This window comes from Miscanthus floridulus, unplaced genomic scaffold (assembly GCF_019320115.1).
Source record: "Miscanthus floridulus cultivar M001 unplaced genomic scaffold, ASM1932011v1 os_2496_2_3, whole genome shotgun sequence".
NCBI classification, from domain to species: Eukaryota; Viridiplantae; Streptophyta; class Magnoliopsida; order Poales; family Poaceae; genus Miscanthus; species Miscanthus floridulus.
Genome location: NW_027098342.1, coordinates 1 through 60,000, shown reverse-complemented (window position 1 = coordinate 60,000; position 60,000 = coordinate 1). Strand labels below are relative to the sequence as shown.

Genomic DNA, 60,000 nt, shown 5'->3' with positions numbered 1-60,000 from the left:
TACTAATGTTTATGATACATCAATTAATATTAGAGATTTCTCTTAATATTATTACATTTTATATTGTCGAATATTTACAGTATATCCATTTGGAATATATTGAGACTATTTCCTGCATAAATTTAGTTAAGCATAAAATTAGTTTTGACATTGACCTGATGGAATTTCCAAGGTGCGGCATGGGACTTGCAAAAATTCTCCTGAATTTTAGCTTCTTTTCAAGTGATGGTTATTACGTATATTTTATGTTAGATTTGCAGCTTTAGTTCATTCCCATTTCTACATGCATAATTTTGCAATTTTCGTATCCGAGAATAAAAACTCCATTAGACAAACCACAAATCGAATAAAATCTGACTTATGTCAGCACAAGTACAATTAACAATCTAATTGTTTTTATAGTGAGAGAAGGACAAAAAAAATTGATATGTTATGGATAAATCATGTAGCTGCAAGCCCCAGCTACTAGCCTACTACCCTACGAGGCTGACAGCAGGCTGCATGATCGCTGAAAAACCAACAATCCAAGACCTCCAGGCACTGCGGGCAGCACCAGTACTCCGCAGGGGTGCATACGTCGTTTGAACTTTGAACAGAGGGCGTGATTGGTTGCTTTAGTGAAGGGGAGTCGGGATATAGAGCCGGTCTAGGATGGTGAGATGCATGCTTAAATTGTGCACTCAGTCGTGTTTGGTTGTTTTTGTTGTTGGTCCAGTACGAGATGAGATCATGTTTGGTTGTATGCATGGATGTGAGTTTTGAGTGTATGACATATGGGTCCCTGGCCATGCGTCGCACCACACCACCCCGGCTCGCATGGGAAGCCTGATTTCTGCGTACGCTGCGAGCTTGCACCAGGCGGCTCAAATGCACGGTCCGGTGCATCGATTTCGTTCAGCACAGACAACCAAACATAGAGATAGTACATGACATGGTGTCAGATGATGTTTTGGACGGCTCCATCGGGGCTACCAATCATGCCCTATAAAAATTCAGGCGGGAATTGTCAAAAGCTAACTACGTCGTCTGAACAGACTACAAAATTCAGACGACCGGTAGATAGGAATTGCCTAACTGGAAATGTCTCGGTAGCCGCCGGTAGGTACGAGACCACGAGAGAGAATTTTTTTTCTCTCGAATACGCACGAGTGTGCGTATCATTGTATTAGCAGATAGATGCCGTTCCCGGCTGGCAGAGAGAGAAGTATTCTCCTGTGTCCGTCCCCAGCCCGCACCGCGCCGGGATCGACCCTGTCCTGTCCAACGGGCATACTGACTGCGCAGAAACCGCGACGACATGTCGTGACCTCACTGCTTGCGTTGCCTGCCGCGCGCGAGCGGCGGAGCAGCAGAAAACTAAACAACCCGCAATACATATATAAGGCTCTTCTGTTGAGCTTCTGATTCGCATCAGTAAACCATCATCTGCTTTGTCAAGCTTAGTGGCCAGAGGTTGCAAAAAGAGCAATCAATCACGAGTTACTAGTAAGCAGAGGCAGCAGGCTGTACGTGATCCATTGCATTGCATTGCGAGTTGGAGAAGCGTGCGGTGATGGCGGACCGGCGGAGCAATGGCGGCTCGCCCCCTCGCTGGAGCTTCGCGTCTCAAAGCAGCCATTTTGCGGCGATGATGAGAGGAGGAAGCTACGCGCCCCCGAGCCTCTGGCGCCCGTCGGCGGTCGGTGGTGCCGCCCTGTCAGTGTCCACACCGCCGCTGGCAGCGGTTGTGGCCTCAGCGCCCGCCGAGAAGAAGAAGAAGAACTTCGCCGCGGACTTCCTGCTGGGCGGGGTGTCGTCGTCGGTGTCCAAGACCGTGGCGGCGCCGATCGAGCGCGTCAAGATGCTGCTGCAGAACCAGGACGAGCTGATCCGCACGGGCAGGCTGTCGGAGCCGTACAGGGGCATCGGCGACTGCTTCGGCCGCACCGTCCGGGACGAGGGCGTCCTGTCGCTGTGGCGCGGGAACACCACCAACGTGATCCGCTACTTCCCCACGCAGGCCCTCAACTTCGCGTTCAAGGACTACTTCAAGGCGCTCTTCAACTTCAGCAGGGACAGGGACGGCTACTGGAGGTGGTTCGCCGGGAACATCGCCTCGGGAAGCGCCGCGGGGGCCACGTCGTTGCTCTTCGTCTACTCCCTCGACTACGCCAGGACGCGCCTCACCAACGACTACAAGGCGGCGGCCGCCAAGGGCGGCGGCGAGAGGCAGTTCACGGGCCTCGTCGACGTCTACCGGAAGACGCTCCGGTCCGACGGCGTCGCGGGGCTCTACCGAGGGTTCAACGTCTCGGTGGTCGGGATCGTCGTCTACCGGGGCCTCTACTTCGGCATGTACGACTCCTTCAAGCCCGTCCTGCTCACGGGGAAGCTGCAGGACAACTTCTTCGCGAGCTTGGCGCTCGGATGGATGATCACCAATGGCGCCAACCTCGCCTCTTACCCGCTCGACACTGTCCGGAGAAGGATGATGATGACCTCGGGGGAGGCCGTCAAGTACAAGAGCTCCATGGACGCCTTCGCCCAGATCGTCAGGAACGAGGGCCCCAAGTCGCTCTTCAAAGGCGCCGGCGCCAACGTCCTACGCGCCATCGCCGGCGCTGGCGCGCTTGCTGGCTACGACCAGCTGCAGCTCATCTTCTTTGGCAAGAAGTACGGCTCAGGTGGCGCCTAAACAATAAACAGGGAGGGATTCATTTCAGTAAAACTCAATGATTAGATGGATGATGACGAAAAGGACATTTGATTCCTAATATATCGTTTTTTTTACAGATTCAAATATTTGTACAGCTCTAAATTCACAATAAGAAGCATTCAGAATGCTTCCATTTGTTCGCTCTGATTGATTTTTTAAAATTCTGTTTGTAAGATTGCAGTGATGTAATAAGTACTCTCAGAAAATAAAGAGGGAACTCAAGTTGCCTGCAAGTGTTCACTGTTATCAACTTTACAGAGGCATCAGCGAACTCTGCTGACAAAATTCAGAGGAACCAACTCTTATCAGCACAAAGCCAGCCTGCCAAACAGAGTAGCTGTTCTATGCTACATCTTCCTGAACCCGAAGCCAGACAGATCAGGTTCTCAGTCTCAGGGCAGCGAACTATAAGCTTGGCTTCTGAAATCTGCATATGCCACAAGATGCCATGCCGTCTCCTGTGCATATGCAGTCAGTATGACTGCGGTCCACCAAAGATTGGCCTCATGAACCTGTCATCGAACTTCCTCCAGTAGATGTGAACCGTGTGGACAGGCCTCTCCAGCATCATAGATAAGCTCCTCTTGGCCTGCTCCAAGACAATACCGCTGCCTGACGTGCCTTCATCAGCCGATAGAAACGGCAGGGTGAAGTCATCCTTTGGGGAGTTGCTGCCTGTGCTATGGCCTCTGGACAGCGCCCTCGAGTGACGCGGGAGCATGGCACTAATGAGGGGTCTGGTCAGGAAGCCAAACACCTGAAATCATGGCCAAGTTTCAGCTTTCTCAAGTCTTCAACTATGAACTGATGGCATGAACTCTGCATTCACATGTTGCCAGGTCCCTTAATTAAGATACCAACCAGAGTGGTGAAGAATACGACAACGATTGTGCTGGTGATGATGATGGCATGAACTGGATCCGATGTTACACCTGAGAATGTGAACTATAATAATACATACAAGGTTGATAAGTCAACAATTACCTTCAAATCAGATATAGTTTCTTCCAGAAAATATTTATATAGTCAACCAAAAGACAATAGCTAGCAAAAACGTCATATGCTTGATCATTTCCGTGAATTGGGTCCCAAGGCATGGTGGATCATTGTTGTTGGTTTTTCTCGTGATGCCTTGGATAAGGATAATCTCACCCAAGCGCAAGAGGATTGCTTACAACTTGATCATCGTGCTCTTTATTATCTAATGTGTGCTTTACATGATGAAGTTTTTAAACGTGTGTGGGATTTGGAGAATGCTCATGATATGTGGATGGCACTCCAAGCCTTCTATGGTGATCTCTCCACAAGTGATGATGGAAAATTCAAGAAGGAGGATGATCCCAAGAAGAAGGCACATGAGTGTGTTGAGCATAACCACAATTCGGTGATTGTGGAAGATTGCTCCACCTTATGGTCAAGTGATGATGATGATCGATCAACTACAAGTTCACTTGACAAGGTTGATAATGATGCCACAAGTGTTGCACATGAAGATCCTACCCCATGCACACTTGATGGTGATGATGATTCATGCTCGAGCCATGATGATAATGCTACTACAAGCTCTCCATCTACATCACCACATTGCTTCATGTCACAAGGTGACACTAAGGTATCAAATGATAATGTGGTTGATCATGTTGATTCATATGATGAGCTTGTTAGTAGACTTGCTAGCATGACCATGTCTTTAGAAAATGAGAAAGCTAAAGCATTGAAATTAGAAAATAAAAACTCATTTCTAAAGAACTCTTGTGAAGAACATAAGAAATTGCTTAATGCTTATAAATCTTCACTTGATGAGCTTAAATTGAATCATGAGACACTTCTTGCATCTCATGATGAATTATTAGAAAAACAAGCTTCTCTCATTAAAGTGTTTACAAAGAAACTTAAAAATAATGAGAACTCATCATATGGGTCAAAAGATCAATTGCAAAATGTTGCTAAACCTTGTGATGTAGAAAAGAAGCATGTATCCACCTCTTGTGATGATTTAGATATGCCATGCTCTTCACATATAGATGCTTGTTCTATTTCTATGTCTTGTATGACTAACACTTTGAAGGAGAACAATGAGCTAAAAAATGAAGTGAAGAAATTGAGCAATAAGTTAGAGAGGTGCTACAACTCAAAAGTCACCTTTGAGCACATATTGAAGACTCAAAGAATCTATGGTGTCAAGTGTGGCCTTGGCTTCGAAAAGAAGATGACAAAGGGCGAAAGAAAGAGAGAAAGAAAGATAAAGAAGCTACATCAAAGAAAGCTCTCTCACACCATGTGCTACCGGTGTCATGAAGCGGGACACCTTGCAAATGGTTGCCCCAACATTGAGAAGCTCAAGATGATGAAAGAAGAAGAGAGGCTAAAGCATGTCAAGTGCTTCAAGTGCCGCACTTGGGATCATCTTACCTCAATGTGCCCAACCAAGCAATTGGTGAAGCAACAAGTGAAGCCTCAACCAAAGCCACAAGTTGAGCAAGAGAAGACACCCCAAGTTCAAATCAAGATCAACCATGAAGATGGTGGTGATTTGATGATAAAGAAGAAGAAAACAAGAAGGGGTGGAAAGTCAAGGCATCCAATGCAAACTCAAGATGCCAAGATGATGAGCAAGAATAAAGATGAGAAGAAAGATTTTGCTCACATCAAGTGCTTCAAGTATGGAAGTACGGGACACTTTGCCTCTAAGTGTCCTAACAAGCTTGAGAACAAGGCTCAAGCAATCCATAAGAGGCAAGGCAATGAGAAGCACCTCATGAGCAAGGAAGAGAAGGCTCAATCAAAGAGAAAGTGCTACTCATGCCGGGAAAGGGGACACATGGCACATTCATGTCCCCTAGGTAAAATTTCTAAGCCTATTTCATTTGATGATCATGATATGCTTAGAAAGGATGGAAATGGTACCTCTATGATTGCCATTGTAAAACATCCCGCTACTCATACTAAGGCTATGCCTAAGTATGTTGCTCCTAACTTGAGAGGACCTAAAGTTGTTTGGGTACCATCAAAAAGTGGATGAATGTGTAGGTACCATTGGCATTGGAGGCTTGATTCAATTGTCTTCATAGTGATCATCATATGTTGAATCAAGATATGAAGCTTAGTGCACATCCAATCCCAATGCCATGACAAATTAAATGAAGTCCAAACATGCTACAACATACAAGTGTAAATTTTAAGTTGTTGGTGATTCATTGGATATATTTGATGACTTGCAAATTATTGAGTTGAAACTTGCTAGTTGGATGATCATGAGCTAACCAAGGTATATCTCTTGTTGATCATTTCATTTGGGTGCATATGAGTTGATTGAATTAGATAAATATGCAATGTTGCTTGCTATGAGGTGTTTGAATAGATTAGCAATCAAGTTTGGATTGATTTGTGTTGGATAAATTCATTAGATGACATTTAGTAAGTGATTTGAATGGATATATGTCTTATGGAAGTATTCAAACAAGTTAGTATCAAGTTTGATTCATATTTGATGAAGTATAGCTCAATTGCTTGAAATCTGTCCAATATTCAAAATCTGAGCTAGCTGTGATCATAGCCATGTTTGAGTAATCAAATCTTATTGGATTGGCATGAAAATTTGTGTACATGCTCTAGACTTATGGTATGAGATTCTGTAGAAATTTCATGGAAATTGGATAAGAAATGCTTCGGTTTTGGAGTGGTTCTTGTCAGCTATAGTGCAACAGTTTTCAGCATGTAGCAGTGGTGGATGAATTAAAATTTGGCAGTTCATATGAGATCAAATGAAGCTAAAATTTTTATGGATGCTAGATAACTTAGTGAAGCTCATCTCCACCAAATTTCGTGGTATTTGGATTTGTACTTTGGGATATATGCTTATTTCTTTGAAGGGTACAAAATCTGCCAGAAAAGTGACAAGTATTGGATTGATCTAGAGTCACTTTGATTGAAAGGTCCTCAAGTTGGAAACATGTTTACAAGTGATTGAGTACTCAAGATAAAGATCAAGATCAAACTCAAGTTGGAATTGAAGTTTAAGTTCTAGATATTATTGGAAATCATTTGGTAGAAAGAAAAGGACTTAAACAAGAAGAAAGAAAAGGACTTAAAGAAGGAATCAAGGTTACTCATCAAGTTAAGTCCATCACTTGGATCAATCAATCAAGTTATTTCAAGTGAGTATCAAGAATGGTTCTTAGAGAAAGGTCACTTCTCCCTAGTGTAGGGGCTTGCCGCCTATGTGTAGGTAAACCAAGTGTGGTACTTGGAAGGCTAACATGGAAGTGGTGATCCGAGGAACATTTGAGATGCTTAGGTGAAGCAATCAAAAGGATTGATCAAGAAAAGCAAGCAACACCCAAAAGAGAGCTAGTCATGATATTTCAAGTGGTATTCTCATATTGATGCTCTCATGCAAGCTAAGATCAAAAGATGAAGCAAGTCAACCACAACAAGAAAGTGCACTTGATCATAAGTGGTATTCATTTTATATGGGTGAAGAATGAGATTCAAATTGGTATCTATCGGTCTTCACCAAGCTTATAATTGGACTTCGTATTGCTATTGGAGTAATGAATTGGAATCTATGTGACTATCCTCTACTCCAACATAGCAAAGGTATCATTGTAATGTGCATGATCATTTCATCCCTTACTAGTATGCGGTTAGTGCATATAGTACATGCTTCATAGGATCATGCATTACAAATGAAATGTTTTAAATTCATAGCCTACCACTATTGCTTGAATGATTACTTGATCTAGTGGTTAGTACATGAATTTGTTCATGAGCTAGTGAACCCAAGTACTTGACTTAATTTGGATTGCTAATAAGTGACAAGTACAACATTGACAAGATAACCCTTAAAAGAGGTGTGAAGAAGCTTGTCATTGGTTCAAACCGGACTTGAAAGCTTAAGCAAATCAATTTAGTTCAAGTCACATAAGAAGCTCATGATAATGATAAGAATACAAGCACAAGACAACAATGCAAATGGATATCTAGTTTGTATGTTTTAACTCACAAGTGATATCCTATAAGTGGTACTCATGAAGATAGTAAATGTTCAAGAAATGGTCTTTATTGATAAATCAAATAAGTGGTTCCATACTAGAAGATTCTTTCAAATGGTATTCACTTCCTACAAGTGGTATCTATACATAGTATCAATCATGCAAGATGATGGTTCCACAAGTGATCCTCAACTTTAAGTGATCATCAAATAAAGAATGCATCCCTCACCTACAAGAGCTTAAGTGAAATAAAATGGATGACCCATACATAGAATGATAAGATACAAGTAGTACAAGTTGCAAATTCTAAATGGTATCTACATGTGGTGTCATTCCAATATTCAAGTAATGTCCATCAAAAATGTAAAATTCTAGTCTCAACCATCTACCCCAAAGTGCATACCTTTGCATCAATGAGAAGCACACCTTTTATGGAAATTGATGACAAAGGGGGAGAGATTGTACAAAGATATGTAAGCTTAATTGAATGGGGGAGAGATTGTACAATGGGAGAGATAAGATACAAAAGAAATAGAGGTTGGACATGGACAAAGAGGGAGCAACATTGAAGAAAAGAGATGGATCAAAATTCTTGGACAAGAGAAGCACACAAGTAGGGGGAGCAAGCTCATGAACTTTGATTGATTGCATTTGATATGTGCATAATCATGTGCTTGCTTGCATTGCATAAGTTTTTAAAATTCAATATGCATGCTTGTGTGGTGTATGCTAGTTGTAGAACTTGGATGATGATTTGATAACTAACATGCATAGGATGATAGCTAGACACTTGGTACATTCTTTAAGTAATGCTAGTACCTTGATTTTAATGTTGATCTCATGAGGTATCTAGTGCTTTTATTTCCAAGTGATATCTAGCTAACCATGGTGCTAAGGATGAACTTAAAGGTGCAACTATGATTGGTACACGCTTCAAAGGTTTATTCTATACACCTTAGCATCATTTTGTAGTATTTACTCTCCCACAATTTCAATCTATACATATGTGCAAGCTTCAAATTAAATACACTAGCACATATGTAGGGGGAGCTAATACTACCATTTCGGGTTTGTGGTACTTGTCCAAAATCATTTTCACATGGTAAAATTGCTTGGGCAAGCAACATGAATCCAAAAGAGCTTAATTTCCATATCTTTGTAGAGTTGTCATCAATTACCAAAAAGGGGGAGATTGAAAGGTCCTTGTTGGTTTTGGTAATTGAGTGACAACCTAGGTGGACTAATTGTGTTTATGTGAGATACACAGGTGATTAGTCCACAGGTACATGTGTGTGAGCAACATATGCCATGAAGGTGAAAATGGCTTGGAGATGTTGCAAAGCTCACACATGTGATGATGAAGGAGCTTATTGCACATGAGACATGACATTGAGTCATGTGATCAAGGTGGAGAAGATCAAGACAAGACTTGGCTTGATGGACCGGTTGCAAGCGTGAAGGGCAAGTCGGAGGCTTTGGAGTGATGGACCGCGTGGCGGTGAAGCTTGAGCAAGACTTGGCGCCGATGGACGATGACAACGGTGAAGAGCAAGTAAAGTCAAGATCGATGAACCAATATGATCATGTGATGATATGAAGTGGATCATATCATTGTTGATCGTGTTGGTGCATGTGTTGCATCAACATTGGAGGAGATGGAATGGAATGCGCAAGGCAAAGGTATAACCTAGGGCATTTCATTTCACCGGTCATAGGTATGTAGAGAAGTTTATGACCGGGTTTAGGATAGATGGCCGTACTATCAAGAGGAGCAAACTTGTTTGCATATCAGTCATCTAGTGCCACTCGAGTGATCTAACTTTGCATTGTCGCTAGGATCGAGTGGCGTGGCAAGTTGAGTGGCTAACATCCTTTGGGAAATGATTGTGAAAATGCTAACATACATACACATGGTGGTGTACACTTGGTGGTGTTGGCACATTTACAAAGGAGGTGGAGTTTGCAGGGGTGAGAGGGGCGCTTTCGGGAAAATGGAGTGTCTATTTTCTATTGCGCCGGATGCAAATTCTTGTGGTTAGCACACTTGAGCAAGGGTGAAGAAAATGGAGGGGATGCCAGCGTTGGTCAAGTGACCGGACGCTGGATCCAAATGCACCGGACGCTGACTGCCTGCGTCCAGTCACGCTGACATGGAGTATAGCAGTAGCTGGAGAGTGACCAGACGCTGGTGCTGCGTCCGATCGCGTTCGACCGGACGCGTCCGGTCATGCTCGGGAGCTTACTGGAAATGACCGGACGCTGAGGGTCCTGCGTCCGGTCAGTTGTAGCTGCTGCGTCCGGTCAGGTCAAGTGACCGTTGGAATCGGGACACGTGGTCGTCTGCGGGCGACCGAACGCTGAGGTCCAGCGTCCGGTCAACACGACCGGAGCGTCCGGTCGGCCCGACCGTTGCCCAGTGAAGGGGTAACGGCTAGTTTAGCCCTTGGGGCTATAAATAGAAGTGGCCCTCGGCCATGGCTGGTGCTGAGCACCTCAAGGGACTTAGTGTCCATGCTTGTGAGTGCTTGGGAGCCCTCCATCACACATATACTTGATAGTGATCATTCGATTGTGTGAGTGAGCGATTCTAGTGCGATTGCATCGTGAGGTTGCATCGAGTGGCACTAAGTGATCGAGTTGCAAGCCGGTGGTGCTTGTTACTCTTGGAGGTTGCCACCTCCTAGACGGCTTGGTGGTGGTCTCCGTCGAAGCGCGCAAGAAGCTTGTGTGGCGCTCCGGAGAAGTGCTTGTGAGGGGCACTTGTGCTCGCCCCGCGGGAGTCGCGAAGAGCAACATTAGTAAAGCGTGTCATTGAGCTACCCTCACTCAAGGGGTAGGTTCTTGCGGCGTCCGACGTGCGGGCTTGGCGGGTGATGCCAATTAGCCGCCGAACCACCAAGTGAGCGGTCGACACAACGGGGACTAGCGTGTTGGCAAACACGTGAACCTCGGGAGAAAAATCATCGTGTCAACCTTGTTCTTCCCGTTGGTTTGCATCTCCGTTACACAAGCTTGCGTTTACTTTCATATACATTACGCTTGTGTTGTTGCTTTTGTAATTAGATAGCTTTTGTAGCTTGCTAATTACCTTCTTGCTTGTGTAGCATAGAAGTAGCTCCCTTGTGTGGCTAATTTGATTTTAGTAACCTTGTTAGTCACATTGCTTAGTTTGTGTAGCTAAGTATTTGCGCTCTCTAATTAGGCATTGGTTGCCTTGTTATTGAGCATTGCTAGTGAGCATCGTTAGCTTTGTGCTTTTGCTTACTAGCATGTGTAGGAGCTCTCTTGTTGCTTAACGTACTAGTAGCATAGGTTTGTGTGACCTTGCTCCTAGAATTGTTTAGGAGAGCTCTAGCTAGCCCGGCACCTTAGTTGCATAATTAGTATCTTTGCAAGGTGCTAGTGAACATATATAGTGGGGGTATAGTCTTGGCTAGACCGTTAGTTTTAATTCCGCATTTGTATCGGTTAGCCGACGCGATTAATTTTAGAAAAGACTATTCACCCCCCTCTAGTCCGCCATCTCGACCCTTCACAAGTATGAAGCATGACCTATGTTATCATAGCAACTAATGGTATTCTTACTCTTAATACCAACTTACTCTATATATAATAAAACAAGTAGTACTTAGCTTATTCTATTTATCAACGTACTCTAGGGTTATAAAAATTATAGTAAGCACATAATAATCTCATGAGTCTACTGTAAAAATTTTATGGCTAAAGCTATCACCGGTTTGCCACAAAAATTCCTACAAATATTAGGCTTTTCAATTTGAATTTATGAACCTATCATTGTAATATCTAACTATAATCTAACTACACTAACAGATAGATGGCATTTTTGTGAGCCTAACAAATTTTGTTTCACTATTTTTGGACATCTATAGAATTTACTACAAATTATCAAAGTTTAGCTCAAAACTAAATTGAATAAACATTTACTACTTTACTGAAAATTGAAAAACCGATTTCTATCGTTGCGGCCCACAATGCGAACGGCTCGGCCCACTCACTCGGCCACATACGCGGGGTTGCTTTGGTTCACGGTAAGCACGGCGATGACGTCCCCGGCGACTTGCTGCTCCACCGACGAAATTGCTACACGAGCAAGGCAACCAAATCAATCACGACGCAAGGCACCGCTCAATTGAAACAATGGAGGACAGTGCGGCGTCTTGACCGAGCACCCGCCTCGATGGCCATGGCGGGTCGCCGTGGGGAAAACACCCCACATTACCTCACTAGAGGACGAAAGCTCCTCGGGTGGACTCCGATCGTAGGCTAACCACCCGAGATAGTTGTGTGCACGGTTAATTGGAAAGAGGTGGACTATGCAAGGCCAATTGCTTGGACGACGCCGTTCGGACTTATGGCGGCCGGCGATGGGTGAAAACTTAAATTAGGGACGGACACCATATGACAACAGCGGTGGCAAGTCTGGCACGACTGTTGGACTCCAAACCGACCTCCAGACGTGCGCAATTACCATCTAGGGCAAGCTGTGTGGTTAGGCCTTGGCGTGGCTTGGCCAGCCGACGACATGACATAAATGTGGTGTGGCGCAGTCAGGGAAAGCAACAGCATGGCATTGCATCACGCGTAGACGTGAAGGCGAAGGTAGGCAGGGCAAGCCCACGCACATGCAGTCGAAGGTCAACGAGAGCAGTAGCCGCGCGACAGCGACGGTCGACGCGCAGCGCGACCGGGGTGCAGCTCGACGTGATGGCGAGCAGCGGGGCTCAGGCGGGCGCGACGGAGGGGCAGAGCAGCCAGGATTGCCGGTCCCAGCGTGCGCATGTGCGAGCGAGTAGCGTGCCAAATGCGGCAATGGCGGTGCAGCCTGCGCGGTGGTGCACGTGGGCGCGCTTGAGTGAGCGGCGACACCAGTCGAGTCACCGCGCCCAGACACCGAAGCTGACCGGGAACGTGACTTGCACGCATTTTAAAGCTGCTAAAAAAGCCAACTCGATGATCCAGTAGCTACACCACCTATTTTACGCTCTAGCTGGTATATCAGGCTACTAAAAGAAACCCTAAAACCATGCCACTACTTAACCAGATCATCCTATAAAAATTATCAAACTCAGCTTCGTCGACCCATTTTCAGACTTAAGAAAAGTGACTAAGTTTTGATCGGTTTTGCGTCAACTTCAATTTCTAGGCTACCAATTAAGCTAGCTAGTGACTCCCGTTCTCGCCCGCGAGTATTTCACCGTCACCTACGAAGTTTGTACTACAAACTTTACTAAAGTTTCGCATATGCGTTCTATAGCATTTCAACGTAGCAACTAACTATCAGAACCAGAGAGAAGGTGGGGGTAATGCTTCAATATATAGCTCTCTTGTTCCTATGTGGCCTCATCCTCAGAGTGGTTTTGCCACTACACCTTGTGGAACTTTACCACACTGTTCTTGGTCACTCTTTCCTTTTCATCCAGGATTTTTACAGGGTGCTCAACATAAGTCAAATCAGGCTGGAGTGGAAGTCCTTCAACTTCTACAGCTTCATCAAGTACCCGCAGACATTTTTTCAACTGTAAGACGTGAAACACATCATGTACTGCAGACAAAATATCAGGGAGCTGGAGACGATACACCACTGGGCCACACTGTGCCAAAACCTTATAGGGACCCACATATCAGGGAGCTAGCTTGCTATGGACACCAAACCGATGCACCCCTCTCATAGGAGACACCTTGAGATACACATAATCCCCAACTTCAAACTGCAAAGGCCTTCTTCGCTTGTCCGTATAAGCCTTCTGTCGGCTTTGAGCTACCTTCAAGAGACTCCGAATAATGGTGACTTGCTCTCGAGCCTCTTTGATGAATTCTGGCCCAAAGTATCCACGGTCTCCCCACTTCAACCCAGTTAAGCGGTGTCCTACACTTCTTGCCATATAGAGCTTCAAATGGTGCCATGCGAATGCTCTCTTGGTAGCTATTATTGTAAGAAAATTCAGCTAACTTTAGGCATTCATCCCACTTATCAGGAAAAGAAAATGGCACAAGCTCGCAACATATCCTTGAGCACATGGTTCACCCTTTTAGTCTGACCATAAGTTTGTGAATGATATGCTGAGCTCCTGAGGAGACGAGTACCAAGACAGTGTTGCAATTGCTCCCAGAAATGAGAGACAAAAACTGACGCTCTATCAGAAATGATAGTAAGGGGGACTCCGTGTAGGGTCACAATCCGATCAAAACATATGTCCGCATACTTGGCTGTATATTTAGTGTCCACCGGAATAAAATGAGCAGACTTAGTTAGACGGTCCACAATGACCCAAATAGAATCATAGCCCTTGGATGTATGGGGCAAACCCACCACAAAGTCCATGGAGATATCTTCCCACTTCCAAATAGGAATGGGCAAGGGCTGCAAATTTCCTAGAGTACGCATATGATCTGCTTTAACTTGCCCATAGGTGTTGCATTCTGCGATGTACTGGGTGATGTCCTACTTCATGTTAGACCACCAATACAAGTGGCGCAGATCATGGTACATCTTGTTGCTGCCAGGATGAATAGACAACTTTGAATGATGGGCTTCACTCAAAATCTTCCTTCTCAGCTCCTCATTGGATGGAACCACCAGTCTATCCTTGTATCTCACTACTCCATGCTCATCAACACTAAAGTGAGGGCCACGCCCTTCGGCAATCAATTTCCTGATGTGCGAAATTTCTTCAGGATCTTGCCTTTGCTCCAGAATAATCTGCTCCAGTAAGTCTGAGGTCAATGCAATGTGAGCCAACACCTCTGCATGGTTGAGAGACAATGGTGTTTCCTCAACCTGATGTGACTTTCGGCTCAAAGCATCAGCTACAACATTGGTATTTCCTCGGTGATAATGGACATCCAAGTTATAATCCTTTATCAATTCTAACCATCTCCTTTGCCTCATATTCAGCTCAGACTGAGTGAAAGTATACTTGAGGCTCTTATGGTCTGTAAAAATATGCACTTTGTTGCCCAACAGATAGTGACTCTAAATCTTTAGAGTGTGGACCACAACAGCCAACTCTAAGTCACGAGTGGGGTAATTTACTTCGTGCTTTTTTAGTTGGCGCGAAGCATAAGCTATCACACGCCAATCTTGCATAAGCACACATCCCAACCTTGTCTTTGAGGCATCACAATATACATCAAAGGGTCTATTAATATCTGGTTGGGCCAACACAGGAGCAGTTGTCAGAAATGTCTTCAAAGCTTGGAAGGCTTCTTCATAGGCTAGGCTCCAGTCAAACTTGGCTTCTTTTTGGAGCAGCTTGGTCATCGACTGAGCTATGTTGGAGAAATCTGGAATGAAATGCCGATAGTACCCAACTAGACCAAGGAACTAATGAATCTGGTACACAGACTTGGGAGACTTCCAATTCAACACATTTTGCACCTTGCTGGGATCTACTGAAATGCCATCAGGTGTCAACACATGCCCCAAAAACTACACTCAATCTAACCAGAATTCACATTTGCTGAATTTAGCATACAACTTGTGTTCCCTCAATTGAGCCAGTACTATCCGAAGGTGTTGGGCATGCTCTTCATCATTTTTGGAATATATCAGGATATCATCAATGAATACCATGACAAACTTGTCCAGCTCCGACATAAAGACTGAATTCATCAGGTACATAAAGAAGACAAGAGCGTTGGTGAGACCAAAAGACATTACTAGGTACTCATACAACCCATACCTAGTGGAGAAAGTTGTCTTTGGTATGTCTTGTGGTCTAATCTTGATCTCATGATAGCCTGAACGAAGGTCGATCTTGGAGAACACCTTGGCACCAGCTAGCTGATCGAACAAAGTATCTATGCGGGGCAAAGAATACTTGTCTTAATTGTTACCGCATTAAGAGGGTGGTAATCCACACACATCCGCAGAGTACCATCATTCTTCTTCACAAAAATGGCTGGACAACTCCATGGTGAAGAGCTAGGACGGATGAAGCCTTTTTTCATCAATTCTTCCAATTGCTTCTTCATTTTAGCCAACTCCTTTGGAGCCATGCGGTACGGGCGTTGAGAGATAGGAGTAGTACAAGGCTCTAGCTCAATGGAGAATTCCACCTCTCTGTCCGGTGGCAACCTAGGTAGATCTTTAGGAAAAACATCTAGGAACTCACATACTATCGAAATAGAGGTAAGATCAGGAGAGGCTTCAGCATGAGCAGCAATAGGTAAGACTGGATCTGAGGGTACCAGAAGAGACATCCTATCCTTAGAAGAAGGAAGCCGTAACTCGACGATTCTCTACTTCAAATCCAAGACTACCCCATACACCCGCAACCAGTTCATTCCAAGAATAGCATCAATGCCTTTCCCAGGTAGTACCATGAACTATAGGTGTTAAGTGTGGGTAGCTAATACCAAGCTTACTGTGTTCGTTCGGGTATTGATGCACATCTGCGAACCCAGAGTATGGATTCTATAGGCATACGGTATAGCCATAAGAGATATGTTGTGTCGGTCTACAAATCCCATGCTCATGAATGAATGTGATGCACCAAAATCAAATAACACATAAGGTGGATGGGAATCAATGGTGAACATACTAGCTATCATCGGTTCCTGCTGCAATATCTGCTCAGCATCTGTGAAATTCACCTGTCCAGATCGGCTGGCTGGCACTTTCTTCTTGATCACTGTCCTCCTGACTAGCTTGGAGTTAGCCAATGGTTGAGCAGACTAGGCTGGATGGTTCTGGGGACACTCTCGAGCATAGTGGCCATCTTTGCCACATTTGAAACAAGCGCCAAGCTTGTTTCCCGATCCCTGGTGAGGTGGGACCTACTGTCCCTAAGGCTACTAGGGCTGCACCTACTGAGTGGGTGCACGGTACTATGTGGAAGAAGTCTAAGAAGTATGTTGGGGCTGCCGAAATGAATGCCCGCCTGATGATTGATAGGGCACCCGTCGAACAACCTGTACCTTCTGAGTATGAGGGTGGCTAGAAGACCCCGTAGCCAACCGCTTTCTCTTCCACTCTACCTAGGAATCCTGATGCAATCCCTCCATGGCGATGGCAGCATTCATCATTGCCCCGAAGGTTTGATAGTTCCCAGTATACAATTTCTCCTGAAGACTGTAAGGGAGGCCGCGATAGAAGCGGTCCCTCTTCTTATCGTCGGTGTCCACATGAATTCCAGCATACTGGGACAAGTTATTGAACTTATTGACATAGTCCATCACTGTCATACCCCCTTGCCGAAGATCTAGGAACTCAGTCAGCTTCCTGTTGAGTACACCAGTAGGAATATAGAACTCCCTAAATGATGCGGTGAACTACCAGGTCACCCGGTGATCTGGCTGCTACATGGCATGGAAGGTATCCCACCATACACTCGTGGACCCCAACAACTGCTGCGCTGCGAAGCGCACTTTCTGCTCATCAGCCATGTTGAGCAACAGAAACTTCTGCTCCAAAATGCGAGGCCAGTGCTCCGCATCCAGTGGCTCAGCTGTCGGTGTGAAAGTGGGCGGGTGGGTCTTAAGGAAATCCTAGTAAGAGGATGGTCCCTCAGGACCATGGACACTACCCCATTCCCACCATTGCCCCTGTGGCCTCCGCGGGCGATGCCAGCGACAGCTTGTGCCATTAGCTCCATGGCACGGGTTGACTCACGGCGAGCAGCCATCAGTTCCACCATCATCTCCGTGTGAGTCATTGGAGGTGGCGGTTGTGGCGGCAGAAAAGGAGGAGAAGCCAGAAGTGGAGCCGCATGGCTCTCCCCATTGCCATGCTCATTGGCTCAGCCACTCTCACTTTGGCCCTCGCCCAGACCATGGCTCACACCGGCACTGGTGCTCCTGCATCTAGACCTCAGATTCATCTATAAGAGAAAGGAATCAACCACTTAGGACAACCTTCTAGATCAGAACAAGGGATTAGAGAAACTATGAGACATTTATTAAAGCATTTTTTAGTTGTCCTATCAATTTACTAATCCAATTATACATGTAGGGGGACCTTAGTTTAAGCAAGATGCTACTATCATGATGCATGTATCGGCCTGTATGCTCACTCAAGCCGGACTATAGCGGCATTCGCAATTTTTCGGCACATCGCACACTCACTTTCCGTATGCTAAGCAATTTCTTACACAACGTAAGTTAGTGTACCTGTAGAAAACTGATTAGATTAAACCAGTGCCGCTATCCTAAATAAACCATATTGCTAGGGCTTATATTTATTTACATAACTTTAGCGCATCCTACTTTTCGCAAAACTTTTGTTGGTCAAATTTTTAAGTTTTGGAAAAGAGTGATGAACTCATAACCCATTATTGGCTCTAGTACCAACTGTGGCAGAACCGCCCGAAATACCACACTTACGGAGGCACTCGTCTTCCACCAGACACTAAGCACCCCGAAAGCAAGCTACAACGAGCGGTATCCGTCGGGCACACCCCAAGGGAGAACCTAAAAGATCCATATTTTCCCCGAGGATCCAATAATGAGAACGAGTTGCAATACTTAATCCATTTCATACATCCAGAGTTCATAAAAATTACATTATTACATTTCCAAAGTCAGAGTGCGAAATGTTAAACAACGGAATTAAAAGTAAACATCTAGCGATAAAGAACGAGGATCCATCTGTGCCCACCAGAAGAATCCTCCACACAAAGGTGCTCTTTAAACATTACCTGCAACAGGGGTAAATAAACCCTGAGTACACAATGTACTCACAAGACTTATCCGACTAGTGGGAATAATTTCCCGACTCCAAGGGTTATGATAAGCTTTACGGCTTGCTGGTTTCCTTTTTGCAGAAAGCAATACTAATAGTGAGTCCTTATTTATGTTATTATTAATAGCCATATTAATTTATTATCTAGCCATTCTATGTAAGCACATGTTCTACTTTCAAGCAAGAGTTGAGCAATTAGTTCCATTTCATCACCTTCCATCTTTTAGTTCTTACTATGGTGCTAGACCCAAAACAAGCCATACCAGATTGCCCGACGATTCACGAATCAATGCCCCCAGCTGGGTACCCCGAAAACACATGCTCCGCTTGTACCCCAGGCACAAGCAGGACTAACCCATCACCCTCCTATCCTGGGTGTCCAGGTCTCCATCCAAACTTGGACTCCAAGCCCCCACTCCTGAGTCCCAGACTCAGTGCAGTGCAAGGACCTCCACCATCCCCGCCTCCAATCAGTCGATTCGAAAAGAGCCGGATTCCACGATAAGAGAGCAACGAGTCTTCCCTACGCCCATACCCAAGTATGTGCCCAGGATAATAAATCTGTGACTTGCCTCGAGACTTATGCAACGGTCGGTCCTTAACTGACATAGACAGGGAAAAAGTGTAACCAAGCTATGCCCTATTGGTCGCAGGACACAACCTCTTACACCCATTAGTACCCAACCATATCCCTGCCCGGTCACCATTTTTCTTTCCACCATTTTATCATGAGTAATCATCATGATCTCCTATTGTGAGTAACAACATGTTACTCACGCTACCGATACCCTGAGCATAGCAGCTACTCGACCTATGCTAGTAGGACTCATAGGTAGATATATCTATGCATGTAGTTTCTATAAAATGCCTGTAACACAAATGCACACCATATATATATATATATTCATTGATCATAAAATATGGGTTATGCACCAGGGCTTGCCTTGGGCAGGCGGTGGGTCAGCAAAGTCAGCACCAAAAGGCTCTGGGGCTCCTTCCTGCACGAGGATCTCCTCCTCGTACTCCTCAATGACTTCTTTGTAATCCTGTTTGTCCTTGGGCACAAACTCTACCAACTCATGATCTAAATGTATGAAATGATGATGCAACACTTAGTAATACGACAACACCAGCTCTTAAAGTAAAATACATCTATCAAGCTACTAAGTGAGTCCTACCGACTAAGGTGCTAAGTTACCTACTGTTACCATTAACAAGTATGAAGCATGACTTATGTTATCATAGCAACTAAGGGTGTTCTTACTCTTAATACTGACTTACTCTATATATAATAAAACAAGTAGTACTTAGCTTATTCTATTTATCAAGCTACTCTAGGGTTATAAAAATTACAGTAAGCACATAATAATCTCATGAGTCTACTGTAAAAATTTTATGGCTAAAGCTATCACAGGTTTGCCACAAAAATTCCTACAAATATTAAGCTACCTAATATTAAGCTTTCCAATTTTTGTGAACCTAACAAATTTTGTTTCACTATTTTTGGACATCTACAGAATTTACTACAAACTATCAAAGTTCAGCTCAAAACTAAATTGAATAAGCATTTACTACTGTTCTGAAAATTGAAAAACCGATTTCTATCGCTGCGGCCCACAATGCGAACGGCTCGGCCCACTCACTCGGTGCAGCGCAGCACCAGCGCGGCCCACACGGCGGCCCACTCCCGCAACAGCGGCCCAACGCGGGGAGACCCACGCGCGCGCCGGTGATTATGCAAAAGAGACCCTGTCATTCAACTAAATGAACCCGTAGTCCCTTCTACTATTTAACTCTCTCTCGGACGCTCGCACTTAACCCCCCGGTTCAGTTCGAATTCACATTTCCAAGTCCCTAGCCGTACTTAACAGAGGCCGCAGCACCTCCGGCCACACGCCGGCGAGCACGGACCTCCCCGGCAGCAATACTCACCACCGAGACACTCCTCATCGCAAGCGCAGTCGATAGAGGTACCAAACACCACGACTGGTGTCGCATAGAGACGTGGTCGTGCACCATGGTGGGGTTTGGCCGTGGTGACGCCGACGCCGATGAAATGTCAAGCCTAGCGCTACAATTACTACCTAGCCTCCATTACTAGAGTACTGATAACACCCTAGAGGTTCTAGATACACCCGTTCTAATCCCAAACAAACCGGCCACGTACACAGCGGCAACACTGCGTCCATCGGTGATGGCCACGCGCTCCGGCGAACCTCGGCCCCAACCAACTCAACCAGCTACCCTAGGAGCAAGAGGGCCTCACCAGCGACATGTAGGATGGCTTGGACAAAGTCATGGGGCACGGCAAGACTGCTGGCCACGTACACGGGGTCGCTCTGGTTCACGACAAGTGCGGCGACGATGTCCCCGGCGACCTGCTGCTCCACCGATGAAATTTCTACACGAGCGAGGCAACCAAGTCAATCACGATGCAAGGCACCGCTCAATTGAAACAATGGAGCACGACACGCCGTCTTGACCGAGCACCCGCCTCGACGGCCATGGCAGGCCGCCGCGGGGAAAACGCCCCGCATTACCTCACTGGAGGACAAAAGCTCGTCGGGTGGACTCCGATCATAGGCTAACCACCCGAGCTAGTTGTGTGCATGGTTAATAGGAAGGAGGTGGACTATGCAAGGCCAATTGCTTGGACGACGCCGTTCGGACTTATGGCGACCGGCGATGGGCGAAAACTTAAATTGGGAACGGACACCATACGACAGCAGCAGTGGCAAGTCTGGCACGACTGCTGGATTCCAAACCAACCTCTAGATGCGCGCAATTACCATCTGGGGCTAGCTCTGTGGTTAGGCCTTGGCGCGGCTCGGCCGGCCGACGACATGATGGAAACGTGGCGTGGCACAGTCAAGGAAAGCAACAACGTGGCGTCGCATCGCGCGTAGACGTGAAGGCGAAGGTAGGCGGGGCAAGCCCACACGCGTGCAGCCGAAGGTCAACAGGAGCAGTAGCCGTGTGACAGCGACGGTCGGCGCGCGGCGTGACCGAGGTGCAGCTCGACGTGACGGTGAGCAGCGGGGCTCAGGTGGACGCGATAGAGGAGGCAGAGCAGCCAGGCTTGCCGGGCCCAGCGTGCGCGTGTGCGAGTGAGTAGCGTGCCAAACGCGGCAACGGCGGTATGGCCTATGCGGCGACACCGGCCGAGTCACGGTGACCGCGCCCAGACACCGAAGCTGATCGGGAACGTGCCTTGCACGCATTTTAAAGCTGCTCAAAAAGCCAACTCGATGATCCTGTAGCTACACCACCTATTTTACGCTCTAGCTGGTATATCAGGCTACTAAAAGAAACCCTGAAACCATGCCACTACTTAACCCGACCCTCCTATAAAAATTGTCGAACTTAGCTTCGTCGACCCATTTTCAGACTTAAGAAAAGTGACTAAGTTTCGATCGGTTTTGCGTCAACTTCGATTTCCAGGCTACCAATTAAGCTAGCTAGTGACTCCCGTTCTCGCCCGCGAGTATTTCACCATCACCTACGAAGTTTGTACTACAAACTTTACTAAAGTTTCGCATATGCGTTCTATAGCATTTCCATTCAATAAAAATTCATTTAGAACCCTAAGTAATACAACGCTTCATGAAATATAACATTCGTTTCGTGTTTCCGACGAACGTTTCAAGTTATGTATATTGCTTTACACTCTATAATTCATACATGTACACATAAGTATGATGCTCATGCAGTGTTTTAACAAAAAGCTGTACAGTGCAACACCGAGGGTGTTACAGAAAACTTGGCCCATCACCGACAAAAAACAATATTCTTTGAAGTACTCCCTCTATCCAATATATATAAAGCCGTCCTCAATAGTATGAGATAGCAACTAGCTTATACATGTCGTGTCATTGCCACTTTATGATGTAGACTTCATATATAAATGTTTTTTTTATTCTACATGTTCTCTCCCCCCTTTCATTCTTTATGAGCAGGCCCACAACCTGTCTCGTTTTTTTGAGCGAGATAGGTGTTGAGATAAGAGATAGTCTCTTCTCTTTTCCATTTTCTCTCTCTTCCATATGAGAAAAATAATGACATGGATTCCTATAAGCTAGCTAAAGTGGCATTGTTGGGGACGCCCTAAGGTGAACCACCTCAGGTTCAAAGACCAAGAAACATATTTAATTCTCTCTCTAAACACTAGTACTACGGTATCGATGTGCATGCGTCTCTAGAGAGAGCACGTCTTATATTATGGGACTTTGAATAGAAAGTGGTTACGTCTTATGTATTAGGACGGAGGGAGTATACAACAAATAAGAGATGCGTATCAAATTACATGCGTCTCTAAAAGTGTACCCATCTCAGTTGTATTTTCTAGAATAGACGGGATTGTGCCTCACCTTTCTTCGTAAGAGTATCCGGGAGACTCCCCGTGTGTTAAAAAAAAGACGGGATTCAAAGAGCCGCATCTCTGAAATTGTACTCATGTCTTATGTGTTCCCTAGAATAGACGGGCTTTAAAGAAGGGCGTCTCTGAAATATTAGAGCCGGTGTTAATTCATCGTACACTGGTATCGTTCCTATGTGGCTCTGGACAGACAAAAGAGATGCCCGGTGGATAGACATGTCTCCAACACAATATCTGATGTACATGTCTTCTTTGTGCTTTCTGTCGTAGAGATGCCCGGTGGATGGCCTGCTCAAATTTCATGGCTATTGGGTTTGCTCGTTAGAAGCTGTGTCGAGATCACAGTGTAAAGTTGAGAAATGTTTGGACTACATAGTTTCAATTGGTTATTATTAAGAAATCCTTTACAAAGTTTTAATTGGCTATTAAATAGGTAAACCAAGTTAGTATTTTATTTTATCAACGGATCAAAGTACATTTCGAGCGGCCTCCATCCGGATCCAGTGCGCCGCCGCCGCCGCGCAGATGGCGCGCGCTCGCCTGCTCGCTCACGGCCTCGAGGGCGGAGCGGTCATCGCCGGATGATCTCCTGCTCGACGAGCAGGACATCGATGTTCCGTGGCACGGGGACCTGGCGCCAGGCCAGGAGCTTGAGCAGGGTGGACTTGCCCATGCCGTTGGGGCCGACGAGGCCGTACCTGCGGCCGTGCGAGATCCGGAGGGAGGCGCTCTTGAGCAGCTCCTTGCCGCGCGCGGAGACGGAGAAGTTCTCAGGCACGATGTCCCTGACGTTGTCGTCGACGGCGCCGTCGGCGACGGGGGCGGCGGAGAACCGGGGACGCGCGCGCCGATGACTACGGAGAAGGCGTCGCGGTCGTCGAGGAGCGCTTGTCCTTCTTCCTGGCGTCCTTCTGCGAACCAGTCTGAACTCTGAACACTGGATGAAAGTGGCAGCTTTGAATTATCCTGAACTGTTCATTTTTTTGCTGATTCACTGCATCTTGTTAAACTTTTTTTTTTTTTTTTGCTGATATGAAACTATTCTCTTGTAGATGATGGCTTCTGGAGTACCTGCGTGCCGTGAACTGATGGCTTCTGGAGTACCCGTGCAACCTGCCTAATGATATGGGTCCGAACTGTCTGCCTAACTAATGAGATATGATGGATGATGCCACCTTATTGTTTTGTTATCAAATATAAATGCTACCTATTATCTTTATTAAGGACTGCTATGATTAATATATGTTCTCAGAAAACATTTATGTATTGCTAATTTGCTATGATTAATATATGGTTATCTAGAAACATATGTATGAATATTTGGTTCTCTGGAAAGCTAGGCGTTCCAAAGTCTTGTGTTTGATGCAAACATACTGTCGACTATGCATATGAGGCTATATTGTTGCTGGCCACAGTTGTTCTACTTCTTTTTTTATGCTGCATTTAAGTTATCCTTTGTATAGAAACTACTATGAAAACCATGGGTTGGGAAGGATAGTTTCTACTTAGATATTAATTGTTGTTTTTCTCTTTTGGAAACTATGTCAAGAAACCATGCTTTTGGGACTGCCTGATGTATTTTACCGGTCTTAGACGATGGGAGGTGGCACAACAATTGACAAGATAATTCTGTCAAAAAAAAAAAAAACAATTGAGAAGATAAAGGTCGCCGATTCCAGAACTGGACCACCTTGGCGATTACTTTTCTAGCAGAAGAGCTGGCTGAGCATATAGTTGACCCGAAAAACTACATTGTTAGTAAAATTTGGACAATTTGATAGAAAGCATTGTAAAACCCTGATGATCTGGAACAAAGACATGTAGCACCAAAATTCCTTCCAGTGCAAAAGGAAACCATGAAAACACGCTGACTAGTGGTGATTGAGGTTTATTGTTGCTATACATAATACACTCGAGGCCCGTTACTCCTAGACAATGGCACCACACCGCTTGTGTAAGTCTGGGAGCAATTTGCATGCATAGCACCGAGAGCGAATTCATTCCAAAACAAATTTATGCGAACTACTCCCTCGGTTCCGTAAAAGTTACAATTATAGAGTTTAAATTTGTCCAAAAAAAATTGCATACATAGATACTATCATTGCAGGCTATCACATCAAAGTGGGACCTACACCTAGATGCTGTTGAAACTTTATGCCATGCTTGTGCTGGTACTTATAATGATTTCAAATCCAAACCGTCAGTGCATCAGAAACCTTTATGTAAAGACAGTGGAGTCATTTTACACTTATCTTAATTTGCTCCTCAAATCCTACAATTGTAATATTTTTTTTGGGTGGGGGGGGGGGGGGGGGGGGGGGGTACGGAGAAGTATAGCCGTATAGGGCTTCAGATGTTCAGAATCGGTCCTTTATGAGCCGAGGGCTGGAGATAGTTACGCGGCAACTACCAATGACATGAGCAGCGTGAGACGTTGCTGTGCGGAGCCAGTTGAGCAAGCGATGAACAGTGGACGAGTCTCTCGGCAGGTGCAGCCGAAGTCATCCGGCGGGCGCCCTGCCCGTGAAGACATTCAATTTCAGAACAAACGAAGCTTTCTTCAATTGGTCACGTACTACTCCATGTGCAAATCATTTTGATAGAGTTCACGTGGCTTTCCTGCTGAAGTTTTCTGCCAAGATTTTACTCTTTTTTGGGCAAAAAAATAGCAAGTGAGCTCTCTGCTATCAGATTGATTTGCAGAGCTCACGCTAGCTACTCTGCGAAGTGGAAGTGTGGCTTACACGTTCACCCGATGCGTCACACTATGTCCATTCCACGGAATTTTTGGGCCATTTTTTTTTGTTTTCCTAAAAATGAAATCTCGTCGTTCGTCAGGGACTAGTGCACAGATTTGAGTAGGAGTTAAGTTTATACCAGCAGCAGAGGCAGGCATCATGATCATACGAAGCATTAGGAGTTAGGACTAAAAGGCATAGCGTCGTGCGCGAATTTCGTGCGTTGCGTTTGCGTCAAGAATGGAGCGCGCGAGGTGGCGCTAACAAATGTACAGCCCCTGCTCGCGTCCCTGATGACGCCTGAACTAAAACTGCTGCGCGAGTGCACGGCCGTCACGTCCGGGCTCCGGCGGCCCCTGCCATTCTTGTGCTTGTGCCGCTCCCTCTCCGGGTCCGGTTGGTCTCCGAGCCAATTCCGTCTCTCCTTTTGGTGGACGCATCTTGGCATCGGCGCGCCTCTGAGCGAATTCCGTCTCTCTTTGCTGCAGACGACACAATAAGCAAGTCCAGATATGTCGTCGTCGCACGGGCCGTGCACGGCAGCCGTCGGCGCTGTCGTCACTTGTTGCTCCGCCGCCAAGGACGAGGAGGAGCAGCGGCAGCGGCTGCAGGGGACAGCTGAGACGGAGCGAGGGCGCGCGGAGGAGGAGTGCAGCTCCGCCGCCGCCGCGGAGCAGGAGCAGCCAGTCGAGGCGGTGGGCCGGAAGCTCAGCGAGGCGTCGCTGTGCGCCACCACCAACACCCACGAGGAGGAGACAGAGGAAGAGGAGGCGGCGGCGCCGCCCAAGGACATCGACCTCGGCCCCCGACTCAGTATCAAGGAGCAGCTCGACAAGGACAAGGTGCGTGAAAGTGAAACAAGTCAATTTTCCTTGCCGACGCAATTCGCTGTACCGCTCCGCTTGATTTACGTACTTCTTTATTTCTTCTTCCTCTGTTTTAGGTCAGTTACGCCTCAACTAATTGCTTCTTAATTATTTTGCTACTACTAATCCGTCGCTCACTTGGCTGTTACCTGTTGTTGGCCCTGGTGTTACTGATGACGTATAAAAAAGGATGATGAGAGCCTGAGTAGATGGAAGGAGCAGCTCCTGGGCAGCGTCGATTTGAGCACCGTTGGAGGTACTTTTCAATCCATACTCTCCGTTCAAACCTCTCCATACTTTTTCCCGTGCTATGGTGAACAACCACTTTGCCTACGTGCTTAGACCGTCTTCGACGAGAGGTTTACATGGACAATCAAACATAAAATGAGTAACAGAGACTTAAAATCAGCCTCCAACAGACTACCTATATGAGAGACCTATTTTGGGTTGTCTGATATACAACCCAAATATAAACATCCTCTCTTCTAAAAACCCATGTGCAGAAAGGATTTGAAGAAGATGTCGAATGAATACTGAACCCTTTAACTATACCGTTATCCAAAAGTCAAATGGGTCTTATATTTTAGGTGGTGTTGTTGGAGATAGTTTTAGCTTTCCTGTTTGCCTGTACCTCGTTACATTGTGTTCAGTATCTCCGCTCGTGCAAATATTTACACCTTGAACCGCAAACAACAGAAAGGGAAAGGTGAAAAAAGAAGACAGCATCTGATCTGATAACAAGCAAGCAACACTTTCTCTGTTTACTTTGGAAATAAGATTAAAAGATGGCATTTTCCTAAAATGCTGCAAATTGTTTGATGGTTGCCACTCTTTTCCAAATTATAGTAAAGGTACGTAAGCTCATCACATTCAAGTACTCCCTCCATTCTAAATTATAAGATGTTTTGGCTTTTCTAGTTAATAGTTTTTATTATACACACATATATACACACACTATATTTAAAAAAAGCTCGACCCGTGGGGTGTAAAACAGCCCTGGGCATTGTGCTTAAGAAGAAGACTTTCTCACGTAGGTCAAGAAAACTCTCGAACCTCTATCCCACTCAGACACAGTGGCACCGCAGCTGCTGTGAGACTGGGCTAAGTAATCATATAATTTGAGAAGGAGGAAGTAAATCTTACCCGTGTAAATATCGTCGAACAACTGAACTAGAACTAGCAAATTTTAAGATCCATGAAGTCACCGCATAAAACAACTATTGATGGAGAACCAACACTACACCATAAGAAAATAGTGTCATCAAATCTTAGAATAAATGTAAAAATATATTTACCGAAGGGTGGCAACAAGGGTGAGCAAGTTCCACCGAGTAATATAACCTGCAGAGGTACGCTTAGTTCTCCCCGTTATGTTGAGAATACATACACGTTGTCCAGTTCAGAATTATTGTCAAGTACAAGTAAATTGTTCACTAGGGTTGCGTAGCGAAGCTACAAGCCGAAAGAAATTAAAAATAAAAAAAAAGAAATTGCACACATATAGGACCACGGTGATTTCAAAGAGAGTAGTACCAAGATGGCACTGAATTGCCCTTAAGGCCTTTCCCAACGTGGCACCTTGGCTTGTAGTTTCAGCCTCTACCTCCACACCAATCATCCATGTCATCCCCGAGTAGTGGCTCTGCGACGTGCCAGAGCATTCCATAGAAGCTGCGAATGCTCCGACTGATAAAATGCACAAGCCACTACTTTTAGACGAAAAGCTAAGACATTTGTGAGAGAGAAAAGGCATGGAAAAAAGTCGTTTCATTTAGGACTTAACATCATTATCGCTTTAAAGCAACAGAAGTATCAAATGGGAAAAGAAAAATAAAAGGGGTAACAAATATAAAAAAAATAAGTTGGGTGTTAATTAAATAGAAAAGCAAAAACATGGCAGCTAACTTTTGATCGAGGCCACTAACTTTAGCTGCCCTAATAACCAGCCAGACGTTTCTCCTATGAGAAAAGTGAAAAAGTGCGTCATGTCGGGATACTGCAGAAAAGACCGTATGGCGTGCTTTCACGGCCTTTTGACCCAAATCATTTGCAACGGAAGGTTGCTCCAGGCCGCACTTTGCTGCGACATCTTTCATTCATTCCAGCTGCCTAGGTATCTAATTCTGTACTTTATTCATATGATAGTGCTCCATTTGGTGGTCAATGACAATGCCCTCGAAGGCTGTGAACGACAATGATGCAGCGTCTCCAAACCGTGCCACAAGAAACAGCACAAAGCATAATGATGCATATTTTCTTTTCTTTCTACTAATAACAGAGCAATGCATGTGCCAAGATGAAATCGGGAACTTCTTGCTTGTCTAAACTCTGTTCACTATGAATGAATTCTTTCGATCTGGTTGGGTCTGTGCGTTGGACAGAATTGGTGCATAGTACTCGATCTTTTGAGTCTATTGTCGTGTTCGGTTCCAAGTCAAGCTCACAACACAACAAGAGTGACGAATTAATCAAACTGCAGAGACGCTGGAGCCGGACGTGAAGATCACGAGGCTGTCCATCCTGTCGCCCGGGCGGCCGGACATGGTGCTGCCGCTGCCTGCGGAGCCCAAGAGCAGCAAGGAGCCGTGGTTCACGCTCAAGGAAGGCAGCGCCTACAGGCTCAAGTTCACCTTCTCCGTCGCCGACAACATCGTCTCCGGCCTCCGCTACACCAACACCGTCTGGAAGGCCGGCATCAGAGGTAGCTACTAGCTAGGTCCTTCTCCTGGAGACTGGAGGTGATCTTGGGATAGTTTTGATGAATTGCACTGTCTGTCACAGTGGACAGCACCAAGGAGATGCTGGGCACCTTCAGCCCCCAGGCCGAGCCTTACACCTACCTGACGCCCGAGGAGATAACTCCGTCTGGGATCTTTGCCCGCGGATCATACTCTGCAAGAACAAAGGTAGCCCTCCTGGATGGCTGGAACATTCATACACCACTCTGCAGTGTTCACTTACGCCTCTGCATATGTATTCTGCAAGTCAATGAGCAAGAGATGTTCCTTTTTTTATTTTTTTGCTTCAACAGTTTGTCGACGACGACCGGAAGTGCTACCTGGAGATGAACTACACCTTTGACATCCGCCGTGATTGGACGTCAACCTGATGAGCAGCGTGCTTTTCAATCACTCACTAATTACTCTGCTTCTGCTTCACGTGGGCGTACTGCGTACATGCTTTGGCTATGACTCATCAAGTCCCAAACTGTTGGGCTTGCCTAATAAAATGGTAACCGGATTGTTTCTAGAGTTAAGAATTAGTTACTTGGATAAACTATATAGGCGAACTGATTCTGTGCAACAAGTAAATCAGGATAAGCTAACTTTTCTTTAGCTCCCAGCATTTTACTTCATTTATTTCAAAGATAACTTGTGAGTGATCCACTAAAATAGCGTTTGATAAAGCTCCCTAGAATCAGCCTGGGAGCTGAAGCTGACAGCACAAGTGAGGCATCAGGAACTGATGTGTGCAGTTCATGGGCAGAGCCAGGGCAGGTGCTGCAGCGCCACCCCCAAGAAGAGAACATAGTTGTGGTGTATTATTCTCTAAGACATGATAACTGATTCTACGAATAATCTTAGTAAGATGATCCATGAGCAGGTCTCGAGCAATCAAGCAATGAAAGAGCAATTTGCAGGGAGCATGAAACTAAATTTAGTTTTTTACTATCATCTAGACTCTACATCAAAATCATATGATCTTCAACAAAACTGACTTCGTTTAATTCATTCATTCATACTATGGTTGCTCACTGGATATTTGATCGGTCAAAACTGATCTGTTTGAAGTTCATAAAACAAAAGATAAACTTATAACACACAAGCCTAAACCACTCTGCAGTAAAGACTGCAAAAAACAGTGCTACCCTAGCACAAGTTCTCACTGAAACTCAAGCGTCTACATCATCGGCTTCTTTCTCTGCAACTAGCATAAGCATCTCCAGTCGCCTGTCGAACAGAGCTGCACTCTCATCCCTCTCGTCGAGCTCAGCACCCTCTGCTTCGAGCCACTTCTCACGCAAATCATCAAGAATGTTGCCTTGGTCGGTGTTGCCTCCAGTCCCAGGTGCACTAGGACGAGTTGTCCGCAGTGAGTCATCTCCGGATGGTGGCGGAAGAGTCAAGAGCAAGGCCCGGAACTCTCGGGTGTCTGCGAACATCTCAAAGTTGCAAGCAATGATATCCAAGATATACTCCCTTATTTTCATTACACCATATCTGCGTTTAGGAGTAAAATCTGAAATTCAGTAACAAACTAGATAAGCTATTCACAGCAAGCATCAAGAATATTGAGCAGTCGTACATGTCAGACAGCATCAACCAGTGGCACAGTTCTGCAGGAGAAACATGTTCCAGATATGGCAACAGCATATCAGCTACGACCCGCTTAAGGGGAAACAGCAGGTACCTTGATGCAACATCAAATAGTTCTTCAGCCTGCCACAGTTGTACTTGAGTTTAGTTTCATGAAGAAAGTAAATCAGTATTGTCATTTATTACAAGAGGAGGTAATAAACTCAAGTTTTGTACCCCTACCTGATCAGGATCCAAATGCTCTAGCTTATCAGTATACCTAAAAGTTTCGCAAGAAAAAAAGTAGGCCAGAAAACAGCATTAGCAATAATAAAACAACAGTGGCAAAATATGTAAATTACAATTGGATCTTACATGTACTCGAGCATCTTTACAAATGCTTCTGCACTTAAGTCATGCTCCTCAAGAACAGGAACGTTCTGAGCAGCTTGAAATCCACAGTTACCTTCAAGGAAATCAACAGTTCGAGAAAGCCTGGCTCTGAAGTACTCCGACCTCGAGGCCAAAATCACCTGATGACAATGGAAAACCTTATCACCTACTTTAATATAAAGATCGGCAAGATCATCATCCTCCGAGTTCCTTATCATCTCATTGGATTCCTCACTACAATAGCCTTCTCTTGAGTTCGCTAGACAAGTCTGCAGAATACGCTGCAAGGCTGATGGAAGGCGATCTTCCTCAGGCAAGGATTGCACTTGTAAGATGAACCGTTTCTGTGAATTGTCCAAATCCAGTTCTCTTGCTGACTTGTACTCCGCATGCTTCTGATGCACAACTTCTTTATCCAAAATCTTTTGCAACTCCTCACACTTGCAAACTTTGCATGCCCGCGCCAAATTTTCCATGTCATCGACAGCTACCTCCAGTCTATCAGAATAGAAGAAATGGATGAGGCTGTATAAGGCGCCATAATACAACTTTTGGTTAGAAAATCTCACTTCCTTCCTGTCTTTCCAGTCTGTCTTGAACTTCTTTTCAAAGAAAGGAGATCGGGCACAAAGGATGACCCGATGAGCTTCAACAGGCTTTCTGTCCACGTAGAATGTAATATCTGGAGGGAAAAGGCAAGCACTTGATGGATCATCCTTTGGCCCAAATCCTGCATATTCAGGTATATATATGTTAAATCAACTTCAATATGCAATAGTAAAGCAAAGTCCGCATTTAAACTTCTACACATTGCTGGATGAAATAACCAAAGCAGTCATCACCTTTTTACAGACATTTTGCATATTGCTAGATGAACTGATTACACATGATGCATTGGTTTGAGAAATTCAGATCTTATCCACTCTTAGTAACCTTATAGACTGACATTGGCATACACAAGTAATGAACGGTTAAGAATTCGAATATTGAAGTAACTATTCTTAAGATTCTGGTAAACATAGTGCCTGAATTGGAAATCATATTTGAGAACCCCAATATCCCAAATTCTGAATTGCAGCCTCAATTCCAATCTTTCTACTTGGCATCAAAATAGCTCAACAATGAGCAATCCAAGAAATGCAAGAAAATAAAGTTACATACTTGCATTCAGACTTATGCACATTGTGCTGGATAAAATAAGTTATGCAAACATAATTCTTGTCCTACTAAACATTGCATACAGCAAGATGAACCTATTGCACATTACAGTAAGCATATTAATTACAAAATGAAGATCATTTTTTACTCCCAACGATCTTGGCATATCCATGAGATAAATGAGTAGCAATACAAACATTATTAAAAACGAGTCATCCTTTCCTATGATTAGTGGAGTAATGGCCCAATTACTAATATAATCTTTGGACTTACCATCAACACAGCTCAAGAACGAGAATTCAAAGAAACGTGGGCAAGCAGCACTCACCGGCGGCCGCGGCGAGGGCAGCGGTTTCAGCGCCGGCGCTCCCCTGGAGCATCTCGAGAAAAGCGGTGCGGTTGGCGGGGCAGGCAAGGAACGTCGACCGCAGCGCGGCGGGGAGCGGCGCGAGCGGTGGCGGCCTGGCCTCGAACGACTTGAGCAGCCAGCGTAGGCGCAGGTTGAGGGCCGCGTAGTGGCAACGGTCGCCGTCGAAGGTGCGCTCGGCACAGACGGCGCCGGCCTCGAGCAGCATCCGCGCGGCCTCGGCGTGTCCCGCCAGGCAGGCATAATAGAGCGCGACGGAGTCCCAGCGGTCGCGCGCGTTGACGTTGGCGCCGGCCTCGAGGAGGAGGGCGAGGCGGTCGCAGTCCCCGGCCCGCGCCGCCTCGAAGAGATCACCGCCGGGGACCTTCTTGAGGGGCACCGACGGCTGAAGGTCCTCCGGGTCGAGTTCGACGTCGATGTCGAGGCCCCGGAGTTCGACGTCGGGTTCCGAGTCCATGTCTGTCCGGATTGGCAGCGCGGCGGCCGGCGGCGGCGGGGGATAGTCCACAGAAGACAATTGGTGCGCAGAAAATATCTGATGCGGACGCGAACGCGAGGCCCGGCGCTGGAGAGGAGATTTCATTCCGTGGAAATTTAGAAAAGAGTTAATTTAATCATGCCATTACAAATAGGGTTAATTGATTGATGACGTTATAACGTTTGCGCATCAGAGATATGACACTATCTCTACTGTCTCTACTATAATTGAAAACTTGAGACTCATCACGGAGGCTTCAACGCTCCCGTCCGTATAAAAGGAAACAAACGCCGTCCGTATCGACGAAAAAAAGAAAACAAAAATTCCCTTCCGCGCGAGCACGCCCGACGCTCGCCCGTCCGTCATCGACGAAAAAAAGGAAGCCCGACGCCCGCCCGTCCGTCACGGCAACCAGCAACGGCGATTCTGCGACGTGCCCGTGCTAGCAGTCCACGACGGAGGACGACCGGGATCCTGATCACGGCAACCAGCAACGGCGATTCCGCGACGTACGATCAGCGGCGGAGACACGTCCCTCCATCGTGATCTACATCGAGTGCCGTCCGCGACGTCGACTCCGAAAGCTCCACGGAGATCATGCGCGTGGCCAGTGCCCCCACCTCCACGGACAAAGCCTGAGACCTCACGCACTTGAAGGTTTGCCTTGCCTTCCTTTTTTTTTATTTCTATGAAGGCTAGGGTTTATTTGAATGCCTGCATGCCTGGGCTTAGGTTTGCCTTGCCTTTCTTCAAATCTAGAGCCAGTGACAATGAATTGATTAATGCTTTGCGTAAACTTTGGCACTACATATTTTCAAAGCTTAAAACTTGATGCACCTGTGAAGCCAAGCCATTGTGAAAACATGATTCTGTTTCATGGGTGTACACTGGGAAGCTAAAGCTATAGCTCCAATATGTTTATCTGCACTATCATGTCATCTCATGACTATTGTGTTTGTTTGGTGTGACTGAGCCTCCCAAATCTAATGAATCATAACATCGAATGATTGCTATACCTATACGTGACATTTTATCCTTAACATTGTAGCTTCTGGTCGACAACACCTAATCATGCTTGTCGCCAGAGGTTGTACCTAATCTTGCTTGTCTCCAGGTTCTAGATGCTCGGTGGTGATTGGTTTCGCTGCTAAAACGACCTGGAGATCACCTGTACTCCACGCCTGGGTACACCATCGTAGCTACCACGCATAAGAGTTCAAGGTAATTCTGTGTCCATGTTAATGTTAATTTAAGCAGAGATAATAATAATTGTGTATATAGGGAAGAGGCGATGTCTATGCCGGGAGATCCACGCGACGGTCAGAGCAAAATGTCTACGCCGAGAGATACGTGCGGAGCGCAAAGCCAAATGATTACGCCGACATATACACGCGAACCACTAAGTGATATCACCAACGTCAGCCAAATGATCACGCCGACATATACACGCGAACCACTAGGTGATATCACCAATGTCATTGGTATGCTTAAAATATTTTCGTATGCAAACCTTTTCATATTTTCACTATTTACTGGAAGGACGTTTTCATATTTTTAGATGAGGAATCGCGGAGGAGGGAGCAAAGGAATATGCAGCAACGGAAACGTCGAGCTGATATGTCCATGGAACCGTACTGGGAAGAGATAACTTCATCACCATGGAAATTTGTTTATAGAGAGTCCTATTTGTCTTCATCACCATGGGAAGAGATAACTTCATCACCATAGTTTATCAAGGGGGGTGTCAAGATCAACAACAAGAATTTTGGCAAAGCCAAGAGATGACTTGGATGCTACAGGAAAGAGCACCAAGAATATAGTTTACAGAGACGTCCTAAATTGGTGATTGACAGTGTGTATACTTAGACAATTTTATAAGTCCTTGTAAGAATAAATATTGCTGCTCGTATGCTTGATTCTTTTATTTTTTAGCATCAGAGTCCTATTTGTCTCTTATATACAACATTTGTGAAGAAACGGGACAGGCCAGTTCCTGTAGCAGGTGTGACAATAGGCAAGAAACTTGCAATCTTAACTTGCTCATAGATGGCTGTGGTATGCACTGCTAAGCTTATTTGGATGGGGTCGCTTAATGAAGTAGACCTCGGAGGTTTAGATGATAATTTAAAGACAGCATATAACTTGTTCCAGATGGTAGACTTCAATTTTTTTTGCCACCGAATAAGACAGATTCAACCATCCAATAATCTTTCTCATCCTCTTCCATCAAATCAATTATTTGAATATATATATATATATATATATATATATATATATATATATATATATATATATATATATATATATATATATATATATTGTGCCCTGTTTGCTTCCAGTTTCAGTTAACACGATATGTTCAGTTTCAGTTGACACGACATTATGCCCTGTTGTCTAACAGATTCAGTTAACACAATAGTGAGTGCAAACATGCTGCAGCATTTTATAGCGAAAGCCGCCAGTTGGAGTGATTTGGCAGATCCTATGATAGATACATATCATAACTCCATAGTGCTTCACAATAAATCCAACGACCATGTCTCTTATATATGTGTACGAGCTGCACCTACTGACTACACGTTACTATGTAGTAGTGCTTGAATTGCTTGGTAGTCGATCAGCAATTGATGAGGAAATTGCTTGCTTCAAAACTTTCAGGTTCTTCTGGAGCGTCTGTGAGAAAACCCAAGGAAAGGCCGGTTCTTGTAGCTGGTCTGACAACGGACGGAAAGGCAAGAGTGGAGGCTGATGACCCATGAGGAGGGAATTTTTGCAATCAGGCATATCTATACATGGTGCCAGGGACATTCAGACTTCTTATAGTTTTAATCCTAGCCTTCTTGCAGTTATATAGATGCATGGTGCACAGTTTCAGTTATATTCAGAGTTTCAGAAATCCTAGCCTTCTTAGTAGAGATTCAGAGATTCAGTTATATTTAGAAATCACAGCATTGAGATATTAAGTTACATTCAGAGATGCATAGTGCACAGTTTCAATATGTGCCAGTGCATAGTTTTAGTTTTAATAATCATTATACGCGCAAGAGAGAGTGAGAGACGGGAGCCATTAGCCCAGCCATTTGTTATTAAGTTAAGCACTGATAATATACCGGCAAAATTTTGTCCGCTTGAAACATATCTCTCTCTCTCTCAATATATGCACCAACAGTTACCAATTTGGCCAACTTGAAACATGTAACTCTTGAAATAATAATTGTGCACATTGACATACAACTCAGAGGAGAAAGACGTGCTCCCCAGAAACAAAACCTTGCCCAAACGTGTAGAGTTATACCGTAGCCATGTGCATCGTGCTCAAGTTTAACGCAATGCCGTCGGCCATCTCGGAGTGGAGCTCCTCGACCCCCGCCCAGAAGCAAGACTCCAGCCCTGAGCTCTGGTCTCGCCCTGCCATCGGCCTCGTCGACCCTGCACCGGCGACGCAGGCCTCAACCTCACTTAGCACGGCCACGCCAGCGACGACGCTGTCCAGTGCACCGCAACCTCGCCCAGCCATTCCAGCCGCCGCAGCCGCCGTCATCAACGCGAGCTCCTGTTTCGGGTACGGACCACGCGCCCAGCTCCAGCGCAGGCACCAAACTCACGGCCACCATCCCTAATGGGCTCTCTTCTATTGGGCCTCTCGGCCTTTGTTGAAGCGCTCACGATCATCGCATCTTAAAAGACCTCCGCCCAGAGTCCTCGCCTGCCCTAGCCGCGGCCACAACAACGGTGCGTCCTCGCCCGCCATACGCGCCACCATTACCTCCCGACCCATCGCCCACACGAGCCCTGCCCACCGCCAGCAGCGAACAGCGCGCCGCCGGCCTAGAGTCCTCGCACGTATGACATCGAGGAAGCCGCGAACAGCACGACGATGACCTTGACTTCTCGGCTGGCGGCGACCATCAACTCTACAAAAAAGTCCTTGACAACCGCAGCCGCGCCCTACTCGCCACGGTCCACGCATGTGCCAATAGCAGGTATGGTCCCCCACTCTCTCGCCTTCCTGCTGTGCAAACGGAGGTCCTGAACCTTGATTAATGGTATTGTATGATGATCGTCATATTCTTTTGGAGTCACAGGCGCGAGAAAATGGAGCAGATCGTGACTTAGTTGACAAAACCAGTGGAGGAGCCTGAGGTAGTTGTTAGTCCAAACTTGTTCAACACGTGAGGTAGCACCCGAAGAACCAACATCTATGCCAATCGACTCAGGTGAATTCCATATGTAATCTTTGAACCTGTAGGTTCAATCAATGCTATGATTATTACTTAATTTTGCATCATAAAATAAAACTATGTTTGATTACTATTTTTTAGTCAACGTGTACTATATTTCATTGTATTTAAACTATGTGTGATTACTACTTTTAGTCTGCATACAGTATAATATTTCATTTTTACTCATCTTTCAGAATCATAAATTTGGTTTCCAATATTAAATTAATTTATGCTTTGCCTCATCTGGATACAGAAGATACTAAAAAAAGATATAGAGACTGAGGCAACAACCGAACCTGTTGGGAATTATCAGATATCTGCAGAGGAGGAATTGCAATCAGACTCTAACCAAAAAGTGGATACACAAGGTGAAATAGATGGATACACAGAATATTTCATCAGCGTAGACTATATTAGTCAGCTTAGACTATCTTTCATTATTAATCATATTCCAAAATCATAAATTTGGTTTCCAAAATTAAAATAATTTATGATTTGCTCTGCGGGATACAGAAGAAACTAAAAAAGATATATAGACTGAGGCAAGAACCGAACCTGTTGGCAATTATCAGATAGTTAAAGAGGAGGAATTGCGATCAGCCTCTAACCAAGAAATGGATACACCAGGTGAAATAGAATGGATACAGACTATTTCAATGCTCTTTACACCACAGTTATCCACAGTTACAATAATCATGTTTAATTATTCTTTGCTCATCTGGATACAGAAGACATTTAAAAGTTTATAGAGAGTGATGCAAGAATCGAGGCCTCTACCCAACAAATGCAAAACAAAGACGATGCTGATATAATTACTCTCGCTCGTAATTGTGAAGATGATGTTTTGGAGACTAAACCATAGTGGACACTGATGAGTCCATAGAGCCCACGGATTGGCTACATAGAAATGATAATTATGTTCCAGGAAGTAGAGGGCCATGTACGATCCCACCTGATCCATTGCCTACTTCCGGTGAGTAAGATTAGCACAACAACCTCATGCAATTTTTTAATAAAATATATATAAGGCATTTATTTATAGCTATGTTACTGTACTTATTTTCAAAATATTTGCAGAAGTACACCTACCAGAGCGGGGCTATACTGATGAAGATGTCGAAACCAAAGACGGATACAAGAAGCGGGAAGCGTGCACACGACGATGACGTACGTAACAATCTTTCAAGCAACTCAAATATCCTCTCATATTTTTCTACCCATATGGCCCATTGCATACTAATGTAAAAGAATGACGTATAAAACTGATATTATATATTGCATATGCAGATCATTATAAAGGATGGAAATGAAGTACAGTACAAAGATAATGATGTACAAACGCCACGGCTACAAGCCAATAAAAATCCAATACATGTTCTCAGTGAGATGATGGTGTTGCCTCAGTATAATAAGCCAAAGAAAGCAAACAATGTACAAGTCATGCCTCAAGGTGATCCACCATCAATTTAAACCTATATGTCTTTAAATTTGGGAATTAATTAATTATTAATAAAAAATAATACCTCTCTAGATTATGCGTGTACGCAACAAGATGTTGAGGTAATTGAATATATGAAAGGAAAAAGTAAAAGCATCTGCTTGTCAGAATCGATGATTGTTGGGGAGCAAGAGATGACATGGATTGTCTTTTTCTTGGGAATGAGCAAGTCAATGGCGCGGTAAGCATGTTTAACACTTGCTTCAGCATTAACTAATGTCCATGGGAAATATCGGCCAATCTTGAAATGACAAAATAAAAACTTGTAGGTCATGAGTCTTTATATCCAATTGATGCGGCATGAAGAACACCTACTACATAGAGAAGGTGGAGATGTTTACTTGGAGAATACGTGGTTCTCTCAATTACTACAACAAGAGGGAGAGGAAGATGAGATGAAAAGAGCTGGATAAAAGAGGACATGGTTGAAACAAGGGTACAAAATTATTTAAATGCTGATATGGTAAGATTTCACATATGCTAATTTTATACCCTTTCAAATGTAAGGAAATAGTTTAGATAAATGTCTATTACTGCAGGTCTTCCTTCCTATCAACATTACAAATTTTCACTGGTACCTCGCGGTCGTGAATGCAAATGAAGGTGAAATAAATGTTTTGGATTCCTTCGGACAAAATATGACAGATTGGAAAGATCTCAGATATACGGTATGGCTTAACAATTGATATACAAACTTCTTTAAAATTCTTCATTATCTCTTTCTTAGTTAATCTTGGTGTTTTGGTCATTCCAGTTAATAGGAATGGAAAGACTAATAAAGCATGCACTGAAATCTAAACTACTAAACCAAACTAAATGGCTACACGGTATCGAAGTGTCATCTTGGGAGATTAAACATAAGATTACCGAACAAATGCAAAAAGATGGGTAAACCATCTTTCCATTTCGTGTATATACAATTGCACAACCAACAACGGTACCTCTAAAACTCATATTTCATTCATTTTTTGGAATTTATGCTCAGTTGTAGTTGTGGATTATGGCTGATTAATTATATGGAATATTGGACTGGAACTGCTTTATCTGACCATGTCACCCAGGTAATTCTATAAGAGTTTATTTCTAAACATAATCATTTCTTTTGGATTGGTTAATATATATCAGAACTTGCTCAAATTTTTAGGAAGATATAAGTAACTTCAGGTTCAAACTACCTGCGATCTTGTATAACTCCCCGTTAAATGAAGCAAGAGGGTTACCGGATCATGGGCAACAGTTAGAGACCCACAATGAGCTAGATGGTGATGTCACAGAGCTCGATGAGCTGGATATAATAATGTCGGGTGAAATTAAGTTGACACGTGCAATAAAGTGGAAAAGTAGGGAACAAATATTGGCCGCAATATGCACAAACATCCAATTCATCGCCAGCGACAAAACTTTACTTCAGTAAGTCATTCTATAGTAAACTGTTTTGTTCTAATTTAGATATTTCAATTATCCGTTCTAGAATTCATACAAAAAGTAATTTGTGTATTAACCTTGTTTTATAGCAAAGAGTGGGTACGAAGTACACGACCGTACCTAATTTCTTTGAATCTTGTCAAGATTAAAAATATTTTAGATGAGGATCTAGAGATGGATCATGAATGCTTAAATATGGCTATTCGGATGGCTGCGTGCAACCAACATATGGTTGGTAAGAAACAAAAATTCCACTTCATGGACCTCAAGTTTGCTGTAAGTTGATATATAAATTTATTGTTTATCAAAGACTTACAATAATTGTATAATTAATTAAAATATATTTTTGCACAATCCTCAGGAAAATAACTGGGTTTGGACGAGATCCACGATGTTGTGGCAGAATTGACAACGAATACCGCGGGTAAATTGAGAAAAGTACTTGAGTGTTGGCCGGACATGGATTACAAAATTAAAGATTGTAATAACGTAAGTTATGTTATGTGTACTACTGTACAAAATTAATTTATTTTGTTTAGCACTTATATTCTCTATGTTTGTTTTTAGATTCTACTACCATATTATCAAAGCGGACTGTACATTTTATTCATAATGGACATGGAAAACAAAACCGTGCACATTATGGACCCCCTTCAAGATGGTCCATGTTTCAAGGGTTATGATCAAACAATGGCTTATATACCTACGTTCCACACAATGGCTAGAATGTTCAGTCTCGCCATGGGGCTATCAAATTCTAAGTGGAACGGCAATATTTATGACTGGAAGAAAGAATACCCTACATGTGTAACAAAGGTTACACATAATAAATACTGGTAACCAGTTGTAATATATTTCACCTGTTATATCACAAAAAAATTTATTTCATTTATTTACATCAAATAAACAACTGATCTTGTCCAGGAAACTGGGAGGCTTTCTTGTATACAATTTCATGAAGTTCTGGGACGGCGAAAGATTGCCACCGATCAACAATGTAAGCATATATAGTCTCTAGCTATATATTGTACACTACATAGAAAAACAGTAACTTATTGTTAATCTATATACGATGCACAACTCTCAACTTCACTGAGGATGGAATTCTTGGCAGACGTTTTGGCGAGTCGTGCAAACGAATGTTCCGACAACATCCCTGAATATCTTCAAGAGATGATTAAGGAGTTAGGCAAAATGTAACTTAGATGGTCATAATATTAGAAAATTATATGTAGACTCAAGTACAATTGTTTTTACATTAGACTATGCAAAAATAATTTTATTGTTTTAAGAGACATTCTTAAGAAAAATCCGTAGCGTTAGCACGAGCATTATACTATTCCTGAGAAAGAAAAGACCGATAGGCTTCTCCGTTCTGTTCCTACGTCCAACGGATGAAGTGTGGGGCCACGTAGATGACGTGGCTTGTTGCTAAAACCACAGGAAAATAGTCTTGTGGGGATCTCCAATTTAGACATAAAAGTTACTCCCTCCATCCACAAATAAATCAATTTCTAGAATCCGTGCCAGTCAAAAATTTTCAAGTTTGACCAACTTTATAGAAAAGAGGAATAACATTTATGACATAAAATAAACATATTATAAAAATATATTCTATTGTAAATCTAAAGATACTAATTTGATATCATAAATCTTAATGTTTTTTTCTAGGAATTTGGTAAAAGTTTAAAAAGTTTGACTGAAGATAACTATATGAATCTATTTATTCAGAGACATAAGGAGTAGAAGATAAGTAATGCATGAACGAGTGCGTTTAGGAGTGATAGCATACACACGTAGCTTATTGACAGGCCGGCTAATGTAACAGCCACAGCCAAGGTGTGAGGTGTCCAGTGTCAAAGGTAATGATGATGTGTTTGCTGCAGCAAGCCTAATTTACGGTGAACTGACACTACTCAATACCGGCAAATTGCCCCTAATCCGCACTAAGAAGTGGAAACCAAAGAGCACCACGCAAAAAGGGTTCATAGGCGTAAAAGAGTTCGGATCCATTCCACCGTTTGCAAAAAAAATATATACGACGGTCAAGTATCTTTAAAATTGCCATATATCCAGCTATAATTGGTTGCTTCATGTATTGGCTTCGAGACGGAGAAACGATAAAGTTTATGGTCGAAATTACTGCGTAAACATGAGATCGTCATACTATTAGTCGAAGAAGAAAAACCATATGATCTCAACTCAACAGCTCGTTTTGAGGTCACTAGAAAGTAGGAACAACGCCATGTCAGTGGATTAGAGAGCGAGAAAGTCACAATTATGGTAGTTTTCCTTTGGAGGTCACAAAATTTGGATGATTTAAAATTGTAATTCTAAAATGTTTTTTGTTTTTTTAACCGCCAGGCCCTCCAATATGCAAAACCAAATAGGACCCACATAAGAGCATCTCCAAGAGTTCTCAGGATTTTCTTCACAAATCCATGGAGTTTTTCAACTTGCCAAAAAGTATTGGGATGAATAAATAAGACTATCTCTAGCAATTTTCAATAATTCACTTCTAAAATATGGAAGACAATTTTACATCAGGAATCTTATACTATTTTTAAATTATCCTAACCACTTTTTATATATTCTTTCTCTCTTGTATATTTGCATCATAAACGCTTTCCTACTTTATTCTTTCTCACGCCCTTCCACCTTAGATTGGTAGATCGATATGTGCGTGGAAGACGGTGATTTTTTTTCAAGTGCCAAAAGATTGGAGGTGGAATTGTGAACTCTTAAAGATGAGTTTTTTATATTCTTGCCCAAAATCCTAGATTGGGAGGCTTTATTCGGAACTCTTAGAGATGCTCTAAAGCCATAGCTAGGAGAGATGATGGATTCACCAAGCTAATAATTACTTGCTAAAAATTCAAAGGGTGGATCTCAGGAGGCCCAACTAATAGGCTAGCTAACTCTTGGCTAGGCACCAAGCTAACAATTGTCTTACTAGGCGCCCTAACCTAGCTTATAGATCGACAAATGACACTTTTGTCCCCTACCAACTTTGTCTACGTGTCTTCCTAATTCGGGCTAAAAGAGGAAGAGCATTATATTACAGATAAAACCATACATGCACCTTTAAGTTGTTGGGTCCAAATAAATCTAGCTAATAGTGACCAGCTTATATTTTAGATGTGCTCTATTGGAAGCTAAGGCTCCTTTGGATGTAAAGAAATGCAGGAACTAAAAAAACACATTGATAAGGTAGAAATATATATGCAAATCAAAAAATAAAAAACATAGGAATTTTGTAGGAATTGAACCCTCCTTTGGATTTTAGGAAAAGCAAAGGAAAAACTTAGGATTCCCATTTTTATGAATTAACTTATTGTAGCATTATTTGGTCTATAGGAATCGTATGTAGAAAAAAAAAACATAGGAAACTTTCATTTGCGTTCAATTTCACATGAAAACACAGAAAAAAAAATCCACTCAAACATCATCGTTTTTTGTTTTTTTAGAGTTCACCAGACACCTATTATGTTTTTCATTCCTCTATCTTACATATGCATTCCTATTTATGTATTTTTTTCAATCCTCCATTTTTTTCAAACGAAGAATTACGATCACATGGCAGGGCAGTAAAGGATAATATGGTTAAGCCGAAGGTTGAAAAGTGAAACTTTTCCCACAATAATAAAATTACTGTGTCTGGAGAAAAAAATTCCCGCTAAAAAAAAATCCTATGCCAGCAGATGGATGGCCCCACACCCCCCTCCTCCCGTCAGATCTCACCAACCACGCCCCAAAACCACACGAACCCAAATTATTATAAATAAGCCCTCCCAAAGCCCTTCCGTTTCCCGTGCTCCTCCTCTTCTCCTCCTCACCTATCATCGCCGCAGCGCCGTCTCCCCCGCTCCCGTCGTCCGGGTAAGCAACCGCGCGCCCCCTCGCTCGGGTTCCTGTTCGTGTTTTCGCGCTGTGTGTCGTGGGAGATCCGTGTGGACGTGCGTGGTCGATCCCCTGCTTCCGGCCGCCCCCGCGCGCCGCTCGATCGGCCTGGTGACGCTGCCGGGATCGGCGGCGGGCTGGCCCGCCCATTTATCTCCTGATCCGGTTGGTCCGGCCGGGTTCGGTCGTGGGACTGGTGATGCGGGTGGGTTTGTTCGGCTCGACCCCGAACAGAGCTCTGGATCTGACCGAGCTCTGCTCGATTCAATGGATCGATTAGAGTGGGCAGCTGGTTCGTTCTCGCTTGGCTCGCGTCGGGATTAGATCTGATACTTCCGTTCGGATCGGGTGCTGCTGTGGTTCGTTTCGCCCGCAGGGGTTTTTGGATCTGCGGGGTTTAGTTTAGTTTATTTAATCCATGTTTTTGAGGAAACTGGAGGGATCAGGTGGAATAGTTTAGTCCATGTTGACTTCAGTGACAACGACTAGTACTGGCTTTCTGCTCCGTTCGCACGCCTCTGTCGAGATCCAAGGCATTTTTATTATCCACCCACTGGTAACCAATTATTATTAGTTAGGTCAAGTGTATCTAGTTGGCCAGCACCCACCCCTCGGGACTGGGCCTACTTTCTGTTGGAGGTTGGTGGTATGCCCCTTACCTACCTGACCTACCTACTAACCTACCTACTAGGATAAACATATTTTGTTCCTTGATTGAAACTTTAATTTGACTATAGTTTAGTTTTATTCTGGTTTGGAACCAGTGGATCTGATGCGACTCAGGAGTTTTCTTAGATATACTAAATTCATCATAGTGGTATAGTGGGCACAATTCTGTCTTTGTTGGATTATCAGCAATATACGAGTACGAACATGGAGTCCATAGTTATCATTTTGATTGGCAAAGGGTTTATCATGGAGCGATTCTTAAATTGTACGTATAATATGGATGCCTGATCGCTGTTGCAAGATCACATTTTCAATATGCTCTTTTATCAGCATGATCTTAATCATATTGTTCTCATCCATATTCATGTTCCCTGTTACAAAAGTTCTCATGGTATTTCTAATTTCTAATAATTGTAATTCTGTTTATGGCACAGAAAGATGGCGTCCCACATTGTTGGATACCCTCGCATGGGCCCCAAGAGGGAGCTCAAGTTTGCCCTTGAGTCTTTCTGGGATGGGAAGACCACTGCTGAGGATCTTGAGAAGGTTGCTACCGACCTCAGGGCCAGTATCTGGAAGCAGATGGCTGATGCTGGGATCAAGTACATCCCCAGCAACACCTTCTCCTACTACGACCAGGTCCTTGACACCACCGCCATGCTCGGCGCTGTCCCAGAGCGCTACTCATGGACTGGAGGAGAGATCGGGTTTGACACCTACTTCTCCATGGCCAGGGGCAATGCCACTGTCCCTGCTATGGAGATGACCAAGTGGTTCGACACCAACTAGTAAGTCCTTTGCCTGTTACTAATGGTAATTTCAGTTTCAGATTTTGTATTTAATATTTTTGCTGACAAACTTTGTTCTACTTTTACAGCCATTTTATTGTCCCTGAATTGGGCCCTAACACCAAGTTCTCCTACGCTTCTCACAAGGCTGTTAACGAATACAAGGAGGCTAAGGCGGTACGATACACTCATTATATTTCTGTTATCTCAGTTTAATGTGCTAACCTATTCTCCTAATGTTAATTTCCTACTTGTGTACTTGATTGTCTGATGGTTGCTAATACATTCCTATTTCTTTTGACATCATAATTACCCGATAAAGTCATTTGATAGTTTAGCATGCTGCCTTCAGCTAATTGAACCTCAAACTAATAGTGATCATTCATTTTTAATCCTGCACTTAATTAGTAATTTTGGATTAACACAGAAACTGGGATGTACATCCAGATACCTATTTGGTGTAACATTTTGGAAGCTTGTTATTGTGATATTGTCAGATCAAATTGGTTGCAAAGAAACTTGGTACTTTTGAGCTTTCTAGTTCATTGTTTGAACTTGAGCGTTGACACATTGACCAAAAATGGCTTTCTTCATGAAAATGACAATTTCAGGCTACAGTAAGAATGTTTCCTGAGTTGTATTGTGCCTCTGACAAGTTGGTCTGATCTTGCTTTTGTTGTTTTGTTTTTCTTATTTTGCTCTGTTGGTGATTGTCTGAAAAGGATTCGGAGTTTAATGTATTTTCATTTTTCCTATGCCATAAGCAGTGGGGCACACAGAGTGGTTGCATTATTTCTTTTGTGCTGTTTACTCTGAAATATGAAAACAGGTGCCTTTTCTTGCAAGGATTTCATCTACTTGCTTGTATGGCTTATATGTTGTCGCCTCATGCAGCTTGGTGTTGATACCGTGCCAGTACTTATTGGACCAGTCTCATACCTGTTGCTCTCAAAGCCTGCCAAGGGTGTGGAGAAGGGATTCCCTCTTCTTTCCCTTCTTAGCAGCATCCTCCCTGTCTACAAGTAAGATTATAAACAAGTTACTAGCTACTGCTGGCCCTTGAGTTTTCAGTTGATAATTTGATGCATGATGATTGTAGGGAGGTCATTGCTGAGTTGAAGGCAGCTGGGGCTTCATGGATTCAGTTTGATGAGCCCACTCTTGTCCTCGACCTTGATTCTAACAAGTTGGCTGCATTCTCTGCTGCATACGCAGAACTTGAATCTGCACTTTCTGGATTGAATGTGCTTGTCGAGACTTACTTTGCTGATGTTCCTGCTGAATCATACAAGTATGTTATTCGTGTCGCAAGTTCACCCTTTTCTCAACCATTGTTCCTCCCAGACCCTTTTGTAATGACAGCATACTCACTGTTCTTTGAATGCAGGACCCTAACATCTCTGAGCGGTGTGACTGCTTATGGTTTTGATCTTGTCCGTGGAACCCAAACTCTTGGGCTTGTCACGAGTGCTGGTTTCCCTGCTGGAAAGTACCTCTTTGCTGGTGTTGTGGATGGACGCAACATCTGGGCTGATGATCTTGCTACATCTCTCAGCACTCTCCAGTCTCTTGAGGCTGTTGTTGGGAAGGGTAATCATACTTTCACTGTTTATCTGTCGTAAGATTAGATTTGGTTACAGTTGGCAATATCTGATAATGCCTACCATTTGTTCAGACAAGCTTGTTGTATCAACTTCCTGCTCACTCATGCACACTGCTGTGGATCTTGTGAACGAGACTAAGCTTGACAGCGAGATTAAGTCTTGGCTTGCTTTTGCTGCCCAGAAGGTGGTTGAGGTTGATGGTCTTGCGAAGGCATTGGCTGGTCAAAAGGATGAGGTATGGCAGTTTTGTTCTCATTCTCTGCTGTCTTAACTAGTCCTTGGTGTTTCTTTTTCCTGCATACAAACTTATACTGGCCTATTCATTTCTGCAAATGTCATCTACAGGCTTACTTTGCAGCAAATGCTGCTGCTCAGGCATCGAGGAAATCCTCTCCCCGTGTGACCAATGAAGAAGTCCAGAAGGCTGTGAGTACCTTGCCTGATGCTTAAAAGCTTACACTTGCTAGTCCAATTTTAACGTGTACCAACCTCTTTCTGTATACTGTTACAGGCTGCTGCTCTCAAGGGCTCTGACCACCGCCGTGCAACCACCGTTAGTGCTAGATTGGATGCCCAGCAGAAGGAGCTCAACCTCCCCGTCCTTCCCACGACTACAATTGGTTCGTTCCCGCAGACTGTGGAGCTCAGGAGGGTCCGCCGTGAGTACAAGGCGAAAAAGTGAGTAACATTTAATACTTATACTTCACTTGTCTGTATTTTGGCTGTATTTCTTATTGGAAATTCACATTGCAGGATCTCTGAGGTGGAGTATGTCAGTGCCATCAAGGAGGAAATCAGCAAGGTTGTTAAGCTCCAAGAAGAGCTTGACATCGATGTGCTTGTGCATGGCGAGCCCGAGGTTAGTGCTCTTGAAGTTGTTCTGCTAGTTTTTGCTGTGCCTTTGAGATAATAAATTACGATATCATAATTGTAGAGTCACATTTAAGTAACTTCATTGGCCTGTGTTTTACAGAGAAACGATATGGTTGAGTACTTTGGTGAGCAGCTCTCTGGTTTTGCATTCACCGCCAATGGCTGGGTGCAATCTTATGGATCAAGGTGTGTCAAGCCACCGATCATCTATGGTGATGTGAGCCGCCCCAACCCAATGACTGTTTTCTGGTCAAAGACGGCACAGAGCTTGACATCTCGCCCAATGAAGGGAATGTTGACTGGTCCAGTCACAATCCTCAACTGGTCATTTGTCCGGAATGACCAGCCAAGGTCAGTAACTAAAGCAGAAGGATTTAGCTTATGGTTTTCAGAGCATTATTTTCTTCCATTTAGAGACTGACATGTTGCTCCTATCTTCCAGATTTGAGACTTGCTACCAGATTGCCCTTGCGATCAAGAAGGAGGTCGAGGATCTTGAGGCTGCTGGTATTAAGGTTAGCATTTTTTTACTTTTCTTGGTGTATTATTTAATCAAGAGCTCTATGTACATTAATGATTGATCATATTGCTTATATTATCTCACTGTCCTTTGCAGGTTATCCAAATCGATGAGGCTGCATTGAGAGAAGGTCTGCCACTCCGCAAGGCTGAGCACGCTTTCTACTTGGACTGGGCCGTCCACTCCTTCAGAATCACCAACTGTGAAATCCAGGACACCACCCAGGTCATTCTCTTGAACCTGCGCCGTAGAGCCTTGTCAGTGAGTCAGATATTCACATCAACATTTCTTCAGGACATTCCACCTGACTTTCCTTCTCTTGACAGATCCACACCCACATGTGCTACTCCAACTTCAACGACATCATCCACTCCATCATCGACATGGACGCCGATGTGATCACCATCGAGAACTCCCGGTCCGACGAGAAGCTCCTCTCCGTCTTCCGTGAGGGCGTGAAGTACGGTGCCGGCATTGGCCCCGGTGTCTATGACATCCACTCCCCCAGGATCCCGTCCACCGAGGAGATTGCCGACCGTGTCAACAAGATGCTTGCGGTGCTCGACACCAACATTCTCTGGGTGAACCCCGACTGTGGTCTCAAGACCCGCAAGTACGCGGAGGTCAAGCCCGCCCTAACCAACATGGTCTCAGCCGCCAAGCTCATCCGCGCCGAGCTCGCCAGCGCCAAGTGAGGACGGCCGTCTCCGACACGACTTTTCCTTTAATTACAAGGAGGGTGTCATCAAGAAGCCATTTGTTTCCAATAATCAGGGTCCCCTGTTCCCGTTCTGCTCGGTCTGTGGTTAGATTAGTATTTTTCTTGGTGCGATGATCGCCCCACGCAATACCTGTTTTACTCACTATTTTGTGGTTTTGAGGCAAGTTGCCCTTGCCCGTGTACTTGTATTGTAAAACTGAGTGGGATATCTGCAGTGTTTCATCTGCCACTCCGAGGTGTCTTCCGGCTCAAAGTAAAGATCTCGTATCGGCAAGTTAATAGCTAACTGTGTTTGCGCTCAGGTTAATGGTCCATTGCCAAGTCTTTAATTTGTCTATCTTGGACTCTGCGAGCTGGAACTGGAACATTCAGATTTTCCAGTTGATTTTGTGTGATTCAAGTTTATCTTGGACTGGAACTGGAACATTCAGGTTTTGCAGTTGAATGTGATTCAAATCTTCCATTTGTCTCTATCTTGGACTTTGGGAGCTGGAACATTCAGGTTTTCCAGTTGAATTTTGGGGTGATTTGTAGTAAATTCCCAGCTGCGAAGCACTCTGTTTTGCTTGCTTTGATAAGGTACACATGGTCTATTCTGCTTTGCCTTTGGCACACATGACACACGAGGTACGGTCTCCGTGCACAGTGTTGTGTTTATATACACGACACTGCGATTGCAAAGTTCACATCGTCAGCACATAATTACAAGCAACACTTGGGCACTTTCGTTCCGTTTGCAGTTTTGCACTGCACCATCTAAATAAGCAGCAGGCAGAGTTGCTAGCTTTGCAGGGTGCGCCACACGGCCACGATGATCCCAACGAGCACGGCCACCGCCGCCGCAGCGTTCACCATCAGCTGTCGTGTCGGCTCCGTCGTCATAGTCGCCGTCGTCGGAGCATCGCCCACCGCTGGCAATGCCCCAGCTTGGTTGTTCTTCTCGGGTCGCTTCGCACCCCTTGCTGTTTCATCCACCTTCCCTCTCAATTCAGCGCCAGCTGGCTCATCCGCACGTTTGGTTTTCTTGCTCTTCTTCTCCGGTGGTGGTGGTGGCGGCGGCCAAATGTCTTTGCCGTCTTCCTGTCTCACCATGGCCATGGTACTGGTATCTTGCAGTTGCTTCTTCTTCAGTGGTTCCTCTGCACCACGAGGAGGCAGCGGCGCCGGAGGAGGAGGCGGGACAGAGACCGGTGTCTGCCACAATGGAGGAGTCGACGGTCTCGGCTCAGGAGCAGCACCTGGCTTCCCATGCCGCGACGTTGACGGTTTCAGCTCTTCAGTGGCGGGCTTCGCCGCAGGTGGTCCTGGAGGCGGTTGCGACGGACGTGGCGCTGGCGGCTTTGGCTCTGAATAAACAGGACGGCGAGCTTGTTCGGGTGGCGGGATAGAAGGACGAGGTGGTGGTGCCGACGGCGGTGATGGACGTGGAGCCGGCGCCCGCGGCAGTTTAGGGTAAGTAGGAGGCGACGGAGGTGGTGGAGGTGGTGGAACAAGCCGCGGTGGAAAACGTCGTGGCGGTTCATAACGATGACTTGGAACAGGAGGCGGCGGTGGTGGTTGAGGCTGGCGCAGCGGCGGCGGCTCAGGATACTTTGGAGGCTGTGGCGGTGATGGACGCTGACGTGGTGGTGCTGGTGGTGGCGGTGGCGGTGGCGGCGTAGAATAACTTGGGAAATGAGGTGGCGATGGGAGCCGACGCGTCGGCGCGCCGGCTCAGAATAACTTGGGAAACGAGGCGGCGATGGGGGTCGATGCGTCGACGGCGACGGTGGCGGCGATGGTGATGGCGATGGCGATGGCGATGGAGATGGAGACCGACGCAGCGCCGCCTCGGAATAACTTGGAATAAGGGACAGGGATGGTGGAGGCGGTGGTGATGGACGTGGTGGCTGCGACGGTTCATGATAAGCTAGAACGGGAGGTTGTGGTGGCGATGGATGGCGACCTGGTCGTGGTGGTGAAGGATGTAAAGTAATCTGCTGCTCTCCCTGTCTGAACGCGCGGCAGGAGCAGACGTCGAAAGGGCTCCCTGCTGCTGCACTATAGCCGCGGCAGGGGCAGGAGCCGAAAGGCTCCCCTGCCGTACTGTGCCACAGCATGGGCAAGCGCCAAAGTCAGCCCTGCTGTCACATCTAGTCACTGTAGCAGCATGGCAGCCTGGAATGTGTGTGTGCTAAGATTAGATAGGTAGAGTTGTATATGTAGTTTTCCACTGCAACTCAGTAAAGAGAGCGAGTTCAGTTTTGCCATCTCTTCTATAGAGTTTCGGCCAACGCTGATGCTTGTGCTGTGTGTGCGCGCTCTGTTCTCTCTCCCTTCTTCTACCTCTAGCCATAGTCGAGCTAGAACGCTGGTGACCGGTCAGCTCATCCGGTGACTGGTCAGCTCACCCATGCGGAAGATCTCGGGACCAACAAGTGGTATCAGATTCGGGATCGGGAGCGGCGACTTGTCGCGAAGGTAAAACGCTCATGTAATCAACTGTACCTGCTCGACTTGAAGGTGGAACAGCCGGTGTGCCTGGCAGCATGGCACACTGAGGAGCCGTGGCTGTGGCATGTTCGGTTCACCCATCTTAGCTTCGACGAGCTCGGTCGGCAGGAGAAGATGGTCCAAGGGCTGCCCCACATCAAGCACACAGACGAGCTGTGTGACAGCTGCCTAGCCGGAAAGCAGATGAGGCTGTCGTTCCCAAAGGCGACCAAGTATCGCGCGGCGGACGCGCTCGAGCTCGTCCACGACGATCTCTGCGGGCCAATCACGCCAGCCACAAACGGTAGTCGGCGGTATTTCCTCCTGCTTGTGGATGATTGCAGTCGCTATATGTGGTTGTAACTTCTAACGAGCAAGGACGAGGCGGCGGAGGCGATCAAGAAGTTTAAGGCGCACGCGGAGGCGGAGAGTGGCAAGAAGCTGCGCTTGCTGTGGACTAATCGCGGCGACGAATTCATCTCGGTGGAGTTTGCTGCGTACTGCGCGGATCAGGGTGTGGTGCGACACCACACCGCGCCGTACTTACCACAGCAGAATGGCGTGGTGGAACAGTGAAACCAGACAGTGGTCGGCATGGCTCGATCCATGATGAAGGTCAAGAGTATACCGGCAAGGTTATGGGGTGAGGCGGTGATCACGACGGTGTTCATCCTCAACGCGCGCTCACAAAGGCCCTGAAGGGCGTGACGCCGTTCGAAGCTTGGTATGAGCGCAAGCCGAGCGTATCCTTCCTTCGGACATTCGGCTGCATCGGCCACGTCAGGAAGATGAAGCCGGTCCTCACCAAGCTGGAGGACGGGAGCACACCGATGGTGCTCCTATGCTACGAGGAAGGTACCAAGGCGTACTGGCTCTACGACCCACGTGGAGGCAAGGTGGTTGTCTCGCGCGACGTCGTGTTCGACGAGAAGGCGGCCTGGGACTGGGACAGTCCGGACACGGGAGAAGCTGGTGGCTTCACCAGCACCTTCGTCGTTGAGCACTTAGTCATCCCACGGTGATGGAGACGCTGGAGAGGAGATGCCGACCACTCCAGCAACAGAGCCGAACACTCCTAGAATAGTGCCGAACACTCCGGGAGGGGTGCCGAGCGGTCCTGCAGTGATGCTGACCACTCTAGAATGGGTGCCGAACGCTCCCGTAGCGGAGCCGAGAGGTCTTGCAGTGGTGCCGACCACTCCAAGACTAGTGTCGAGCATGACAGTCTGGTATGTGTGTACTTGGATTAGATGGGTAGAATTATATATGTAGCTTTCTACTATAACTTAGTAAAGAGAGCGAGTTCAGTTTTGCCATCTCCTCTGTAAAGCTTCGACCAACGTTGATGCTTGTGCTGTGTGTACGTTGTGTTCTCCCTCCCTTTTATCTCTGCTCATAGTGGAGCGAGAACGTCGGTGACCGATCGGCTCACCCGGTGACTGGTCAGCTCACCTGTGTGGGAGATCTCTGGACCAACAAAGGAGGCGGCGGCTGTAGCCGCGGAATTGTCGGCTCAGAGTACGCAGGAGGCCAGCTAGGCTCTGGCGGCGACGGAGTCGGTGAGTGCGACGGCGGTGGCGACGGCGTGGTGGCGACGACGATGGGGAGCGTGATGATGAGCTTCTCGCCCTCGAACCTTGCGCGGACGCCATCGGCGTTGCAGTTTTCGGGGAGGCGGAGGTCCTTCTTGAACCTGGCCCACCTGTCGCCCCTGGTGGGGCGCTCGCCGGTGGCGTGGAGCACGCCGTGGTTGTCCATCTGCACCCTCACCTGGTCCTTGCGGAACCCCGGCAGCGAGATCTCCACCACGTCCTGCTCCTCCCCGGCCAGCTTCCACTCCACCGCCGGCTCGAAGTCCTCGAACACCCGCGCCGCCGCCGCGCTCCGCCGCCGGTCCATGGCACCGGAGACCGACACCCACCAACACCAAAGCTGCTCGCTTTCGCAGCGAGCGAGCGTACACGGACAGCGAACCCTCGGCGTGTATTTATGGTATTGGGATTTGCAATGGCGTGGCGTACCGGCGTGCCATGACGACGACGCCGAATTGCTGCCATGTCGGAGCCATGGAAGGAATGCAAGGAAGGAAGGGTTGCTTGCATTGGTGAGGATGCGCAGCACAGCAGGAGGCGGCCGCAGCTGACATGGAGTGAGAGCTGTGGGTTGGGTCACCTCCGTCCTTGGGCCAAGGACATGGTTCCTTTCTTGCTGCCTGTGTGGTGGTGGCCTCCATGGCTCCCATTCCATCGAGCTGCTGCTGTAGTGGATGGAGTGCTAACTGAAGCATGAAGGCAAGACCAAACCACACGTGACTTGCATTGCGGGTCTATGTTAATTTCGTGGCTTGAAATCAAATTAAATTATGATGATTGATTGCTATAAACTGATTGACACAAGATGCTGTGCTGAATTGTTCGAGGAGGCATTGCAGTGCGATATGGTTTGGTTGTGAGTATTCTTTTCTCTTTTAATTAGGGGAAGTGAGTATTCTTTTCTGAACCTGAATGCTAGCATTTGAAGACAATATGGGCCTAAAGGCTCTAGGCCCGTACAAGATTTATATCACTCAATCGGCCCAACAAAGAGCCAGAGCAATAGTTGACCGGACTGGCGATTCACAGGCACTTGGGCCGGTGTTAGCCCACGACCCCACGCTGTACGGATACGTGTGTTTTTTATTTTTGAATTTTGCAATTTCCCTCTCAGCTTCTCAATTGAGAGAAACAAGTCGATTGGCTATGTGAAGTGAAAACATTTTAGAACATATCGGTTGAATGGCAGAAAACTAGGAGAACTGGGCCTTCTCTGTCTCCGTTTCCCTATCATCCGCAACCTAATAAAACTGAAAAGATAGGTATGAAAGTTCCATCAGCGTAATAAATATCCTTAATATACATGATAGACTTGGAGGTCGTGTTATTTATTTAGAGTTTAAAGGACGATGTCCTTGTCCATTTGCATTGTAGTAGACATGGGTTTAGGGAGTCGACATCCCAAATCAATGAGCACCTAGGGTGTAGAATATGGCAACATATCAGGTGCAAACCAACTATTCTGTGCAAACTTAGAAACTACAAATCAGGATCATTAGAAGCCGATCCAATGGATGGGGTGAGGGAGCTTAAGCGCAAAAAAAAAGGCCGGCGGGTAGGGGGCTTAAGTGCAAAAAAATCCCACCTCTCACTCCATCCATTGGATCAGCATCTAGTGGTCCTAATTGGTAGTTTCCAAGTTTGCACAGGTTAGTTGGTTTGCACATGATACGTTGTCGTAGAATATAGCATTCAAAGTTCTATAACATATTTTGCTGAAAATAAAAATAAAGATAGGGTGCCGAGCATCGAGGGCTAACCTCCAACATATACAATAGATTACTACCTCCATTTTCTTCCCCATTTTCTCTTATTAGGCGTGACGAGTGCAATTCCAAGAATGAAGTAGAATATATATTAAAAACTACGGAACGCTGCACTTCTATGGGCATAAGAATGACACATCCATTAGGTTGATTTGTTCCCTTCTCTTTTGCATGCACCATGTAGCTATGCATGTGGTTGCGGCTTTGAATTTGGAGCCAATGAGTATATGCGATCGGACTCCACAAATTACTCTACCACGCCTAACAAATGAATAATTATACTCCTCAAATTACTTACCATGCCTAACAAAAAAAAATATGTGAAACCCGATGGCGACTAACAAAAAATGGAGGGAGTAGTAATGATTTTATTTTTTTTTGGTAGGGGAGGGGGACATATGATCCCCTTTGAAGGTACATCACAGCTCACCTATCTTAAGACATGATTGTTTTTATGCCGAGTGAAGCTCCATTCATATCAAAGATCTAGGACCCTACCCAGTCTGAAGCCTAGAGAAAACATTTTAGAACATACTCTGCTAGTTCCGCCCATTGCCTATAGCAAGTATTTGGACAAAACTTTGGATGATCTTACTAAACTTAAACACTTCTTGTACACTTGTTTTGTGTTAAATGTCTTATCTATGAGATTTAGATTGTGAAGGTCATTTAAGGTTGGAACTAGGAATCATCCATAAGGGACCCAAATGCTAATATTCAAATAATAGAGGTGTGAAATAAAAATTAATTTAAGATTAACATTTGTTGTCTGAGTCATGTTGATAGAAACCTTTGCATACTTTGCGATTCAACATCATTAGATAAACCGTCGTTATTAAGGTTTTCTTGCTACGAGGAAGGGTGGATCGCTCTGATAAATGCTCTTGGATCATCGAAGGCTGGCCAAACAATGGTGCAAATTCTTTGGTTGGCTACTCCTCTAAAATTGGTTGTAGACCGCGAAAAGATTATATGTACAAGACTGATTGAGCCATAGGTTTGCCTACACCGTCGCACCAATCTAGAGAATGCCATCCACATTTTCATTCATTGTCGCGCTACTCCATCTATGTTCCACAATTAGTAGGGGTTTGCATCTAGCTATGTAGATTCTTACATATATCTAGGACTCAAAACATTGATACATCATACAGTAGATTTTAGTAACCTCAAACAAATTTCAAGAAGCACAGTAACATAAGAAGATCATTTTCTATGCAAGTTTTGTGTTGAGGGGAAAACAACCTAATGTTTCGGTGGCACATGTTTGAGACAATGGTAAAGTAATCAACATAATACAATCGTTTTAAAAGGATTTGAATTTGAATTGTTCATATTCTCAGCCAGAGAATATCAACGGGATTTGTAACATGGTATGGAGTTCAAGCCTTGATTTAGCAATCTCCATTGGTTTCATATAGTTTGAATGAAAATAACATTGAAACTAGAAACGACCCGGCTCCGCAAATGCCCGCGCACGCGCGGACGCCTCCACCAGTCCACCGCGGCCGTAGCCTGTATAGCTGCGCATGCGCCGCCGCCAGCACCTTGCCCTCGCCGCCGCCGCCAAATCCCACGCCGCGCTCCTCAAGTCCGGCGCCTCCTCCCCCACGCCCTGGAACCAGCTCCTCACCGCGTACTCCGGCTCCGGCTCCGGCCTCGCCGCCGCGCGCCGGGTGTTCGACGAGACCCCCCGCCCCGACGCGGCCTCCTGGAACTCCCTCCTCGCCGCGCACGTCGCCGCCGGCGCGCACCGGGACGCATGGCGCCTGCTCCGGGCCATGCACGCGCGGGGGCTCGCCGCCAGCACCTTCGCCCTCGGCTCCGCCCTCCGCTCCGCGGCCGCCGCGCGACGCCCGGAGCTCGGCGCCCAGCTGCAGTCGTTCGCCGTCAGGTGCGGCCTCGCTGACAACGTCTTCTCTGCTAGCGCATTGCTAGATGTGTACGTGAAATGTGGCCGATTGAGCGATGCTCGCCGAGTGTTCGATGGAATGCCAGTACGGAATACCGTTTCTTGGAACGCGCTCATTGCTGGATACGCGGACTCTCAGAAGCCGGCAGAAGCAATGGATCTGTTTCTCGAGATGCAGAGGGTGGGGTTGGTCCCAGATGATGGGACATTTGCTACGTTGCTAGCTACAATTGAGGGCCCGCACTGGTTTTCCTTGATGCAGCAGCTGCATGGAAAGATTGTGAAGTATGGTTCAGCATTGGGGTTGGTAGTGCTAAACGCAGCAATCACTGCTTACTCGCAGTGTGGCGCACTTGCAGACTCTAGAAAGATCTTTGATGGAATTGAGAGTAGGGATTTGATATCATGGAATTCTATACTTGGGGCCTATGCTTACCATGGGATGGACAGTGAGGCAATGAGATTCTTCGTCAGGATGATGCGGGAGAGTGGAATCCAGCCTGACATGTATAGCTTTACAAGTGTCGTAAGTGTTTGTTCTGAGCATGGCTGTGATGATAGGCAAGGGAGATCAATTCATAGTTTGGTGATCAAGATTGGGTTGGAAGGAGTCACACATGTTTGCAATGCTATGGTCGCCATGTACACTAGGTTCACTGAGTACTGCATGATGGAAGATGCATATAAGTGCTTTAATTCTCTGGTTTTTAAGGATGCAGTCTCCTGGAACTCTATGTTAACTGGGTATTCACATCATGGTTTGAGTTCTGACGCTTTGAGATTCTTCAGATGCATGCGAGCAGAGAATATTAGGACAGATGAGTTTGCGCTCTCTGCTGCTCTGAGGTCTTGCTCAGACCGTTGCTGTACTTCAGCTAGGTAGACAAGTACACAGTTTAGTCATCCAATCTGGTTTTGCTTCCAATGACTTTGTTTCAAGCTCGCTGATCTTCATGTATTCTAAGTGCGGAATGCTTGGTGATGCAAGAAAGTCTTTTGAAGAGGCAGATAAGGGTAGCTCGGTGCCCTGGAACTCGATGATGTTTGGTTATGCACAACATGGGCAGGCACAGACTGTGACCGACCTCTTCAATGAGATGCTGGACCTTGAGGTTCCTTTGGATCATGTTACCTTTGTTGCCCTGATTACCGCCTACAGCCATGGTGGTCTTGTAGATGAAGGGTCGGAAATTCTCAATACAATGGAAACTAGGTACAAAATTCCTCTGCGAATGGAGCACTATGCATGTGGAGTTGATCTATATGGGAGGGCTGGGCAGCTTGACAAAGCAAAAGAGCTTATTGAGTCTATGCCATTTCAGCCAGATGCCATGGTGTGGATGACCCTTTTAGGTGCTTGCAGAATCCATGGGAATATGGAACTAGCAAGCGATGTGGCAAGCCATTTGTTTGTGGCAGAACCTCGGCAGCACTCCACCTATGTTCTTCTCTCCAGCATGTATTCTGGTCTTGGTATGTGGAGTGATAGAGCAACAGTGCAGAAGGTAATGAAGAACAGGGGATTAAGCAAAGTTCCTGGATGGAGCTGGATTGAGGTGAAAAATGAGGTGCATTCTTTTAATGCAGATGATAGGTCACACCCAAGGATGGATGAAATCTTTGATATGTTAAGAATGCTGCTTCAGGTTGCACAGAGGCTTTGCTCTTCTGGAGATGAAGAGATTCTCGTGACAATATCCAGTGATACATGAGCTGCAACCTTTCGTTTTGTACATTTCTTTCTTAGCCATAGAGCTAGTGTTATCCATTGTTTCTCTATGCATTGCTTAGCAAAGATATGGCAATTATATAGTCTCTTAAAGTTAATGCAGTAACATTTATTTGATTCAACTTTTGTGCTTCTGATTTTCACCTAGCAGATCCAAATAGCTGTAAGAGCTTAAATTTACAGTTTTTAGGAAACTTTCAAGTTGTACACCTTCTAGTGATGTGGCTTGGCTATCATGGTGAAGCCCTATGCAATTTACTCCCTCTATATATTTATGAGGAGAATAGTAGTAGTCTTCATTTCTTTTTCTGAGTTCTTATTCATAATTAAACTTTTTCACATACTGCTTGCTCCTTGTCCCAGGCAAAGGGTACATATAGAGATTGGCATGAGCATCTTCAATGTGTTTGTCAGATGGCTCAAGTGTTCTGCCATCACAAAAAGGTTCTAAAGACATGAGAGAGCGTGCAGTTTGGTCTATAAAATGCCAATAATTCAAATTGTTTTCTTATGTATGAACATGTCTGGAATGTCATGAAACTTGCATTCTTTTACTGAGGGGTCGGTGAAAGTCAACACCCATATAACTCCAACTCCAGCCTGAGTACAATCTTCTGGAGTGATGCTGGAAATGTGGAGAGAAAAAAAGAGAGTTGTTGTAGAGAAACACAAGCACAAAGAAACACAATGTTCTTACTAAAGTCAGGTTTGTAGAATTGGCATGCCCAAAACTTGTAATGAAATACAAAATCAGAAGAAAAAAAAAGAGCATGTTTTTGTGGTGCCACTGTCTACCTTGGGGCAGCATCTGGCTAGTCCCTGGTAGCGTCTGTGCCAAGTGAGCACGGAAATCCCTTGGCAACATGAATGCTTTTCGTGCATGGTCACTTGTCATCGACGTGCAGCTGCTCTGCATTTTCAGACCCAATGATGAAGACTAATATAGTTGAAGGTTGTTCTCGGTACTGAATGATACACATATGCGCTTGGTGAGAAAGAAGTGCATTCACTAGTGTTACTGTCCAGTTCTGTTATTCAGCCAGTGTTTAGTCACAAATGAGAGATCGTCTGCCTAGAGCTGTGGTTCTGCATTGGAACTGTACCGCTAATAAATTTTCTGAAAGCATGTCGGATAATGATACGATCATGTGGGTATATGACACAGTGAGGGCAGGAAATATCTATGCACACATTTCGATTGTGAGGCCAACACCAAAATGGTCACAGGAGGATAACATTGGAAGCAA

The 60,000-nt window shown here is 45.3% G+C and overlaps 7 protein-coding genes, 1 long non-coding RNA gene and 1 pseudogene across 9 annotated transcripts; 6 read left to right on the top strand and 3 right to left on the bottom strand.

The window, feature by feature from the left end:
- Nucleotides 1-1,463: 1,463 nt before the first annotated feature.
- Nucleotides 1,464-2,906, top strand: LOC136535081 (ADP,ATP carrier protein 1, mitochondrial-like). The gene has a single exon (XM_066527416.1). It carries the CDS (start codon nt 1,553-1,555, stop codon nt 2,672-2,674), a length of 1,122 nt encoding a protein of 373 aa, XP_066383513.1. The 5' UTR covers nt 1,464-1,552; the 3' UTR covers nt 2,675-2,906.
- A 22,913-nt stretch (nt 2,907-25,819) lies between these two features.
- LOC136535083 (rho GDP-dissociation inhibitor 1-like) lies at nt 25,820-29,672 on the top strand. Its single transcript, XM_066527417.1, has 6 exons — nt 25,820-25,900; nt 25,993-26,346; nt 26,560-26,626; nt 28,850-29,071; nt 29,152-29,276; nt 29,402-29,672. The coding sequence occupies exons 2-6, from the start codon at nt 26,017-26,019 to the stop codon at nt 29,477-29,479; spliced, it is 822 nt and encodes a 273-aa protein (XP_066383514.1). The 5' UTR covers nt 25,820-25,900; nt 25,993-26,016; the 3' UTR covers nt 29,480-29,672.
- Nucleotides 29,673-30,088: 416 nt separating this feature from the next.
- On the bottom strand, nt 30,089-33,151 carry LOC136535080 (BTB/POZ domain-containing protein At2g04740-like). Of its 2 annotated transcripts, XM_066527415.1 has the most exons (6): nt 32,545-32,960; nt 31,628-31,788; nt 31,041-31,556; nt 30,909-30,945; nt 30,676-30,809; nt 30,089-30,590 (listed from the first exon to the last, which is right to left on the bottom strand). In XM_066527415.1, exons 1-6 carry the CDS (start codon nt 32,824-32,826, stop codon nt 30,263-30,265), a joined length of 1,458 nt encoding a protein of 485 aa, XP_066383512.1. In that variant the 5' UTR covers nt 32,827-32,960; the 3' UTR covers nt 30,089-30,262. The 2 variants fall into 2 exon arrangements, with proteins under 2 accessions (XP_066383512.1, XP_066383511.1); XM_066527414.1 differs by having other exon boundaries at nt 31,041-31,788; nt 32,545-33,151.
- A 5,466-nt stretch (nt 33,152-38,617) lies between these two features.
- Nucleotides 38,618-39,184, top strand: LOC136535079 (uncharacterized). The gene is made up of 3 exons (XR_010778926.1): nt 38,618-38,734; nt 38,891-38,963; nt 39,052-39,184. It is a non-coding gene; the product is annotated as an uncharacterized lncRNA (long non-coding RNA).
- A 19-nt stretch (nt 39,185-39,203) lies between these two features.
- On the top strand, nt 39,204-41,465 carry LOC136535078 (uncharacterized; annotated as a pseudogene).
- A 2,524-nt stretch (nt 41,466-43,989) lies between these two features.
- Nucleotides 43,990-49,568, top strand: LOC136535075 (5-methyltetrahydropteroyltriglutamate--homocysteine methyltransferase 1-like). Its single transcript, XM_066527411.1, has 14 exons — nt 43,990-44,086; nt 45,211-45,564; nt 45,654-45,741; nt 46,459-46,586; nt 46,664-46,855; nt 46,952-47,154; nt 47,240-47,403; nt 47,514-47,594; nt 47,680-47,846; nt 47,922-48,027; nt 48,142-48,392; nt 48,484-48,556; nt 48,658-48,786; nt 48,888-49,568. The coding sequence occupies exons 2-14, from the start codon at nt 45,215-45,217 to the stop codon at nt 49,254-49,256; spliced, it is 2,301 nt and encodes a 766-aa protein (XP_066383508.1). The 5' UTR covers nt 43,990-44,086; nt 45,211-45,214; the 3' UTR covers nt 49,257-49,568.
- Nucleotides 49,569-50,062: 494 nt separating this feature from the next.
- On the bottom strand, nt 50,063-50,947 carry LOC136535077 (proline-rich receptor-like protein kinase PERK9; the record flags this gene model as incomplete). The annotated part of the gene is made up of 1 exon (XM_066527413.1): nt 50,063-50,947. A coding segment is annotated over one exon (885 nt), but the record flags the coding sequence as incomplete, so codon positions are not given.
- Nucleotides 50,948-53,129: 2,182 nt separating this feature from the next.
- Nucleotides 53,130-53,653, bottom strand: LOC136535076 (inactive protein RESTRICTED TEV MOVEMENT 2-like). The gene has a single exon (XM_066527412.1). The coding sequence runs from the start codon at nt 53,651-53,653 to the stop codon at nt 53,198-53,200; it is 456 nt and encodes a 151-aa protein (XP_066383509.1). The 3' UTR covers nt 53,130-53,197.
- A 2,927-nt stretch (nt 53,654-56,580) lies between these two features.
- Nucleotides 56,581-58,972, top strand: LOC136535084 (putative pentatricopeptide repeat-containing protein At3g25970). Its single transcript, XM_066527418.1, is given in 2 exon segments — nt 56,581-57,883; nt 57,885-58,972. Coding segments are annotated over 2 exon segments (2,094 nt in total). The 5' UTR covers nt 56,581-56,641; the 3' UTR covers nt 58,737-58,972.
- The last annotated feature ends 1,028 nt before the right edge of the window (nt 58,973-60,000 follow it).

Bases quoted from the DNA above. Each gene is read 5' to 3' on its own strand.
- LOC136535075 (XM_066527411.1), top strand. From the start codon at position 45,215: ATGGCGTCCCACATTGTTGGATACCCTCGCATGGGCCCCAAGAGGGAG. The intron at 45,565-45,653 runs GTAAGTCCTTTG...CTACTTTTACAG, and splicing joins AAGTGGTTCGACACCAACTA to CCATTTTATTGTCCCTGAAT. The intron at 46,587-46,663 runs GTAAGATTATAA...TGATGATTGTAG, and splicing joins AGCATCCTCCCTGTCTACAA to GGAGGTCATTGCTGAGTTGA.
- LOC136535083 (XM_066527417.1), top strand. From the start codon at position 26,017: ATGTCGTCGTCGCACGGGCCGTGCACGGCAGCCGTCGGCGCTGTCGTC. The intron at 26,347-26,559 runs GTGCGTGAAAGT...CGTATAAAAAAG, and splicing joins AGCAGCTCGACAAGGACAAG to GATGATGAGAGCCTGAGTAG. The intron at 29,277-29,401 runs GTAGCCCTCCTG...TTGCTTCAACAG, and splicing joins CATACTCTGCAAGAACAAAG to TTTGTCGACGACGACCGGAA.
- LOC136535081 (XM_066527416.1), top strand. From the start codon at position 1,553: ATGGCGGACCGGCGGAGCAATGGCGGCTCGCCCCCTCGCTGGAGCTTC.
- LOC136535080 (XM_066527414.1), bottom strand. From the start codon at position 33,040: ATGGACTCGGAACCCGACGTCGAACTCCGGGGCCTCGACATCGACGTC. The intron at 30,810-30,908 runs GTAGGGGTACAA...CAACTGTGGCAG, and splicing joins AGCATTTGGATCCTGATCAG to GCTGAAGAACTATTTGATGT. The intron at 30,591-30,675 runs GTACGACTGCTC...TCCTAAACGCAG, and splicing joins TGGTTGATGCTGTCTGACAT to ATATGGTGTAATGAAAATAA.
- LOC136535076 (XM_066527412.1), bottom strand. From the start codon at position 53,653: ATGGACCGGCGGCGGAGCGCGGCGGCGGCGCGGGTGTTCGAGGACTTC.